This window comes from Lampris incognitus, chromosome 16 (genome assembly GCF_029633865.1).
Source record: "Lampris incognitus isolate fLamInc1 chromosome 16, fLamInc1.hap2, whole genome shotgun sequence".
Taxonomy (NCBI): Eukaryota; Metazoa; Chordata; class Actinopteri; order Lampriformes; family Lampridae; genus Lampris; species Lampris incognitus.
The window spans coordinates 20,934,510-21,006,598 of NC_079226.1; the positions used below are offsets into that span (position 1 = coordinate 20,934,510).

At 44.9% G+C, this 72,089-nt stretch overlaps 3 protein-coding genes across 4 annotated transcripts; 2 read left to right on the plus strand and 1 right to left on the minus strand.

Moving 5' to 3' along the window:
- Nucleotides 1-21,483: 21,483 nt before the first annotated feature.
- Nucleotides 21,484-43,165, plus strand: c16h14orf180 (chromosome 16 C14orf180 homolog). 2 transcript variants are annotated; one of them, XM_056296084.1, is made up of 10 exons: nt 21,484-21,959; nt 22,848-22,878; nt 27,400-27,486; nt 29,658-29,778; nt 32,244-32,274; nt 32,394-32,502; nt 34,107-34,276; nt 34,471-34,603; nt 35,785-35,811; nt 41,390-43,165. In XM_056296084.1, exons 1-10 carry the CDS (start codon nt 21,807-21,809, stop codon nt 41,593-41,595), a joined length of 1,068 nt encoding a protein of 355 aa, XP_056152059.1. In that variant the 5' UTR covers nt 21,484-21,806; the 3' UTR covers nt 41,596-43,165. The 2 variants fall into 2 exon arrangements, with proteins under 2 accessions (XP_056152059.1, XP_056152060.1); XM_056296085.1 differs by lacking the exon at nt 35,785-35,811.
- A 1,308-nt stretch (nt 43,166-44,473) lies between these two features.
- On the minus strand, nt 44,474-46,026 carry LOC130126830 (transmembrane protein 179-like). The gene is made up of 4 exons (XM_056296471.1): nt 45,725-46,026; nt 44,944-45,081; nt 44,767-44,845; nt 44,474-44,653 (listed from the first exon to the last, which is right to left on the minus strand). Exons 1-4 carry the CDS (start codon nt 46,024-46,026, stop codon nt 44,474-44,476), a joined length of 699 nt encoding a protein of 232 aa, XP_056152446.1.
- Nucleotides 46,027-66,376: 20,350 nt separating this feature from the next.
- LOC130126717 (photoreceptor outer segment membrane glycoprotein 2-like) lies at nt 66,377-68,672 on the plus strand. Its single transcript, XM_056296333.1, has 3 exons — nt 66,377-66,957; nt 67,189-67,435; nt 68,400-68,672. Exons 1-3 carry the CDS (start codon nt 66,377-66,379, stop codon nt 68,670-68,672), a joined length of 1,101 nt encoding a protein of 366 aa, XP_056152308.1.
- The last annotated feature ends 3,417 nt before the right edge of the window (nt 68,673-72,089 follow it).

The window sequence follows — 72,089 nt, forward strand, 5'->3', positions numbered from 1 at the left end:
ATTATCGTGGATTTTTACAATATGCCCAGCGCATTTCTCCTGGAGGGAAAACTGTCAAGCGATTGCAGATGAATCCCGGTTTTTATTAGCTCCCAGTAAAACAGTGCCTTTAATTCTGAGACTTAAAGCAATACCCCAGCTTTATAGTCAAAGAAATCAGCAATAAAACAATGAATGCATGAGTAGTTGCATACTAATGTAATGTGCAACATGAGGCATAATACATGCAGTCATGTTGTCTGACACATACAGTGCTGCTTGAAAGTTTGTGAACCCTCCAGACATGGTCACTGTTTTTGTAAAAAAACATTAAAATAAGCTTATTACACATACATCCAAATCCCAATTTGTAAAGCAAACCTTCCAAATAATGGACACGCACACACAAAAAGAGATATATTTTCATTATTTAATTCAACAAAGGTAGTTTATTTCACAAAAACATGTGCAAAAGTATGTGAACCCTTGTATTAGTAGCTTGTGGCTCCTCCTTTTGCAGCCATTACTTCAACCAAACGTCTTCTGTAACCATTAACCAGTCTCTCGCATCTGCTTATGGGGCTTTTTGCCCACTCCTCCTTGCAGAACTCAGCCAGTTGAGAGAGGTTGGAGGGACATCTGGTATGTACCAACTTCTTCAGGTCTCGCCACAACATTTCAATTGGATTAAGATCCGGACTTTGACTGGGCCTATCCAGAGTACAAATCCTCTTTCTCTGAAGCCATTCCTTTGTAGTTTTGCTGGAATGCTTTGGGTAATTGTCTTGTTGCATAATCCATTTTCGTCCCAGCTTCAACTCCCTGACTGATGGCAGGAGATTCTGGTCAAGAATTTGTTGATATGCCGGAGAATTCATGGTTCCTTGGATAATATGGAGTCGTCCAGGTCCAGAAGCAGAAAAGCAGCCCCAGACCTTCACATTTCCACCACCATTCTTCACTGTTGGGAGGAGGTTCTTTTCTTCATATGCAGTGTTGGCTTTTCTCCAAACATGTTGGTTTTGATTGCGACCAAATAATTCTATTTTGGACTCGTCTGTCCAGAGAATGGACTTCCAGAAGGTCTCTGGTTTGTCCAAGTGCTCTCTGGCAAAGTTGAAATGGGCAGCTTTGTTCTTTTTTGAGAGCAGAGGCTTCCTTCTAGCAACCCTCCCATGAATGTCATGGCTATTCAATTTTCGTCTGATTGTAGATGCATGCACATTTGTCCCAGATGCTACCAGAGAGGTCTGCAACTCTCTAGAGGTGAAGTGTGGGTTGGACTTTACCTGATTTATTATTTTTCTGGTGCTTCTGGGTGATAGTTTTGATGGGCGTCCACTTCTAGGCAGAGTTGCTGTCATGTTGAAGGCCCTCCATTTGTAAATTATTTGTCTTCTTCATGTCCTCGGATATCTCCTTTGCTCTCGGCATTGTTGATTTGTATGGGACCACAGTGGTTTGGTTGGTGTCCTCTCTCTTTTAATTAGTGCAGGCCAAACCCTTTCCCAAGGATGTCTCATTTCACTGGTCTGTTTAAATGATTAATTAAGCACCCAAATGTGTTTCACCCGAGTCTGTTACCTGCTTGACTTAACCAATGCAGCTGGGGGTTCACTTACTTTTGCACATACACTAATTCCATGTTTCATGTAGTTTTTGGGCTACTTAAACAAGTCCCACTAAACAAGTACATGCAACTGATAAACATATATCTGACATTTCATACATAAAAACTGGTGATGATAGAATAAGAAAATCATGGTAAAACAACAGAAAAATCTAAACTGCTCAAGGGGTTCACATACTTTCAAGCAGCACTGTACATGTTTTCTTCTCTATCAAGGTATTATCAAATCAATGTACAGAACCCTATGCAGTATTGACTTTGACTTGACCTGCTTTATGCAAAGTAGATTATGGCCAACAAAAAACAAGACTTGCTTATTCTGTGGTCTTTCCAACAAGGTCTGACATTAATAGCAAAGATGATTTTGTGGTAAAGCCAACTATATAGCAATGTAACAGGACAGAGGTAGCTGATCTTTCTACATTAGGGTGCCTTATTGATTGTAGTGCAGCGTTTGAAAACACTGGCACTGGTCCAGCAAGCCTCAGTAAATCTCATGAGACCAAAAGTTCTTGTTAGTTTTCATATCCACATGGGAATATATCCAGACAGGACATTTTAAAGAATAGGATAAGTGTATGATAAATCAATAAATCTGTGTTTTCTATGTGAAATGCAGAGGTTTTAAACAGTGGAGAATGAGGCACGCAGGATGGGTTGGTCTGTCCTGTTCTCTCTCTGCAGCCTGTCAGAATGAGCCATGGATGGGCAGGTAGGATTGTCCAAACCGGAGAGATGTATGTTTCAGGAAGCTGTAAATCCGCCTTGGCCTTCCATTTGTTTACACCTCCTTTTTCCCGCCAAACAAACTACTAGATTTCCCATGAGAGCTCCCGGCCCCCCCACACAGTGTCCCCAGCGGACATGCTTTACAGGCAACACAGCCAGATGAAAACAGTTAAAATGCCATTTTTTAAAAGGTGCATGTTTGTGCTGAGGGGGATGGTGGGTGGTGGTGTGGGTGGGCGTCGGGGATGTTAGATTGGGACCCAGCTAAATTATTAGAACAGAACAAGAGGATGTGCCATAAATCGACATGCCGATCATGCCGCTCATTCTGTGGAATACGCTGGTGTGATTCACTTCTCAGGCAAACTGTTGGACTCAAATTTTATTTTAATTTGTCTCCTGATTCATTCATCAAATCCCAGGACAATGGGACCATTGGAGTGGGTGTGGGGGACAGAATCTGTTTCTCAAGCCAGCATCACATAGCTGTCCTTCAAAACCAGATTCATCATTTATGGGAATTTAATAGCACCATGATGTCTCCAAGGACACCAGTGAAGAGACAGGACATCATGTGGACTGCATACTTAGTGCTTAGCTTCAAGAAATTATGTGTGTGCATCCCTACTGAGAGAATCAGATTAAGTGTGTCTTCTGCTTTACATTCAAATTGTTTTTCTCCCTTTTAATTCAAACTATAAAACGGTCTCATTTCGCTGTGAAAGAAAAAAACAAACATCCCAATGTTGTCGTTTTTTGCTCACTGTGTGTAATGTTAAGGATAGCGTTTATACTTTCTCACAGCCAAGCTTAGGGTGGGTGCACACAAAATAGCAACACAGTTTTCTGCTCTTTTATCCAATTAAGCTTACGACTGAATAATGTTGACACTGCCATCCTATCTGAATTCCAGTAATTAAGGCTCTGCTGAATAACTGTGACACAAGAGTCTCATCATTCTTTCAAAATGGCGAGAAATGGGCTAACTACAGCAAATTAGTGCGAATGCTGATCAAAATCTTCCCGTCTGTGTGCCTCATGTTTGACTCTTATGTCTTGGTGCTGTGATGTTTTATTTAAGCGGTGGCTCACAGACAAGTTGACATATTTCACATGTGAAGGACGTGACCCTGGTTGTTTATTTGCCATGATGAAATTGTCCAGAGGTTGATGACTCCGTAAATAACCCGTTCATGGAGCAATAGCTCTCAGCTTCCGACTGACCGAGGTAATTATTATTGTGTAATCAAAACGGGACAGATGTGGCTCTTAAGGTATGTCCTCTAGCACACTAAAAGTACTACCTGTGTCCATTTAGACCTAGTGATCTGTAGTTGCCTATTTGACTTTTCCTGCCTTTTGTGGGTAAAGGATTTTTCCCCATTGCTTGCTTTCTTCATTTGTTTGGATGTGAGTTATTACCCTCTCTAATGTAATCCCATCTTTCAACAGGCTAATACAACTGAGATACTCTTTCACATCGACAATAGGCATGGGAGGAACACATCATCAAGGCCACACTAACCCAATTAAGCCCGATCAGCAGACCTGGTCATACACACTGTAATCTAATTCACTGTCAATTAATGGACATCATGTGGCAGGAGCTGTCTGTAAACACCAGAGCAGCTCAAAAACCCACAAGCAACTACAATAACAGGAAGCCTGGAAGCTGCTGCTGTTCCCTTTTTGATTTTGTTCGCTGTTCGCCACAGATTTGAAAAGAATCTAGTTTTTACACTGATAACACCCCGCCAAATCTATGTGAATGTGCTTTTTTTATTTATTTGCCCCCCCCCCCAATTGTATCCAGCCAATTACCCCAATCTTCCGAGTCATCCCGGTCGCTGCTCCACCCCCTCTGCCGATCTGGGAAGGGCTGCAGACTACCACGTGCCTCCTCCGATACATGTGGAGTCACCAGCCGCTTCTTTTCACCTGACAGTGAGGAGTTTCACCAGGGGGACATAGCACCTGGGAGGATCATGCTATTCACCCCAGTCCCCCCCCCCACGAACAGGCGCCCTGACCAACCAGAGGAGGCGCTAGTGCAGTGACCAGGACACATAACTTCATCCGTCTTCCAACCCGCAGACACGGCCAAATGTGTCTATAGGGATGCTCAACCAAGCCAGAGGCAACACGGGGGATTCAAACCTCTGATCCCTGTGTTGGTAGGTAAAGGAATAGACAGCTACACTACCCGGATGCCCTGTGAATGTACTTTTTTAACATTACAGTGTGTGTTTGTGTTGAAAAACACAGGGCATGTGTGATGTGAAGAGAACCGTTGCCTAGAACAGTAGCTTTGCAGTAGCTTGCACTTCTGCTTTCAGCAACCTGCTTTGTGTGCCTACCACTGGCCAGCTCTTCAACCTTGAAGAGTGAAGAGAAGAGCCGAGTGCATAAGCCTCCCCCTGCCAGTACATAGCCTCCCCACCACCAAGACGCATACAGTGCCTCCCAGTGGCAACATGTGGTTACTAGGTATCATATACAATCCCAGACTGAACTGCATGGGGATCTCAGAGCAGCAGTGGGCCCCAGAGGCGTGATGCACAGTCCCACCGGCAAGTGGATACACCCTTGCATCCACCAACCACTGCCCCAACCTATGGGTCAAATAGCACCCCCACTGCCTTGTGGGTATCCTCTGGAACGGAAAAGGCTAAGGGAGCAAATCCTGGCAGAAAACACGGTTTGGACTCTGTCAGTGTTTTGTGTATGTTTTGAAGCATTGTGCTGGCAACTCCTGCAGCCAGACTGATACCAAACGAATCAGTTCACCTTTCCTTTGGATCACACCAGGGATGGGAGCCCTGCTGTCTGGGCAACATGGGGCCTCCATACACTTGCCCAGGCTTCTTGTGCCCTGGAGAAGAAACTCCAGCTTCACTGTGCAGTGGAGGCACAACACAGGCTGTCAGCAGCTACCGATTTTAAGCCCTTTCTCAATTGGCATAGAGATTGGGTGCCAGGGGCTTCCTCGAATGGTGGGAGAAATATCCTGATCTCACTGGTCAGCTACTGCCCGCCTCAACCTGGGCAGCCCCCAACCAATTAGGTGCTGTCCCGCCACAGCCTACCTACTTCATTGGGCACATGAAGCTTAGGGATTTATCCTAACAAGTGAGCTGTAAATTTGCGCACCCAAATAAAAAAAGAAAGTAAAGACTCCAGAATTACGTCTGGGATGCTGAAACATCAGGACCATGACACCCAGGCTAAAAGACAACCTACAAGATATAAGCCATGTCCGCAAGACTGCAATCATAAACAATGAACTCCTGAGGCAACAAACTGGCATATCAACCTTTCAGGAAACCCAACTCCACTCATCAGGCTCACTTAAGGAAAAGGACTATACCTTTTTCTGGCAGGGGAAGCCCCTGAGGAAACCAGAGAATATGGGGTGGGTTTTGCTGTTAGGAACACTTTGCTGGCAGCAATAGTACCACCCACAGGCTAGCCCTCTGTCTGAACACAATCATGGGATTTGTCCACCTGGTGAGTATGTACGCCCCAACACTTGCTCCTCTCAAGAAATAAAGGACAAGTTTTATGATGAGCTTGAGGTGACTGTAAAAAACATCCGCAATCAACAACAGCTTAACTTGCTTGGTGACTTCAATTCAAGAGTTGGTGCAGACTGTGAGCCCTGGCCGTCTTGCCTGGGACACCATGGCATTGGTAAAATGAATGAGAATGGGCAGTGTCTCATTGAGTTTTACACATACCACAACTTATGCATTACCAACTCGTACTTTCAAACTAAACCCCATCACAAAGTCTCCTGGAGACACCCACGGTCTGGTCACTGGCACCAGCTGGACCTGATCCTAACACAATATGGCGATCTCAGAGACATCCTCCAAACTCACAGTTTTCACAGTACAGACTGCGACACAGACCATCCCTTGTGTGCCGTAGAGTCAAACTGCAAACAAACAATACTCAGAGCCAAACAAAAAGGAGTCCTTTGTGTTGACAGCAGCAAAACAGCTGATACAACCAAAGCTGCGGCCTTCCTCTGCACCCTAGAGGGATCCCTTTGCCATTTACCCAATTCTTGCTCTGCCCAGCAGTATTGGGATGGCTTAGGAAATACCATCTACAACAACACTTTGACAGTTTTTGGCAAAAAGCTGAGAAGGTCCAATGACTGGTTTGAAGCCAATTCAATGGAATTGGCACCAACCCTGGAAGAAAAACGCATTGCCCTTACCAACTACAAATGTACTCCAAACAACAAGACCCTAACATGCCCTCAGAATATCAAGGAAGAAACTCCAGAAAGCCTCATGATGCTGTGCCAACAGCTCCTGGCTACAGCTCTGCAGCAACATCCAATCAACTCCTGATACAGGCAACATCAAAGGTATGTATGACGACATCAAAAAGGCACTTGGACCATCACCTCACACAACTGCTCCGCTGAAATCAGCCTCAGGCAAAACCATCGCTGACCGCTCCAAACAACTAGACCACTCGGTAGAACACTACTCTGAGCTTTATGCGAGTGACAACACTGTCTCTTACGCAGCACTCAGTCATGTACAGCATCAACCTGTAATGGAAGAGCTTGGCATTGAACCAACAGCTGAGAAGCTAAGCAAAGCAATCAACAGCCTAACCTGCGGAAAAGCACCAGGCAGCAATGGGATCACAGTCAAAGTCCTAAAGAGTGGGAAGCCTGCTCTTATTCACAAACTCCACAAGCTCCTCTGCCTGTGCTGGAGGGAAGGTACTTTCCCACAGGATATGAGAGATGCTAATATTGTCACTCTGTACAAGAACAAGGGAGACAGGAGTGACCATAGCTACCGTGGCATCTCTCTTCTCAGCATCACTGGCAAACTCTTTGCTAGAGTTGCACTGAATAGACTCCAGGTCCTCGCAGAGAAGCTTTACCCAGAGTCACAGGCAAGGTTCAGAGCAGGAAGATCTACCATGGACATGATCTTCTCTCTGAGACAGCTGCAGGAGAAGTGCAGAGAGCAGAGAAAACCACCTTATATGGCATTCACTGACCTTACAAAAGCTTTCGACCTTGTGAGCAGGAGTGGCCTCTTCCAGATGGTAGAATGGATAGGTTGCTCCCCAAAACTCCTCCACATCCTCAAGTCCTTCCAAACTGACATGCAAGGCACCATCCAGTTTGTTGTGTCCACCTCAGCCTCCTTCAAAATCTGCTGTGGTGTCAAGGGATGTGTGTTGGTGCCCAACTTATTTGGGATATTCTTTTCCCTACTCCTGTGGCAAGCTTTCAGAACATCAACTGAGAGAGTCTACCTACACACAAGGACCAACAGTAAACTATTCAACCACGCTCGACTGAAAGCTAAAACAAAGGTCAGAGCACTCATCAAACGGGACATGCTGCTCACTGATGATGATGCAGCAGTGGCAGCACACTCCCAGGAGCACCTGCAAACCCTCATAGACCGGTACACCCAAGCATGCCAGGACTTTAGCCGGACCATCAGCCTGAACAAAGCCAAGACGATAGGACAGGGCACTAACCCCCCCCCATCCCCCTCCAGTGTGCTGTTGACACATGGAACCTCCTTGGCTCAACACCAAGAAGCAAAGTGAACAAAAAGGAAGAGACAATAATAGGACACTGCCACACCATCAACATCATCAGGGCAGGCCTACACATGTAACATCTGTGGCTGAGTCTGCCTCTCACAGATTGGACTGCACAGCCACAGCAGAGGCTGCATTAAACCTAACTTCCAGGCACAGGAAATCTATGGTCTCCCGAGACTGTGATGCTGACGACAGTGGTCACAAGTGGCTAAGCTTACTTACCAGTTGTGGGAGTTACTCCGGTAAAATTTCCAGTATCCTATTCTACAGCTGTTGTGTTGTCCTCATTTGAGTACCCTTGCATTTTCCATGTAATTCAGCATGAGGTTTAGTTGTCCAGATCAGCCACCACACCATGCTTTGTCAGCGCAATTTACTGCCCCAATAGATTCACTCTATGGACAATCCATAAACTCTTCACTGTGCATTTCCCCCATAGCTGTTAGACACTGTGTTGCAGAGGGAGAAATTAAGGGGCCAAGCAAACAGGGATCAATAAACATATTATGTGCTGCTGTTAATGGAAATGTCATCAGCAGAAACCTCAAAGCTCTGCTGAGCGATGAACCAATTTTCCTGACTCTATCTAAACCACTCACATGTAAAACTGCAGAAATTTCCAGGATTGTTAAGTGTGTACAATTGCAACAGTCCCCCTCCCCTCCAACACAAAAAATGACCAAATTCTCATACCAATTAAATTTAACGGCTTCTAATCCCAGTTTTGAACGAACCATAGGAAATTGAGTTTGAGAGTAGGAGAGGGAAGAACATCTTCCCAGGAGGATGATTAATGAGACATAAACGTTTACTGTGTGGTTTATTCTGCTGGCCAGTGGCCTTTTTTCTACCCTTTCATGATCCCCTCCTTATTGAGTTATCATAAAGCAAGTTGGGCTGCTCTCTGAATTCTGTATTAGAGGTTGATTGACTGAGACGTTGGCCATATCTCCTCCTGAGGCATCCGTAGTGCGCAGTCATGGTCATGTCTTTGGGTCACAGAGCACAAGAAGAAGCAACACTTAACCTTTAATATTACCGTGGGCCTTCCCTGTATCCCTCCAGATGTTTCCACACGTGTGATGATATTAAATCACGAAGAGGTACAGATCAAACTTAGATGGACCTCAACATGTATTAATGTTACGAGAAGCAAAATATTATCATCAGTGTCTTTTCATGTGAGTGTGTTTGTTACTGCTTTAAGTTAGCCCTAAATCTCTCTGAAATTTGTCTATTCAGTACAATACAAATTAAAAAATTAAAATTCTAACATCATAATATATTTGAAACAACCGAAAGCGAGCTCAGCGATTAACTCTAATGTATCTCATTAGAAACATACAGCAGTTACTCTGCTGTCCCGGGAAAACTCATCACTAATACAAAAGAGCTGGGAAAAATGGAAATGAACTGAAGTAAATTAGGTCCAACAAGTTTAAATACACCAAGTGTTTTTAAGCTTTGTACATCTACTGGGTGCAGTGTGCTACGGTCTAACATAATAGAACATAATTTGAATGATTTCACAACTGAGAATTTGACAGACTATGTCTTAGATTAAGGATAAATTGAATTAGAGCATCTCTGCTTTGGAGTACAGAAGCTTGCATGGGAAACAGACCCATTTGTTGCAGAGCAATTGCTTTGAGGGTTAATTCCCAGCGCAATCGACTTCCTCTAATATGTGAGGGAAATGTGGAAACTGGTTTATTGTGAATCACGTTTCTTCTGATTTGACCATTCCCATGTAAAAAGTCATTTACTATATTCGTTTAGGTGGCTAGGTGGGAAAATGGCTTTTGTATAATCGATTTAATAGGCGTGAGGTTATGAATATGAGCAGCTATTCAATAATAATGCTCATTGTGGCTCTACTCTGAGTTTGGCATAATTCTTTGTGGCTTAATTTAGAATCCAAAGGGAGGAAATTGAGATGCAATCAAACAGTCCTACTGTCAAATCTCAGGCATACAATTCTATTCCAGCTCCGCTCTGGAAATCTATGGGATGCTGCCAGTGTCAGGGTTAGACACCTGTCTGTCCTGGTACACTCTGCTGAGGGGAACCATTCTATTTAGCTGTCATCAGCTCACACTGAAGAAGCCACAAGGCCCTCTGAAATGAAAGGCCCCCGGATCTCATCATTATTTTTCCACTTGGTCGCCCTAACCGGGAGGAATCAGCCAATTCAGCTTTCATGAAGTCACCCCCAACCTGCTTGATGATGCAAGAAGAGGGAAAGGCCTGCATGGGAGGGAGAAAATGAGGAAAGGATGGGTGCAACAAGGCTGACCAGGCTGCAGATGTCTTGTTAACACTTGACCCTGATTAGGCAGGTGGCGTGAGTTCCCTCATGTATTCCTCTCAGGGGTTAGCCCAGTGACCTATCCCATATCCAAGAAGACAGAGGCCAGTCCCCATTGGCACTCCATGAATACATTCAGATTGGACCCCACTGGGTGGAAAAGATATTAGCATCCCTTATCCAGTCCTCAAATGCTTCCTAAAACAAACATATGTGGAAAAAGAAAATTCCTAACCACGACCATGTGGTAGCCCAGACATCAGATGATATTATGTTAAAGTGGTTTTGCCTTGGGTAGCCGGTCTCATGTGAAACACTACAACTGCCTCTAATGGTGATTTACATTAAATTATTTGCTGACATGTCAGTTTACTCTCTGACACTTAAAGTGAAATGTATTTATTCCTTATTTGTGCTGTAAATAAAGCTTAGCTAGTGTGGAGTAATTCTGCCCTAATAGGATTATTTTCCCTTGGTTCTGACATCATCCTCTCCTCTGGCGCTGCAGAGGGCCAGTAATAACGGCCCTGGATGGGACTGGAGCAGCAAGTCTTGTGGAAAAGCAGCAAACATAAGACCCAGGTACCTGCTGTTGATGATGCTGTGTACAATTTGATCACGCAGACTAAGATGGTGGGAATGAGATGGGGCAAGGTGCGGAGGGGGCTTTTAAACAGCAGGATGACTGTGATGCCTGGCAGAAGCATCAAAATGTTCGAAATGGACCAATGGGCATCCGTGGCTGTGATTGTCCACTGTTCCTGACTTCAAGTTTGGTGAGGCTGTCAAAAGACAAAAAAAAAAAACACCATGAATACAAGAATATATGGCGAGAAGACAAAGCATTGAGGGTAGTGGGATGTGGAAAGGGTCGTAGATGTGACAAAACAGTAATTATCATTAGACCAAGTGGGAAAGAATGAAAGGGAGAAGTACTTTACAGTTAATTGGTTGATGCTGCCACAGGCTTTATTTGTTACAGTCACCAATAATTGCTTGAAACAGATCTGATTGGCTGTCATAACTTCATTTTGCAATTGTGAGAAACTGATTATTTTGACAGTGGGAGGTGAGTGGTTTCCGTAGACATGAAAAACCCTCTATGGTTGCAACAATAACCTCCCATTCCCTACAGACAGCCCTCCACAGCCAGAATGACACGTGAGCATATGAGCTTGGAGCTAAAAGGAGACATCTGCAAAATTCAACAGTACCACTTATGTAGATACAAGTACGTTTTAGATTATAGACTTTCAATTTGGCCTCCTTTAATCTGGTATTAATAATTTACCCAGATTCTTCACTCTTGTCATGGCAAAGGTTCAAAAATGATCCTATGTTGACTGCACACAGATGATACCAAGTCTGCTAAAATGCAACAGTTACCCATGTGGCCAAAATATGGCCTTGTTATAAATAATAAACCTCCAACCTTTGTTTTTCCATTTGTTTATCCGGTTTTATCTCAAGGCCCTGAAACCACAATAATAATAATAATAATAATAATAATAATAATAATAATAATCAGTCTTATAAAGCGCTTTTCTAACACTCAAAGTCGCTTTACAATAAACGGGGTGAAACAAGACAACAGAAAAACATAGCACAAACATACAGGGGTGGATGGAAAGGGGGTGCTACGAGAGGGAGAAGCAGCAGCCACACACGATGCCAGCAGTACTCTCCCACTTAAACAGATACAAAAGGGCAAGAAAAACAACAATACTGTTTTTGTTTTTTTCTAAAAGCCCTATATACAACAGACATGAATTTCATTTTAAAGAAATATTTGAAAACATGCCTTATAGTGATGCACGGGTCAAGGTTTTTAAATACCTGCACCCACCCGACCCATTATGAGAGCTAATCTGCCCCAACCGACCCGCCAAAATATGCGTTGATTTACCCACCCGAACCCGACCTGACCCGCAAACCTCCAAATTTAGCTCAGGCTACAGCAAAGTGAGCAGTGCACTATTGCACTGCTTGCACTATTTCTGGCCCCACTAGATGTCGCCATTTTACGACATGATCAATAATTCAGTGTAACGACTAATACAAAATAAAATTTCCGTATCTCACATTGTTGCGCGTTTATTACATATGACAACGGCAGCACTGTCCGATACATTGCAAATATTTTCCTGTACCTGTTGTGTAAAGGTCACTACTCCTCCTAGCAATCTTCGTTTGGTGAGCATGGGGCCGGCCCGTCAGCATTCATTTAACCAAATGAGCAGTTGAAATCACTGTGCGCATGTTCAACGCACTTTCAGTACTGAGCTGTGGGCCACGATTATGTTGGCCAGTAAAATAAATAAATAAATAACATAATATAATGAATGACATCAAGACGTTCAGTAAACGTCGTTCACGGTATCAGCGTTGCTACGCAGCTACACGCAACACCATTTGACACCATGGGCGTCTAAAGACAGGATGTTGTATTGCTGTAAAGCCCACTGAGGCCATTTTGTAATTTGTGATATTGGGCTATACAAATAAAATTGACTTGACCATGGGGCAATAGAGGTTAAATGCACTTGCTATGCTATCAATTGAAAATAAATTCCCTCATGGATTGGTGGACTTCGACAGAACTGTTATTCACAAGTTTGCCCAGATGAAAGCTCATCGTGCATCTTTTCTTTTCAAATAATGAATGTCACTGGTGAGTCTATTTTGCATTATCACAAGGTGTTATTTTGGTTCTAGAAATTGCAGGAAAGTAGAGACGGACAACTTCTCTCATTGACTACACAAATGCGTGTCTTGTTTCATTCACACACCAACAGCCCGAGCAACATGGCGCTGCTCCAACCAATCATCGTCGTAGCTCACCCTGTCAACCCGGAAATACTTTTTTAAAGTAACCAGAACCGATTATGGTGAATTATGGCCAGAGTCCGCTAAATACGTCCCCCCAGAATTCACCTTAATAGAAAAAGTCAACGAGGGGGGCAGATGGCCCGGCCGCAACGACTTTGCCAAACAGGTGCGGAAGCCGGGGGGCCCACAGGAGGGGCCTTAGGGACCCTGTGACGGTGTGGGGGTAGGAGGGCGCCCCTGCCATGGGGGCTGGGCAAGTCCAACAGGTCGGTCCATGTCCAGGTTAGCCGGTTTGAAGCGATCCACGGAAATAGGCTCTGGCTTGTTGCCGACTCCCACGACAAAGTGCTTGTTCCCGGTCTCCAGGATGCGGAATGGCCCGTCATAGGGAGGCTGCAGGGGTCCGCGGTGGGTGTCGTGGCGGATGTAAACGTATTCCGCCGACTGCAGACTTCCGGGGATGTGAGACTGTGGGAGGCCGTGTTGCCAAGTGGGGACCGGTGCGAAAGCTCTGGCGTTATCCAGGAGCGTGGTTCGTTGAAGGGCTGCAGACCAGGGAGCCGTGGTGTTGGGGAAGAAATCCCCTGGGACCCGCAGCGGCTGTCCGTAAACCAGTTCAGTGGACTAAGACTGGAGGTCCTCCTTAGGGACGGTCCTGATGCCCAGCATGACCCGTGGGAGCCTGTCGACCCAGCTATCCGCCCGAAGAGCAGCCTTCATAGAGTGATGAAACCGCTCGCACAACCCGTCGGCCTGCAGGTGGTACGGGATGGTGCGGTGGAGCTTCACCCCTATGCTCTCTGCTACTGTGTTCCAGAGCTCAGACGCAAACTGTAATACCCGGTCCAAGGAGAGGTCAGATGGGGTGCCAAACCGAGCGACCCAGGTCCCGATGAATGCCCAGGCTATGTCGGTGGACGTCGTCGATGACAGTGGGACGGCTTCTGGGCCATGGAGTGGTCCTGTCCACCATGGTGAGGAGGTAAGTAAAACAGTAGGAGGGGGGCAGGGGGCCCACTAGGTCCACGCTTACATGGTCGAACCTCCTTTCAGGCACCGGGAACTGTGCCAGGGGGGCTCTGCTGTGGTGGTGCACTTCAGAGCGCTGACACTCCACGCAGGTGTCAGCCATCTCTCACGTCTTTTTTGAGCCCGCGCCAGATGAACTTGGCCGCCACTAGTCTTTGAGACGGCTTTTTGCAAGGGTGGGAGAGGCCATGGACAGCGTCAAAAACACGTCGCCTCCAGTCAGTGATGAAAATGGGCAGGAAAAAACGCGGCCGCGCAGTGCTGTTGACCAGCCAGGAAACATTTATTAGCCTCTTCAGCCAGAGCACGACAGTCAGTGATGGCGGTTTTGGCTAAAGCAGCCTATACCTGAGAAGGCAGCTGTCGCAGAAACATTTGGATGAAGTGGAAGTCAGGCTTGTGCTCTCCCAGGAGGTCCAGCATCCTGTCCATAAGTTCAGACGTCTTACTGTCAGAGACCTTGTAGAGAGAAAGGCCGGCTGGCCTGCTCAGCGTCCGAAAGTTCAAAAGTTTTCAACAGGTGAGCCTTGAATGTCTCGTATTTATCCTGCTGCGGAGGATTTTTGAGGAGGCTCACCACTCTGGTTGCTGATGAACTGCCGAGAGCCGACACCACATAATAGTATTTTGTGGCGTCCGCGGAGATTTCCTGCAATGCGAACTTGCGCTTCTGTCTGGGCGAACCAAGCCGAGGCTGCCAACTCCCAGAACTCCGGCAGCTTGAGAGAAACTGCATTAGTGGTCATGTTCAGAAAGAGTTGTCTCTGGAAACGTCCGGCAGACAAACGTCGGGGTCACCAGTGTAGAAATTGCAGGAAAGTAGAGACGGACAATTTCTCTCATTGACTACACGAACGCGTGTCTTTTATTTCATTCACTCACCAAGTCTGTGAATGTTCTCATTCATCCAGGTCATGGTTATCCAAAGGAATTGAATCAAGTGCAGCTGGACTTGGTATATATCCGTGAGGACGTTTCGCCTCTCATCCAAGAGGCTTCATCAGTTTGTGCCTTTCTGACTAGACCAAGCTAGTCTGACTGGCTGGTGATGAAACTCAGATATTTATCCTCTTTGGAGTCGTTATCAGAGCTATAGATGTCAATGGCTCTTTGTGATCCGATGTTTAGCAGCGACGGTCGTTGGGGGTGTTAGTTTCGACTTCGTTAGTGCTCCGTTCAGTGGTCATGAGTAGTTGGAGCCGTTAGTGATCGACTGTTGTTCTTGGAGGCTAGGCTTTTTGAGTCTCCTGGGTAGAGATGAAAGGACGGCATTGTAAGTGGGAGATAGGTGGTGTTGCAGACCTCCTCCTCTGTTGAAGGATGGTTTTCCAGTTTTGCATAGATGGCTTCCTTCACCCCTCTTTCAAACCATCTATCTTCTCTGTCCAAAATGTGTACGTTGCTGTCCTCGAAGGAGTGTGTCTTCTCCTTAAGGTGTAGATAGACTGCTGAGTCTTGTCCTGAGGAGTTTGGCCTTCTGTGTTGGGCCGTCCGTTTGTGTAGTGGTTGTTTGGTTTCTCCTATGTATAGGTCAATGCAATCCTCATTGCATTGTACAGCATACACCAGATTGCTTTTCCAGGTGTGTGGTACACGGTCTTTGGGATGAACCAGTCTTTGTCGGAGTGTGTTGCTGGGTTTGAAGTATACCGAGATGTGGTGTTTGTTAAAAATTCTCCTAAGTTTCTCGGAGACCCCAGAAACATACGGGATGACTATGTTATTCCTTCTGTTCCTTTTCTCCTCATCGCTCACCCGGTTGGTCTTTTTGGAACGTGTTGCCGTTTTTACAAAGGTCCAACTGGGGTAGCCGCAGGTTTTTAAAGCTCCCCTCAGATGTTTGTGTTCTTCTCTTTGGGCCTGAGTGCTGCTGGGCACATTGTCAGCCCTGTGTTGCAGAGTTCTGATGACGCCCAGTTTGTGTTCCAGAGGGTGGTGTGAGTCGAAAAGTAGATATTGGTCTGTGTGTGTAGGTTTCCTGTAAACCCCAATGTGGAGGCTCCTGTCTTCCCCAATGTGGACATCACAGTCCAAGAAGGGCAAACTGTTGTTCTTTACGTCTTCCCTTGTGAACTTAATGTTCTTGTCCACTGAGTTGATGTGTTTGGTAAACGCTTGCACCTCTTGTGTTTGGATTTTGACCCATGTGTCGTCCACATATCTGAACCAGTGGCTCACCAACAGCCCGAGCAACATGGCGCTGCTCCAACCAATCATCGTCGTAGCTCACCCTGTCAACCCGGAAACACTTTCTTAAAGCGACCAGAACCGATTATGGTGAATTATGGCCATTGATTCCGCTACAGTTCTAGGTTAAAGCCCGGAAAGAAATGGGTTTCCCTGCTCTGAAATGTTAATTTGGATGTATTATTACAGTTGCAGACCACAATGATCGTATACTGCTTGACAGGGATTAAATTGGGCTGGGGGTGTCCGGGTCTCAGCACCGTCACATAGCATCTTAAACGTCATCAGGCGGCGTTGAGCACCGGCACAAAAAAATAAAAAAAATCTTCCATCCATCAGTTGTATGAGATCAGATGCCGTAATTGATGATGTCACCTGTATTCCTGTCTTCACTTCCTTCATATTCCTGTCTCCAACTCGCGCGCCGCGTTACGTTAATGTGTGGGTTTGTGATTTCATTCACTGATGAGGTACATTTGTGTTTGGATTCACTGAGCAAGTAGGTTTGTGTGTAGTTTCATTTAGCAAGTAGGTTTGTGTGTAGTTTCACTGATGAATCGGATGCTGCCCATACAGTGTCTATTGTGCCCCACCAGGCTTTCCGTGCCAGAGAAGCCACAAGGCATAGCCTATTGATTCTTAGCCTGGGTCTAGGCTACTATATAAACAGACTAATTATCCCAAACGGTGTTCTTTATTGTTGAATAGCAGTAAGACCAGTTACCCTTCACTGAAGACATTAACTCTCTCTTTCGCTCGCTCTCTCTCTCTCTCTCTCTCTCTCCTCTCTCTCTCTCTCTCTCTCTCTCTCTCTCTCTCTCTCTCTCTCTCTCTCTCTCTCTCTCTGTCTGTCTGTCTCTCTCTCTCTCTCTCTCTCTCTCTCTCTCTCTCTCTCTCTCTCTCTCTCTCTCTCTCTCACACACACACACACAAAAGCCATTTCTTTCTGATCAGTATAAAAGAGTTTTGGTGTAAACAAAACCTATGGATACCACATAGGGGAAAAGGCTCGTAGGTGAAGCCTCAACACTGAAGCACTGACCAACACCACCATCGCAAATTGAGGAAAAAGCTGCGTGCGTGTGCGCGCGTGTGTGTTTGGGAGACCGAGAAGGTGGACTAGTGATGTTTCTGTTAAGTTATTTATAACACTCGGATTACCGCTTTGTCACTTTCTGACCCGCCCGCCCGAACCCGTGATATTTTCTAGTAAGCTTACCCGAACTCGCGGGTCGCTGGTGCCTTGACTCGGTTTTGTAAATGCTGGTTAAATGTGCTGTTGGAAGCCTCCTTGTTTAAGAGTAAAACCACCACAAGGGGGAGATAGAGTGGAGCAAATAATGAAGCGCCTAACCTACTGAAGGTACTGCATAGTGTATTCTTGATTTTAAAAAAAAACAATATCTAATGAACTGATCTGTAAAATACCTTAATATTTGAGAATTATCCATTGGTAACACGATCACAGGATTCGAAACCTTATGAACATTTATAGAGCACACGCTTTGTAATGTCAGACACTTTGCATGTGACCAATGTGTCTCAAATTGATAGCATGTCTACAACCATAATTACAAACGATCTATGAGGATTTAAATTTAGATAATTTTCTGTTTGTGGCGCAAGGATAGTGCTTTCTTCTGAAGCACTGTTGGAATTAGGAGCAACCAAAACGCTTGTATGGGTAGAGAGAAGATGATGTATTGATGTGTCAGAATCATAGCTGGAGGATCATCCGTGAGCCTTCCTGTTTTTACCGGGACAGTGTTTGTCAGTAAAAGTCATTGGGTCAGATAATTGAGTAAAAGGAGACAGATGGTGGCAGCATTTACTGCTGATTACATGGAGGTCATAAACTGTCTTTCAATAGCAGGCGGTGTTCAAGCCAAGACTATAAAACTGACAGAGCCTGAGTCTTGAGGGGAATGCTTTGATTGTGCAGGTAGGAAGAGTGGAGGGATGCAACATTGGTGCAAGACTGGAAGCGCCATCATACCTGGTACAGATGTGGCCTATGCACATCTTGAGGAGGACGCAAGATGTGCCATGTCCATGTTTCTAAATGTTGTGGGGGTGGGGGTGGGGGAGTCTGAATAGCTCTTGATCCGTATAGAGAAGTCCACAAAACAGAAAAACTGCAGGATGTCTTGGATGGGTTATGGAGAAAAACATAGGTACTTGACGTTCTCCACACCCAAGTGGAGTTTGCATGTTGTTGCTATAGAAGCAACTGCTGTCAATCACAGAGTAAAATATTCCATTCCACAAGCCCCCCTGGGCCGAGGCAGGACTGCATGGAGTTGTGTCCACAGTGCAGTAAATATAAATAGTATATGCTGATGTAGGGCCATGCGCAGTCGTGAAATGACACAAGGACGCAGGAGGAGAAATGTTCCTCAGCAAACCTGCTGGACTATGCAAAACAGATTATTCCAACAAATGGTTTATTAAATGGGCTGAGATTTATAACCTCGTCAGAACCCGGGAAGTGGAAAGAAAAAATAAAATCAACACTGTCAGACATATGCAGCATGCGGGTCATGTGCCTCAGTGCCTGTGAAATGAACAAATTTCAACATTAGATTTTCTTGAACTAACAAATTAGATTGCAAGTTTTTGAAGTGTCAACATTTAATGTTTGCACCCAGAGCGGAAAATTTAAATGTGGTTGACACAACAGAAGCATTGACGTAAAATAATTAAATTTAACTTGTTTTCAATGCTCTGAAATGATCTGCTTGTTTTATATTTGTATGTGTAGAACATTGCTGTTCTGTTCTCCCCTACATTTGGCAGGAGGGCTTTGAGTGTGTCTGCTTACCATACATTTAGATTAGTCCAGTACATTGCCTTGGCTGAACACAGCCGCTGTAGACAATGTTTACCGATCACACTGATGTATTTGTCTACCAACTCCACAAGACAGGCAATCAATAATCCAATTACAGGTAGATTCCCACTCCAGCATTGTTGAGCAGTGAATATCCATCAATATCTTTGTCAAAATGAATGCCACCATAGGCACAAAGAGGCATCTGGGACAGTATGAGACTAAATCACCTTAAGGTTTCTGTTACCATGGAGCCAAGTCAAGTCATTGGTTTTCCGAGGTTTATTAATTAATATTTGAATATAGGGGTTTCTCTTACATTATTTTGATGTCATATAAAGATGTTATAATATTTTGCACTCAAGACAGACACTTGCACCATGGACAGTGGGCAGTGTGATAAGGTCTGTTTTCACCTGCATGATTATATCTAGTACCAATAGTGTGTTATTGATGTAGGAGACACTGTGAGACCAGGAGTGGCCAGCTTGGAGAAAGCATTTGATGTCTTGTTCTAGGCGTGCCCTAGTTTTCTCATTTGTTTAGGGTGTTTAGGACCAGCCCTGAAGTGCTCAGTGGAAATCTCCCATCAAGATTGATGTTTCAGCATTTCCTATCAGCAGATTTGCTGTAATGGAGGTTGCCCCCAGTGGTAAACCAGTGAGATTTCAATGTAAGCGTTTTACAGAATTGTCAAGTATTATTCTGTGTTGACCCTAACGAGGGCCAACAGCAGAGAGAGAGAGGGGCTCTCCATCATTTCAGTGGCTAGCCAACATATTGCATCATATATCATATGTCATACTAAATGTCCTAATTTGCGCATTATGATGAACGCTGCAGAGGTTGTTTGAAATCCACTGGAAGCGGTAAGGGGTTTGAGAAGCTGTTCTGCTGTCAAGTTTTCTTGTCACATGGTTGTCGAAAGATTCTTGTTAATGTGGACGGAGGAACATGCTATGTCTCCTCATCAGCACTGGCGTTTGTCTGCTATGCTTGGCTGGACCACAGTGAGGAGACGGCGCTCATTCTTTTTCAGTAAGAACTGCCTGGACTTGAACAATAAGATTCAGCCAGGGGCCCTTCATCTCAATCACATCAGAGGCTTTGCTCACTTTCACTCTGTGCCCCGGCTCTACCCTGGTGACACTGGGGTAAAGTGAGGAGAATCACCTGTCTGTGTGCCCCAGTCCTCTAGATGTACGGTATAAAGTGGCTTGCATTAGCATAATTAGGTCCCATGGCTGCTCTTGATGCTATTAGTCCAAACTGAACACTGTTCGCAGCTCCCTGACTCTGACCTGTCTGTGCTGGTTTAATGCTCTCTGATTCCCGGTCCGTTGGCATTCACGGCCATTAAAATCCCATCCCTTTCAGCTAGGTGGATCAGACATTAATGAAGACTGACTCTGCCCATTTGCTTTGAGTTACCCCATTCATTTACTCCCAGCGCTACCATGGCTATATCTTGTAGGGTAAGAATGGGGGAGGGGGGGGGGTCGGTGTTGGAGGTTACAGAGGAGGTTGGCCCTGCCTTGGCAGTCAAGACCCATTCGTAATCATCTGGATCATCAAGTGTTAAGGCCATATCTCTTTTCTGTCTCTCAGTCTCCCCAGGCACAGATTGTCCTCGCTTAAATGCTGATTTGCAGACTGTGAAGGGACTAGTACAAATATCCAGAGGAGATACTCCTTGTGGGTAAATATTTGTTGTGCTTGTTTAGTTAATGAGGAACATGCTCTCGAAGCATACAGTCGATGACTGTTCCTAATAACCGCTTGCTAAGAATCACTTTCTCTCTCACTTTTACAGATTTACTAGTGTGCCGTTTCTCTATGTATGTTGACGTTATGCTGGGAAAAAATGCCCACACAGCATTTATTCCAGACCGCTTGTTAGCTTCATATAGGGGCCGTGTATAATTCTTAAGCGTGCCTGTATCTCATTCATAAATCATGACCAGAAGAGCAACAGTGAATTTTACACAAAAACAGAAATGTATGATACACTGCTCTGGGAATATTTCAGGGATAAACAGATCAAAACCCACACACAGATATTTGATCCGACCAAACATAGACCATATCACACCTTATGGTGTACTCTGAAAAACATGACACTGTTTTGTTCACAGTCACAGCAAAAGTGTAAAGGACTGCAATTTTCGTCAGCAAGATTGGTTCAAGAGCCAGTGAACAGAGATCAGTCCACATCCTCGATCCATTTCCTGCATGCTGGGACTACGAACACGCCGGCTGAGCTACTGTACATGAGTAGAGCAGTGATTGGACCAGAGCCCCATCAATCACAGAGCAAATCCCCCCCAGACTTCCTCTCTCCTCCTTTCCTGGTGCAGCCTGGGAGGGAGAGGGAGGGGAATGGATCTTTTCTGTGTGAGCCGCTGAGCCTCTCTCAGCCTGCTCCTTGCCACCTGTCCTTGACTTACTCTGGATATACGAGGCTGAGAGAAAGAGAGAGAGAGCGAGAGAGTGAGAGAAACGTTCTGTGCACCCTTCCGCTGGCACCGCTCTGTCTGTGTTTGTCTGTGAGCTGCAGTGTTTTATCTCTTCCCTTCTCCCTGGCTCTCTTTCTTTGCCTTTGGTGCCTCGGTGGAGTGGCGGGGAGAAGAGCGTCTGTCCTCGGCCGGCGGAGCTCCGATGGGAGGCATTGCTGCCCCTGGTTGGGACTGGGGATGCTGAACGAGGGGAGGGAGGGCCTGTTTGAGCTGGGACAGCAGCTCCAGCAGCAGGGGGAGTACCAGGCTGCCCTCCACTGTTTCCTCAGCTGCCTGTTGGGACTGACCCATGTACAGAGTTTCACCTCTCTGCCCAACTGTCTACACCAGGTGAGCGAGGGGCCTGATGACTGGCTGTACACTCTTATACACACACACACACACACACACACATACATGTGTCCACGTCCATTCATAATACACGTGCATATATTCGTTCCATGCCTGTTATATTTGCATCATATAATGTGTTAGCTTATCCTTAAAGACATGTTTACACGTTCAGTGTTTATTTTGAGTGGCATTCATCACCACACACCTTGTCAGCATACACAGTTAGCACAAAAGCCCACAGAGAGGACATGTTCAACCTTGGTGTCACTTCACCAATACCAATGTCAAATGTGATGCCACAGTTTCGGCATGCTTCTCTGTGTTAACACTTTAATATATGGATATAGCCTTTATAAAAAGAGCACAACTCATTTCAATCGTAGCGGTGATGCATATACTCTGACTAACTGACTAAGTGTAGTGTGGACGTACAATATTAGTTATACAGAACTATCATAACACCGCGTTATCAGGTACCTCATATGGTTAAAAATAGTGCATGTTACAGGGAGGCTTGTTGTGCACCTCATAACATGCCACATCCTTTCCCATTACGGCACATAAAGTCCCAGCCAAAGTCCCAGCAGAATACATGCCAGTGTCCTTTATGAGAACCTCCGACCAAGCTAGGGCTGAAATTAATCCCCTGTCCAGAGGCGAACGAGAAAATGTCCCAAACATCAAAACATAGCCTTTACTCCAGAGCATCGGAATGTGCAGCATGATATTAACCAGAGCTCTGGGTGAGGGAGAGCACACCATGGCTTTCGCCGGACCGAAAATGGCACCGCACATGTACACCACTGATAAGAAATGATTTGAGAATAATTATTAAATCCTCTTACGTGAACTCATGTCTGATATTTGTTTTTCTGTGGTTCACAGATCGCTGAACTCTTCATCACTGAAAAGAATTGTATCCTTTTTAACAAAGCGGGAACCGAGTCGGTCTTCAATCTCCGTCTCGCATTTGAGTCTGTTCTACACTTTTTACATTTTCCCCCCATATCCCTCGAGGCCTGCGAGAGCCACCGAGGGGGCCAGCTGTAGAATTAGATTTCTATTCCTGTGCAGCTAATGTTGAAAAGCTCGTCAGCTAAGGCAGGCATGGCAAATTCAAACACAAAGACGGTTGTATCAAAATGCTGTGTAAATCGGCGGGGATGAGTGAATGTCTACGGGCGAGTCCATAATAACACTTTTGTCCCACAATGCCTCAGGTTTTGTGTGTAGCACAGGCGTGTATGTGTGTGCATTAAGAGGATTTGTGGGCTCTTAACCCCCCGAGCAACACAGAACGGAAGAGCGCTAGTTAACCTGTGCAACACCGTGTATCGCCACCACACTGCTCCCATAGGCTACGGCACTATAAAGCCATAGAGATGATAGTGAGGTGTCCCGTTTCAGGATATATAACCCCCGAGGCTCTTCTCCCAGTTACTGAGACACTCCAGCGCTTTACTCACCAGCTTGAGTTATCTGTCTCAGCAAGACCCTGCCCTCACTCTCCGTCTCCCAAAACAGGTCGATTTGCTGGGCTTCACTTCATCAATAGGACCCCCGGGCCCCTCTCAAAACGAGACCCTATCTGGGGAACAGGCTCATCTATCACGACAGGGTTAAGTCCTCTGACATGTGGTGACACATAATAACACCATGTGAAGAGCATTGGTAAAATGGTGTCGTGTCACGTTGACGGGGGCGCTGTATAAGTGTAGTGCAGGTACCGTGTCACATTGTTTTACATTTAGTGTAACATTACAACAATTAAGATGTAACCGCATCCTGCATTATGAATAGACGGGTGGACAACCAAGAGCGTTATAACGTTTAAGAAGGTATAATTTGGCGTCCAGGTAGTGTAGCGGTCTATTCCGTTGCCTGCCAACACGGGGATCACTGGTTCGAATCCCTGTGTTACCTCCAGCTTGATCGGGCGCCCCTACAGACACAATCGGCCGTGTCTGCGGGTGGGAAGTCAGATTTGGGTATGTGTCCTGGTCGCTGCACTAGCGCCTCGTCTGGTCGGTCGGAGCACATGTTTGGGGGGGAGTGGGGGGAATAGCGTTATCCTCCTATGTCCCCTATCCTATGTATTATCCTATGTCCCCCTAGCGAAACTCCTCACTGTCAGGTGAAAAGAAGCAGCTGACGACCCCACATGTATCGGAGGAGATGTGGCAGACTGCATCCCTCCCCAGATCAGCACGGGGGTTGGAGCAGTGACCGGAAAGGCTCGGAAGAGTTGGGTAATTGGCCAGATACAATTGGGGAGAAAAAAGGGGGGGGGAAAAAGAAGTTATAATTTAAAAACTCACACTCTCTCACATAGGTTTTCCTGGTTACACAACATGTTGGTAATCACACATGTGCTTGTAACAAGACAAGTAATGAAACCATGATGCGATACTCTAAAACTCGTAATTACTGCTTCATTGTGGTTTACAGTTCTCCATAAGCCATAGCTAGTTAATTATCATTACTTTGTATGCACAGATTGAAAGTTTTTGGTTTCCACAGCATGTTTGGGAACGGTTTCGAAAGCTGACCCGGCATTATAGGGGTCTTTGTGATGATCCTCTCGGGAGCGAGGGGAAGGGTCTGCTTGTGCATTGTGGATCTTCAACGTTGCAAGTACAGATCTCCAGCATCTCTTTACATGGCATGTTTGGGCTCAGCCAAAATAGATGAACCCCAAAGCAAAAAAAAGACAAACCACATTTGAAATGGTGTCTGTCTGAGCTTCATGCTGGTGTGCTGGCTTTGTTCCACATGGCTGGATTAAGAGCAGCTGATGGAGGGACGGCCACGGATAGGAAATCACTATCCATAATATTACAGATTTGCTTGGAAGGATCACAATTTAAAACAAGCAGTCGGAGCTTTTCCACCCTTAATGCGAAATTACAACCTGTAAATATGAAGTGTAAAACAATCAAAGAAAAAAATACACAAACACAGTCAGACAGACAGATAGAAAGATAGACAGACAGACACGCACAGACTGACAGACCAACAGAGAGACACACACAGACAGATGGACAGAGAGACAGTCAGACAGACAGAAAGACACACACACACGAACACACACACACAAACAGACAGACAGACATGTAGGCAGGCAGACAGACAGACACAGAAGACAGGGGAAAAAAATAAAAAATACAAAACTTACAACAACCTGGTTGTATAAATGTGCCCACCCTTCTATAATTGGGGATGTGGCTGTGTTCAGAATTAACCAGTCATATTCAAACTCATGTTAAATAGTAGTAGTTAGTATACAGCTGCCATCAGTTACAGTGGCTGTGATTAACCTCGGATAAAGTTCAGCTCTTCCTGTAGGGTTTATTGTCAAGAGGGCTTTAGAAGTGACCCTCGTCCAAAGCCGAATGCAGTCTTGGCTGGGTGAGTGTTTATCGCTGAGCATTTCCTCTGACGCGAATTCGTTTGTCGATTCCACTTTCATCTTGAATAAAAGCTGCTGAAATAGCCGATTCCTGCATCAGGAATCTCCAGTAAGGTACTGGTGATTTTGGGGAAAACGAGCTAATCGTATGTTTACATGTCGTATTAATCAAAGCGTTAGTGGTGACTGACTAGATATGGGAATACATTATTGTATTCGTGAGGGTCTGGTGTCCATCATGAGGTTATTTCTGTGCACGCCATAGCGGTGTTGTGCGGCACGTGCCTTCAGAGGTGCCTTTGGAGGTACCTCAGCTAATGGAAGCTGTTGGAGTGCAGTCCAATTACCAGTCCAAAGCACGCTAGGGAGGTGGAGCGCCTATTCACAGCAGGAGACTGCGTGAGTTTCCTGCGGTGTCGTCGTTGTTGTTGTCCTGCCCGACTAAAAATAACTGAAAGACCAGCAGAAGGAGTGGTCTCTAACTTTGATGTTGCCCCACTAACCGTCTCTCCCAGATGGTCCCGCTCATATTCACCTTATTCCAAGCTGCCAGGTGACTCCCAGCAGTAGAGACAGGTGTAATGTATTTCTGATGACCTCGTTATAATTCACCATTCGCTCCAAACACATCTGTAATACTGCAGGCAGTGATTTTGTTATCCCTGGGTGGTTAGCTGCATAATGAAATGTAAAGTTAAAGTCACACCAGATTGATTTGCAGTTTGTTATAGCATGTAAATTGCATGCATATCCTATTCAATCATCTGTGTCGTTTCATATGAGCTGTGTTGGACATGTAATGGCCATCAGTGTTTATCCTCAAGTGTCCCTGAGCTTTAAGGATGCTGCTTTCTGACATCGCTGCTTGAAAATGATTAAAGGCGCTTGCTTCACATAATTTTTTTTTTTCCGGAAGGATATGCTTTCTCTCTTGTAAGGATTTGTGGATTTACTGTCCTTTTCCCTCAAATGAGGGCTTAGGGCCCTGATGCATGCAGATTATAGGAAGAGGGAAACGGGCTGTTGTTGTTGTGTCCAGGTCAAAGTGTTGGTGGACAATTCACTTGCCTGTCCTTATTTTCAGGATGAATTTGGTTGACAACCTATGTGGAGATACAAAGGCCCCATTTCAGATTCACTGAGGTTTTTAAAGGAAAACGACAGTGTTGCCACAGTGAAGGAAATTGAATCACCCGCAGCGTAATTGACTCTGTTTAACATGAGCAATGTCCTGAGAAGTAGGACACTTACGCAGGCAGGGCTGTGTGTGTGTTTGTGTGTATTTTAGGCACATTCTCTTTGCCAGTGGTCTTTATAATCACCTGTCAACCATCAATGGTTGTCGCTTTGCAGAGCGACGTGTTCACTCCGCACGCGGAATGCTGTTGACGGGGCAAACAAGCTCTATTTTTAGGGGCTTTTAGTGGTCGAGTCTTTTTATGGAGTTTTCTTTTTAAAACGGCTGACTTGGAGAACAATCAAAGTGAATCCGTGCAAGAGATTTAAAAAAAAAACGTGTGGAAATGTAAAAAATAGAAATCCATTTTCAGAATGTGTCTCGCGATGCTCAAAGCAAAGATGTTTCCCCCCCCCCCCATATGCTCCGAAATAGTTTCTTCAATATTTGTGAGTACAAGCAACACTTCCTGAGCTCCAGCCGCCTATTCAGTGACAGTCTGTCCACAAAACCGGTCTGCTGCTTATTCTCATGGTGGCTGCTCCAAATCTTGTTAACTGACGAGAACTTAAGAGACGCTGTCCTTTTTTTTTTTTTTTTTTTACCATTTTAAGCCTTAATGAATCTGGTTTTGTGGTACATTTCCAGATCCAGGCCTCAAGATCAACAAGCCCATTTCAGCCGGTGGCTGTGAGCTCACGTTTCTGTTTACTCCTCAGGTCACGATCAGGAAAGGGGGGGGGGGGGGAAACAAAACTATGTTGTTGAGCCTGGCAACAGAGCTGTTTCCGTCTGCAACAACTGACTAATCCCTTTGACAACTGAGACTGATCCTTCACCTATTTAAACAGATGGGAAGGCCCTTCAGTTCATTCAGGCCGAGAAAATGTTCTATGAGGTGGCACTGATCGAGCTCACCGCTCTTCAGGGGAGCGCAGGCAAGTACACATTTATAGTTTTCTATTTGTCATAATAATGGAAGTGGGTATGTGTTATGTGTCTCAAGACACATCGCACACTTTTGATTCCGTGACAAAATCTTCCCATGCAGACTCGTCACGCACTTTTGGGTCGGTTTTATCATTAATTGACTGTGGCCCAGTGGTTAGCGCTGTCGCCTCACAGCAAGAAGGTTCTGGATTTGAACCCCAGGGTTGTCCAACCTCGGGGGTCATCCCAGGTCGTCCTCTGTGTGGAGTTTGCATGTTCTCCCCATGTCTGTGTGGGTTTTCGCCGGATGCTCCGGTTTCCCCCACCATCAAAAAAAAAGACATGCATGTTAGGGTTAGTACTCCTGTCTGTGCCCTTGACCGAGGCACAAACTGGAGTTGGTCCCCGGGTGCTGCACGGCAGCTGCCCACTGCTTCTAGCTACACAGTTAGGATGAGTTAACTGCAGAGCAAATTTTCCCCACGGGGATCAATAAAGTATCTCCAAATCAAAAATACAAATTCTGCAAGACACCCAGCCTTCGCGGGCTTATAAGACAATATTCTGAGAGGAACACTAAAGGGTAGAAGAAGAAACGTGGTAGTGCAAAACTGTTATTCTGATTCTTTCTGTTCTCCGTTCACTCTTCTTTTCTGTTCTCTGTTCATTATTTTAAGACTTGTAGAAAGGCAACTATTGCCAATGTGATCCAATAATGTTGCATAATAAGCATCAATGGGAGGCTTTGCTGCATAGGGCAGAGCCCAGGTGTAAATGTGGGTAATATTTGGGGTAGGGTGTGGTTAAAGCTGCATAGGGCAGGGCCACAGTGTAAATGTGTGTAATATTTGGGGTAGGGTGTGGTTAAAGCTGCATAGGGCAGGGCCCAGGTGTAAATGTGGGTAATATTTGGGGTAGGGTGTGGTTAAAACAGACAAAGATTTGTTCAGTGCACCTCCCTTGGGTAAATCAACATTAAAAGAGGTGCTTACTTCAGACTTTATGTAACCCGAGTCAACAAACTAAAGGTCACGTAACCAGCATCAAAATCCAGATCATGACACTGTGTGTTTCCAGAACGCTCCGGAAGTTCATTGTTTTTCTTACCCATCCATTAGAAAATAATGATGCATCTGTGTTCAGTCCATCTTTATTTGCTATAAACCTGGTGTGGCTCTGAGCAAGCGTTCACGGTGGAGGCCAGTCATTCATCACCTGCTGCTGCTGCTGCCACGCTAGACGTCTGCCTCCTTCTCTCCCTCTTCGTCTGCTGCTGATGCAGCAGCCCAGTCTTGCATGGGCAGAGTCGAGGAGTTAGAGGACAGACATAGCAGAAGACGAATGGCCCGGCTTGGCATTATCTCATTAGGAGATGTATGATGCCATGGAATAGAGCCCCTGATTCAGCACTCACTTGGATTGAATACTGGGCCTCTCCTGGGGCAGCGCTGGCACCAGCAGTCACCCATAAGTTTGCTCTCCTCACCATTTTTGTCATATCTCATCTGCTGTTATTTTCCTCTTGTGCTTTTCTACCAGTAGAACTAAGACCCATGTCTGAGTGTTGCCTTTTAGTTGTTAGTTGCTTGGATGAGGGTGACTAACAGTTACTCCTGTCTCTCTACTCATGTTTCAAATTTATGCCCGTGTGTATCCGTGTGATTTCTGGTTGTGTTGTTTGTGTGTGTGTGGGCGTATGTCTGCCTGCGCACATGTGCTTTTGCATCCAAGTGTGTGTGTGTGTGTGTGTGTGTGTGTGTGTGTGTGTGTGTGTGTGTGTGTGTGTGTGTGTGTGTGTGTGTGTGTGTGTGTTTGACTCAGTGTTCCAGTGGGCGTGGTGAGTGTGTTGTTTGACTCCCATATCCTGTCTCCCCTGCTCTTATCTCTGCTCTCTTGTCATCGGTCTCTGTTTGGCCTCACTCTGCTGCTCAGCCTTCACTTGCATCTCCATAGACCACAGTGCTGCCAGGCCGGCAGACTCCCAGATCTCCAGGCTTTTTGGGTTTTCTTTTTTTTTCTTTTTTTTATTCTAACCTTGCGGAGAAGCAGAGAGATAAACAGAACAAGTGGTGTTAAGGGGCGAGGGGTAAAAAGGATAGAAAGAGGAGAGACGGAGGTGAAGACTCGGAGGTTTCTTGGCAGGACGACTCCTAATCCATGCCCTGTGTGTTTGTAACAGGGCCTCAGGAGGAGGCTATGTTGGGCTCGGCGGGGTGGGCTACCCCAGAGGAGCTGTCGGAGCAGGCCTCCCAGGCTCAGCACCTCGAACGGCTGGCCCAACTCTGCATTATGAGCAAGCGGTGGGTACAGCTGCACACTTCTAATTCGCCACGTTCAAATGGCCGTTTTCTGTGTGTGTGTGTGTGTGTGTGTGTGTGTGTGTGTGTGTGTGTGTGTGTGAGATAATAGCTGGTATGTTCTGTGTGTTTAATGGCTCTGTGGCCTCTTTATTAATGGTACCTGACATGAGACAAAATGTTTGCCAGTTAAACGATGGTTTAACTGGGGTGCCCCAGTAGCCGAATGGTTATAGCGCATGCCACATAACCACAACGTCCCTGATTCGATTCCAGCCAGTGACCTTCATTGCATGTCGTACCATCTCTCTCTCCCCTTGTTTCTTGTCTGCCATTTCGCTATCCTCCATCCCAAAATGGCAACAAAAAAAAAATCTTAAAAACAATGATTGAACTGCTATTGGGCTATACAAGTAAAACTGAACTGACTTGACTCTGTGACCATTTTTGTATGTGTGGTCTCAGTTGTCTTTCTGGTGGTTTGTTGTTTTAGCTATTGTCATAAACCATTTCCATTTGCTAATCAATTGATCACTGTCGGTTAAAATGGTGCAAACAATATGTAGGATTTTATCTTTTGTCACCAGTTTTTTTCCAGGAGGAAGCAGAGTGATGTAAAATAACCGACAAGTAACTCTCATTTTTACATGAATTGCCTTAGATTCATTAACAAGTTCAGATGAAATTGATTTAGAATGCATAATATACAGCCAGGACATTAAACTTGTGCTGTTTGTCAGCTAGGGAGTATCTTCTTATGATTTTGGTTGCTTCAATAAACTTTTCTGTCCTATTTGACAAAATAATTTTCAAATCACTTCTTTCCCATTTTAGTTGCATTTCATGCTCCACTGAAATGTTTTAAACAGTAGTCATCACTGCTCTCATCACACAAACACACACGCTTGCTAACACACAGGCTTGTACACACACACACACACACACACACACACACACACACACACACACACACACACACACACACACACACACACACACACACACACACACACACACACACACACACACACACACACACACACACACACACATAATCAAATCCACTTGCCCAGGGTAGAATATTGTCTTGCTCTCAATAAACCCCTGCAAAACACGGAAGAGTTGCGTTTCCATGTAGATATGGGGAAAAGAGACACCATCTCCTAGGTGAGTTTCGAGTGTTACCGGAGGAACACCTTAACTGGATCTGGTGTCTCCTGTTGCAGAGGTACTTTGTTAGGCTGTAGCATGCACACATTTTCTATGCCTCTGTTTGTCGTTGTTGGGATTTGGCCATTTAACCTGAGTACCTGAGAGGGTGGCAGAGGGTGGAAGGTTTGTCAGATGGAGGGTATGGCATCCTGGTTCATTAATGTGAGGAGGCTGGTTAATCTTGAATGAGATGGTACTGATTGTGACTATACCCAGAGGTTTGGGTTTCTGGGGAAACAAGGCCAAAAAATGAAATCCTTTCTGCGTGTTGATTTTCACTCTTGGGGATTAGTGTTGAACTTCCCAACTGCCCAAAGTTGGAAAAAAAATGTACACGTATAGTATAAGAAATGATCTAAGATAGCGTCGCGGTTAGGGCTGTAGTCATTGCTAATGCCCTGAAGTTCTCTCTGCCTCAACCATCATCCTCAGCCTCATCTCTCTTAGAGGCAGGAAGTTGTAATGCTTCCTGAATCTTTCAGCAATGTGGTAGGAAGTCCTTTGGGCCGGTGAATAGCTTACTCTGTTTTTGACTATCGGATGTCCTCTGAGGACCTTCTAAAAGCAGCGCAAGTTGACACCCGGCCATGACTAATTGAAGTGAAGTGTGGCTTTGGAACAATGACGCCGACATCTGTTGCACTAAACAGAGCTTGCTCTACATCTATAGGCACATGTGAGGGTGATGAATGTCCTCGGCCTGCACTGCCTGCAGGGGGCTATGAGCAGCTGGCAGAACCTAAAAGTGCCCGTTATGTTTACCTAGCTTAATGCCAAGGGGGAGAGCGGGTGAAGGTCCCGGCTCGGTAAGCCAACCTGTGTGCGCCATGCCTCCTGTAATTCACCCTGGGGGCAAGACAGGGGCAGCCAGTCCTGGCAGAGATGGAAGGTTTCCACTTCCTCCATAAGGCAGGGCACAGCCCTGCCCCTTCTACTCTCAGCAAATGCATGTTCAGATTTGTCATGCTGCTCTGCTCCACATACTGAAACTGATACGTTCACCTGACAATGAAACACGCCCCACTAAGCTTGATTAAGGTCACTCCATTGTGATCTTCTCTGAAAAGACTCCGCTATTGGACTTTGTGTGTTTAAACTGAACAAGAAAGCCAAAGCGGAGATGGATTTCAGCAAACCCAGATTGATCCCTTTTGAAAGCAACTGCTCTTATTTTCAGGAGGTATCATAGCGTATTGTGATTTCACCGTGCCACACAAAACAAATCAGTTTGATCTGCCTTCTTGTTTCCTTTACAGACCTCACCTTGCTTTAGAGTACAGTGGAAAGGTAAGCATATTTTCTCCTGTTTGCTCAAGCCCTTTTGGGGGGTTTTTGAACCCATAAACATTTAATGGCCTTATTACTTTAGATTTAACTCGCCTGTCATATTTTAATTTCTCCCTCAGGCCACTAAGATCCACCAGAGGGCCTTTGGTAATGACCATCCAATAACAGCCAGGAGCCTGGAGCTCTTGGCCACCGTTTACGCTGAGATTGGCAAGACTGAATATTCAGGTAAACACTTGTTCAGAGCAAGTGAAATTAAGACAGAGCAAACACTGCTCTCATCCTGAAGTATTGCCAGTAGGATTGTACAAGGACCAGCGTGGATTATAGGGATTGTCTGTGAAAACAAACGAGGCTCTGTCAATCGGCAAGCAGCGTTTAAGAGCCGGCTGAGGACGAGGCCTCACAGCGGTGGATAATTCACCACTGTTAACAGTGCATCTGTAAGGCGAGAGTGGAAACCTGGCCGCCCCCGTTTACATGAGGCTATCTCCTGAGGCAGGACAAAACAAGAACAGAGATGTCGCTGCTGTTACGGCCAGGACCAGGCTAAATACTGTTCAGAGGGCACAGAACACAATGCTCTAGTGGTTTAAAGCACTCCCATTAGCTGCTATGAAAATGTCAACTCGAGGAAACGTTGAATTAATAAACACTCTTGCAGTGCCGTTGAACATGAGAGTGGTTTTATATAGAACCAAAGAGAAATGTGGTTTTATGAGTTTGACAGTTTGAGGCCACCGTTTTGTTGCGCTCATGCTTTGCCTCCATTGGGAGGCAGAAAACAATTTCCCGATTTTGAGAGCTGCCATCTTGTGAGGGCTGGTCCAGGTGTGTACAATGCAATAAGTGCAAGTACCCTTGTTGGCGAGTCAGCTTGCGAAGGCCGCGATGTAAAGCAGGCGATGCTATGTAAAGGAGAGAGCGCATGGGCAAACTGTCCCTGTTAGACGTGGCAGGTGAATTTCTCAGGGAAAACAACAAAGTGAGAAATCAGAAGGTAAGCAAGTTTGTCATTTGTTAAGGGTACACGTTGACGTTACAGCATCAGGTCACATGGAAGTCTGCCATGTGTGTCTCTTGGGGGTTTTTTGTGACCTTTATTTTGTTTTGTATACTAAAAGGACTCCTCTTTGACCTACAATGGTTATGATACAGTAGATGGCTGTTTAGGTTTAGAGGAGTCTCCCTCTTATAGATACTTTAGATACTATATAGAGCCTATAGATATCTGCAGTCATGCCTATCACAGTCCACATTAGCCAGGATCATAACCTTTCCGGAGTTAACAGACTATCTGCTATGATGCTCTTAATATAATGATTTAGAAAAAATATATATTATTTAAATGAATTATGTGGGATTCCTAATTATGCTAAATCTATCCTCATGATAGTATACTGGACCATGTAGCCATGTTGGTTTAAAATTATACTTATCTATTTCACTGTAAAATACATGAAAATACAATCAAGCCTTCTTTTATTGTGTGCATCATATGGAATTAGGGGTATTTTACTTTTACATAACCTTTTTATGAGCAAAAATGTTGTTTGTTGTTAAATTACTAACTTCATTTTGGCTGCACTAGTTTGAAGTTGTAGTTGAACTAGGCGTTGTTAACTGCCCCTTCACCACCATGCAGTTCCTACAATCTAGTTGGCAATGAAAGAGTTAACCCTCACATCTTTTCACTGAAAGCTTTGTCCTGCTTTGCTTGTTTATCTTGGCTTCATCGTCTGTCCCCATGCAGACTAGCCTCTAGTGGTTTTCAGTGTCAGCCGGTGCTTTGTAGGTTCCTGTTCATTGACTGGTTATGGTTCTTGTGCTAGACTCCCTGGGTCAGTGTGTCTCCGCGCTGTCCAAAAGGTTCGCCACTGCTGAATCCTTCAGAGACACTGTCGAATGTCTTCCTCGTTCCCATCGGGAGAAACGCTCAGAGGTCCGCCACAGAAAGGACAACCACCACCACCACCAACAGGAGGACACAGCAAAACCTAAAGTAAGAGGTCCACCTGCCGAGGGAGGAACACACCTGCAGACACCTTCAGAAATATTGGCGCAGTTAAAAGTTCCTTATTTGACTACATGTAAAAGATGTGTACTGGTTATCTGCCTGTTTTCAGTTATTGTCTGAGATATCCTTATCCTGGCTTGTGTATACTTATCCCACATTGTGTGTGATCATCTGTCAAGGTCACCAGTTATAAAGTCCCCACCTCGATACTGAAGAGGCCAAGCCCCACTTACAGGTCAGACACAGAATTCGCTCATAGGCGGAAAGCGGAGAGGCGGGTCCGATTCAGGGAGCCAGAGACCACAGTACATGGTAAGATAACATACATTTTGTTATGACCCCGTGATCAAGTTCAGCAGTTTAAAGCTACAATCCTGAAGATTCAAATATAAATAAATGTTCATTTCGCTGCTTTCTCTCACTGGTATCCAAATTATGGATGAGCATTGAAATTCTGAACATTTTTATTGCTGCTCATTTTAATGGTTATCGTCTGGTAGGACTGTTCCTGGAAAAATGGTAGTGTTTAAAACCAAAGCATTTTACATCTTCACCAGAGCAGCAACAGTAAATGCAAGTGAATAAGGCGGGTGGTGGTAAGTTAGCAGGAGAATCAAAATTGTTGTGAGTCAAAGTTGTTTTGACTAATAAGCAAATATTGTAGACCAAGGTTGTTGTAGGCCTCACTGGCATATATTACAACATCGGTTGCTAAAATTCAGGTTCAACCAGGTGGGGGAGGTGCCGACAAAACTGCACTAGGGCGGGGGGGTTAGAGTGGTTAACAACAATGCCGTTACCAAAATCACTGAAGGGTCCATCTTCAGGACTGCAGCTTTAAGTCTGTTCTGTCTTGTTCATTTGAAAGAGGAAAACTGAAATGTTTGTACAACCTGAGAGAAAGTGCTGCCCTCTGGTGCATAGAAACCTTACCCAAACTAGCACAGAGACATTTCTGCCGGGACTGCATTTCACTCATTTTCTCAGCAACCTTTCCGTCTTCACTGGTAGACTTATGGAGGTCTAGAGCAGGACCAAAGTAAAGCATGGGACTCGAAAGCACATAAATATGGAAATGCACACATACAGAACAACCATTGTGGAATCTGCCTATAAACTTGTCTGAGCTGAGCACACGGAGAGGCCTTTATGCCGCGACCAACACAAGTGTTTGCCTTATGGTGAGCAGTAAAAGAAAATAAACAAGATACATTAAAAGATAGCCTGAAATTGCATCGTAAACTATTATCCTCTGGGGATTCTGTAGTATTTAATGTTATGCTGAACGGAGAAAAATCCAGACAAATAAGTGATTTACTCTTCATGGCTAATTATGCATGCAAATGAGGCAGCATGGAGCCTGTTCCAAAGCGATAATAGCATCTATGAAGGCGCTGCGGCTGGCTGTCGCTGCTGTTAATCGGGGAAGTGCCTGCTCTCTGCCCTATGGTCGACTGGTATTGACTGACTGGCGTCTTCTCTGTCGGTTTCAGACATTCCACACTGTGACAGTTTATTTGGTAAGTCTGTCTGAAAGTGTTCAAACTCACTTCGCATGAGGAAGTGTTAACTACACTGCCTGATTCAAGTGCACATTTGCTGAGAATGTATGGCATTCTGTTAAAATGGCTTTTTACACAGCCTTTTCAAGGCAGGAACGTTGCACCATTAATCCACTTTTCTTTCTTTTTCTTTTTTTTTACCATTAATCCACTTTGCCGTTCTGTGTAAGGCGGGTGTTATACTTTCTACATCCACGAGTGCGCTGCGTCCGCATGACGTAAATGTCCTCACTACCCAAGTCCGTGACTGTCCGCACACAGCTGTCCACGTGCAGGCCAGATTTTGTGATGCAGCCACTATGCTACAAGGGCACCAACTGCACATGCACTGGAAAACAAAACAGATGTTTTATTTGAAGAGGCCATGTGAAGAGGACCGTCGCTACCCCCCATCTCTACAATTCATCTTTAAAACAGCACATTGATTAAAAAAGTACAGTGATGGTCGTCCAGGTGGCATGGCGGTCTATTCCATTGCCTACCAACATGGGGATCTCTGTTCGAATCCCCGTGTTGCCTCCGGCTTGGTCAGGCGTCCCCACAGACACAATTGGCTGTGTCTGCGGGTAGGAAGCCAGATGTGGGTATGTGTCCAGGTCACTGCACTAGCTCCTCCTCTGGTCGGTCAGGGCGCCTGTTCAGGGGGGAGGGGGAACTGGGGGGAATAGTGTGATCCCACACGCTATGTCCCCCTGGCAAAACTCCTCACTGTCAGGTGAAAAGAAACGGCTGGCGACTCCACATGTATCGGAGGAGGCATGTGGTAGTCTGGAGCCCTCCTCGGATCAGCAGAGGGGGTAGCGCAGTGACTGGGACAGCTCGGAAGCGTGAGGTAATTGGCCAAGTGCAATTCGGAGAAAAATGGGGAAAAATCCAAAAGAAAAAAAAGTACAGTGATTGAGAGGCCATACACGCCACTTTCTTGCTGTCTGCACTTTTCTTTATGTTATTACACTAAATACTACAGACAAAGCATCTTTATGCATGCTCAATAATCCAGATAAGAAAATCCAAACAGTTGAATCTGTTCATCTGGACACATTTAGAGATCACTCATCTTAGTGACCTCTTCAGTCTCAACTGACTGCAGGTATCCTCACCCTTATAAACAATACAGTGGCATAATGACCGAAAACGACTGGTTTCATTTGCAAATTGCCGTGAGCATTCACTAGAGTTTCAATAGCAATGGCCTATTCAGAGAAGATTTGTGAATGGTTGCAAGAGATGTACTCTTGTCCCCCCCCCCCCCACACACACACACACACACACTTGCACACACTCACACTTTGACTCCCTGTTCAAACCAACAGTCCTCCCTATCAATGGTGTGCTCAAGAGGCCACTGGCCTGTAGGTGGGTGTAGACTGCGGAGTCCTGGCCTGACGCGTTAGCTGTTCTGTGTTGTGTCATCCTCTTGGCCAGTGTCTGTTTGGTTTCCCCAATGTACAAGTCACGGCAATCCTCCCCACACTTAACAGTGTACACTATATTGCTCCGTTTGTGCCGGGGGACCTGATCTTTTGGGTGGACCAATTTCTGCTGGCGCAGCGTGTTTTGAAGTTTGAGCAACTGAGACGTGATGTCTGGAAAATACACTTCTCAACTGTTCCAACACTTCCGCCACAGAGAGAATCACCACTGGTTTATGCTCAGGCAGCTGTTGTGCTTCTCCTCCCTTCGTTTAGCTGGTGCACTGTTTGGGCGTCTTCCTGGCTTTGACAAACACCCTGTTAGGATAACCACACTTAACCAGGGCTTGTTTAATGTGGGATTTCTCCCCTTCCCCAGCCGCTGCGTCGGTGGGGACGTTGTCAGCTTGGTGGTACAGCGTCCCAATGACTCATAGTTTGTGCTCTAGTGGATGAAAAATGAACGACAGCCACTTTATTTGATGTTGTATTCTTGCAATGAATTTGTTCTCTGCGTTTAACCCATCCTACTGAATAGGAGCCGTTGGCAGCTGCAGCGCCTGGGGACCAACTCCAGATCTTCTTTCCGTTGCCCTTGTCAGGGGCACGGACATGAGTATTAACCCTAACATGCATGTCTTTTTGATGAGATAAAACGAGAGTCAAACCTTAAGTACTGATCAGTATGTGTTGGTTTATGGTAAACATCAACAATCAAATGTCCCCATCACCAATTGCATTTCACAGTCTAAGAAGGCAAGGTTGTCATTTTCAACATCCTTCCTGGTGAACTTGATGTGGTTGTCCACAGAGTTAATGTGGTCGGTGACATGTGGTACATCCTGAGATTTCATTTTAACCGAAATGCGTCAGATGCTGCAGATTATGTCAAATGCTGTAAATTACATCAGACACCAATCTACTGCACATGTAAGGGATGCGTCCTCCAGACTCCAGAAGGTAGTATAAACAGAACTACTACACGTCCGTGGTGTCAATCAATCAAGCTGCATTTTATAAAGTGCTTTTCTAGCTGCAACAGCCACTCAAAGCGATTTACAATTAATTAATTCACACACATGCTATAGTACCAGACTAGAGAAAAAAGAGAACATAAACATATATATATATTAAAAAAAACAGTTATAAACAATATGGCAGGGGACAATGAAAAAAAAGTTGGCAAGAAAAGTCACAGAATGCAGTGTCCGCAGGTGTCCGTATACGCGTCCACTCGTGGAATGAGGGGTTCATTGTTGTTCTGGGGTTAAGCTGGCAGCAGAGGTAGTCAGAGTAGACTCACAAGTTAGTCTCAAAACACTAGGCTCAACTAGAGACTGAGGACAATCTCCCAGCTTTCATTGCTAGAACTAGTTGGAAACAATTAGTTTTAAAAAAAACCTGCATTGCAGAGCCAATCCAAAGTCTTTAGGGTGACCCATCATCATCATCATCGGTGGTCACGCGAAGCGAGTATGACTATCCTCTGTCCCATTGGGTTGTCTACTTGTGGGTCTTCAAATGGCTGTAGAGGCCAATCCGTGATCCACATAATATGGTGCAGTGTGGACAAGGGGAAGTGGTGGTGGTGGTTGAGCCTTTTTCTCTCTGCGGCACAGTGGAGCTCCATTCCATGATGTACAGCTCCTTCCTGCATGGATTTCTTCCAGGAGTGCCTATCCAGTGCAGTGTGTTCCCAGTTGCTCGATGGGATGTTGAATTTCTTCAGACTGGTCTTGACATTGTCCTTGAAACGTTTCTTTTGCCCGCTGGGAGCTCAGCTGGGAGTACAGGATCTGTTTGGGGAGATGTGTGGTGGACATGCGGATGACATGGCCTGTCCCTCAGAGTTGGTGCTGCATTATTGTGGTGGTGATGTTAGTCATGTTGGCTTCTTCCAGAACGCTGATCTTGGTGCATCTGTCCTTCCAGCTGATCCTCAGGATCTTTTGTAAGGATCTTTGGTGGTATTGTTCCAGGGCTCTCAGGTGCCTGCTTTAGTTGGTCCATGACTCTGCCCCATACAACAGGGTGGGGAGAACAACAGCTCCCCCCCCTTTTTTTTCCTCCCCAATTTATAATTGACCAATTGCCCAATTTGTCGCGTTTGCGGTGAAACATTCATCGGTTAAAAACAATCGAATAGTCTAACGTTGCTCGGGACATCCATTTTCAGTGTTTTAAAAAGTGTTCTCCGTGTTGCAGTGATTTGCTATATCTCCAGCTTGTTTCAGTACGGAAGAGTCATGGACGGATTAACTCACCAGGGGGCCCGGGGGCACGCACGTCCATTGCTTGCCCCCCCCCATCAGATAGGCGACGCAAACAGTACTAAGAATTGTTAAATGTAAAACTAATGCAAATACCCAACATGGTAGTCGACGCTATGCCCATCTGCATGAGATTCAGATGGCGACTACAAAGTACAACACAATTTTGAATCACAAAACAAACAGAGATGAGAATAGCAGCTCACAGCATCGCAAACATATTCCGAAGCCTTCTTCCCACTTACAACGGCTTACCAACCGGAAATAAATGTTTCTTTCAGAGCAAATAATTTAGTGAAATATGGACATGTTTTAGTAAAACTATCTGTTTAATTATTTTTCAGTATGGGCATTCTAGCTAGCACATTTGTTTAACTATACACAATGAAACAATGAATTTGATCATAAGCATCAAGTTTGCACTACGTCAGACTTTGTTGCACTCTCAACACTACAATGTAAACATGAGGCACATATTGCACTCTTAATTGCTACAATGTAAACATAAGGCGCAAACTCTTCAAACCGGCATTGTGATATATTTAGAAACCACCCCCGACATATTTAGTACGTTTATATTTGTAATATCTATGGCTCTGCTTCAAACGAGTCCCTAGCAACCAAAAAAAGCTTCTGCTTCGACTCCAGGTTTCTTATACTGTCTATGTCGCAGATTATGAAAGTATGATGATGTTATGGTGATACTACACAAACAAAGTTAAGTCACTCATATAATGCGAATTGGTTGAGTCTGATTATTTCAGGTCACTTGTATCAATGGAGAAATCAGTAGAGACTGTAGCTTGGGGCCCCGCATCAATAGAGACGTTGTAGCTTGGGGCCCTGCATCAGTAAAGACTGTAGCTTGGGGCCCTGCATCAGTAAAGACTGTAGCTTGGGGCCCTGCATCAGTAAAGACTGTAGCTTGGGGCCCCCGCATCAATAGAGACTGTAGCTTGGGGCCCCCGCATCAATAGAGACTAGCTTGGGCCCTGCATCGCAACGCAGGGATGGAACAAATGTCCCTTGAAGGGTATGATTGGGGATCCCTACTATATGCGAACACAATGCCCCTGACCTTTTGGGGCCCCTTGTGGTCCAGGGCCCCGGGGCTCTCGCCCGGCATGCTCGGTCTGTAATCCAGCCTTGAGAAGAGTGGAGGGGAAGGCATCATTTCCGGTAAAGCGTGTCCTCTATTTCCAAAGCAGTAGGCATAGGTTTGTTAGCGGCTTTTATCGCCGCCGGTGTAGCAACTATCTTACATTTAGAGGTCCCCAGACATTGGTAGGCAGAGCTCTCCAATTGTCTGGTATCGCGAGACTAGTCACACAGCCGAATCAACGTCTGTGTAAAAGGGACAGCCGGCAGGATGGGACAGCCGACGCTGTTGTGTTACATGTTGTGATGCCTCTGCTTCCAGAACATCATGTAGAATCACACCCTGGGGTGGCATTATGCCACCTTTGTTTGGTTCAGTGTAAAGCAATATTGCGGGATCTCTGTGTGAAAACACTTGGAATAAAACAGCATAACCTGTTAGGTGACAGGCTGAATCTTGATTTTTGGTTCTTTAAAACTGTTTTGTTGAATGGGTTTCAGTTTCACACTTATATACCGTTTTTAGTTGTCTCAAACACTGAGAGACCAATTCACTTTGAATAACATGCAAATACAACACTTTATACCCCTTAGCAAAGCCCAGGCTCTTGCAAAATGTAAGTCCTCACTGGGTTATGAGGGTTGGGCAAACCATTTATTGTTAAATTCATATTGGGAAGACGAGCTTCCATGTTGCAAATTTCAACTGTTTGAAGGGGGAAAAAAGGTTAGATATTGTTTTCTTTGGGTTTGTAGCATATGAGACGACACCGGCCCGCCCCAACCTCGCTCTGTTCACCTGTCTTTTCCTGCTGATGTCATTCCTGGGTGTGGCCATGTACTGCACAGACCGCCGGCGCCCACAGCGAGTGTGTGAGGAGCTAGAGGCCTCGCTGGCTGTCTACCTGCTTCACATGAAACAACTTCTCTGGGGTTGCTGGATATGGCTAACCAAGCAATGACTGATACCGACCACTGGAGGAGATATAGCCCATTATTTAAGAGTTTCAACCTCCCCCCTTTATTATCCTTGAAGGTCTGCAGGCCTCTAAACACCTCAGCCATTTGGCAGACACTCATACACTATGGTGTTGATATGAACTGCTATCACAGTGATACAGAAGGAAATGTGTAATCCCAGAAATATGTAGCCTCCATACCTGTATGTATATGTACTGTACCTATGTGCTGGGTATGCTACACCTGTTGTTCTAAGTTGTAATAACATTTTGCACATCTCAATGTTGACGCTCACATGTTATGCTTACTTAATCTCAACAATAATTTTGACTTTTTAAGTTCTAGACACAATCTATTGTATGCAAGTCAACGTTTCCGTGGAATGCAAATATTTATTTTGTTACTGTACTACATCCTTTTGTGTACTTCAAATATGACAAAGAACTGAATGTGTATATATGGGTCAGTATACTAAGGTCTATCACAATACTCAGCCTTGTAAATGCACATACATTAATGTGGCGATATCTGGAAATGGCTTCGAAGTGGCACAGAACACTTTTGAGCCGGCGGTTGGAAGCACAAATGGGAAAAGCCATTGACGAGGTTCTATGAGAAAGTTTCACAGGGCTGCAACACTTCACCGTGCCAGGTCAAATGACAAAAGTGAAGTAAAAATACATACTGTATGTTTTTCCTTCACTTTATATTTAGATGTCTGTTATTCAGACTTTATACTATATAGTCCTTCATATGTCTGACCAGCTTTTGTCAAATATAAGGTTGATTACTAGTAGGACACGTGAGTAAATATGCAGCACAATATTATGAGCTCTCTCTATCTATTGTCCAAAAAATATACTCCAACTGAACGAATGCTAGTGCTTTTGACAGTGCTCCTCTTTGTAAGTGCTTAAATGCCACAAACGATTTCCTTTCTTGGAAAGGTTACTTCTTCTTCTATACTGTATGAATCAGCGCAAATACCCAACTGTACATTATTTTAACCTTGTTACAGTTTTTGTTACCTGTTATATTTTCTATTTTCAAAAACTTTCAATATTCAGGTTTTACTCTTGATGTCAAATGCTCATCAGCTTCAGACAGTTTGGCGAGGGAGGGCGATTTGACTTCAGAAATATTTAACGGTACACAAGGAGAGCTTGGATCTACTATTCAGGTGAGGTTCATCGGTATGAGGCCAAACACAAACATGTAATGGAACCAGTCATCTCATCACTGTGAGTTCCTTTATAATGAAAACATAAATCAGATTCAAATAGCAACACCACCATAAAAATGCGTTAGGAATCTAAGGGCATAGTGATGCACATCACACAGATCTCTCAATTTAAGCAATAACACACATAGTTTCTAGTGAAACGTTAACCTTTACACAACAGATTTCAGGGAACACACTGAGAGGTGTCAGAATTTCAAGGTCTTGCATTTGTACGCCAGAGTTATATAATACTGATATTGCCTGAATACAAGAAAGAAATACTCTGTACTGTCCTGAACTGTCATTAGCAATAAACTAATAACACCCAGTGAAACCATGTTCTGCTTATGCACATTTTGGTTCTTAGCTGCATTTCACTGCTGCCCAAATGTGTGTGGTCACTTTGAAAGAAGTGCCTTTCTGGAGGGTTTTCTGAGTTCCTACCTTTTTTATGATTTTAATTGTTTGGAATAAAACTGTCATTGCATACCAAAGTCAGTGAAGTAAACGACTGAGTTTCATATTTCAGCTTTTTTAACTACTGTGTGTGTGTGTGTGCGTGCGTGCGTGCGTGCGTGCGTGCGTGCGTGCGTGCGCGCGCGCAAGCAAGCAAGCAAGCGTGTTTTTGCGTTTCTCAAAAGGAAGCGATGCGTGCACATTATATCTGTATTCAATCACAATATACAGTACCTTGGTCTATAGCCAATAAACTATGATCAGCTAGATAGCCTGAGTTAATACGGAATAACAAAACAAATCTTTTTTTTTCACGCGTTGTTAAAGCACTTTGGAGTTGACTGTCCAATATATGAATGTTATAAGCTGCAGCTTCTAATTTTTTTATTTTTTGTACAAATCACCTCTTGCAGTTGTATATGTCATTGTTAATACACTGCAGAAGCGCTTGTCATGATACCTTGCTGCAGCACGCGAGGATTTCTTAATCCGCCTTGACCAAGTGTTCATCCAACCAGAAGAAGTCGGTTTCACAACACATTGGCCGGCTTATGAAAAATATCCCCTAACATCTAAAAAACCCATCCTATTCATTTTGCATGCATATACTGTAGCCCATGCAAAAGTTACACAGACAACATGATCCAATTAAAAGTGTCCCTTCAACCAATCCAAGTGAGTCATCTGCATTGTGCTGCTAAATATGGACGCTCGCTCATGGGTTGGGAGAGAAGCCTCTGTTCAACTCTTTGTGTACGTCTCCATTAAACAATTATGGTTTACTGTATCTGAGCTTTATTATAACCTCGTGTCAACTCTAATGCTTTCACAAAACAAAAAACAAAAAAATCACAGTGGACAGACAAACTCAATAAATTAGAGCAGGAAATTACAGCAGGAGCCACTGAACTCAACGGATTAAGAGGCATTGATAATGTATTCAAAGGAAAATGAACTACCTTTGTGATTAAGATGAAACCCTCTGATTTTATCCATAGTCAGTGGAGAGAAATAAAATCATTTTGATTGCCTAAATAGGCAAACATTGGTCTTTTTCATGGTAAGCGATAGGACTATGTGTGTACTGTGTGTGTGTGTGTGTGTGTGTGTGTGTGTGTGTGTGTGTGTGTGTGTGTGTGTGTGTGTGTGTGTGTGTGTGTGTGTGTGTGTGTGTGTGTCTTTATGTGTGTGTCCTCTGAGTTTTATATCAGGCCAGTCTTGAGGTCGCTATCGGAGTTGCGGCGTGATGAACGCCCAAGCAGCAGGTCCTTCTCATGGACCAGACTGTCCAGCAGGTCCTCTTGTCTGTAGTTGTGGTAGACCTTCAGAAAGGCCATCACTGCTATCCCCAGCCAGGTGAGCCAAGCAGCCCAAAGGCCAAACTGCATATGGGAGAGAGGCACAGTGCACAAAACTCACATTCAGTATTATGAGACTAGATAAAAAGAGATGCTTTACATCACAGCCTGGCAGCACACTACCCAGCCAGCCTTACCTGAGCTATTGCAAACTGGTCATAGAAAGCAGAGTTGTCCAGGCCAAGCTCCAGGTCGGTGTCCTGTAGGTCTTCACAGCTAAAGAACAAGACCAAGAAAAAGTGTGCATTTCGGCTGAATGACATGAAATCAAAGAAAATCTGTGAAGGTCTGAGGATTATGATCTTCACCCTCACCTGCTGGGCATGCTCCCCCCCTCTGTGATGGCATCACACCAGAGGTTAAAGCCTACAGTCACAATGGTGCTGGACAGGAAGACCGTGAACACCACCAGGGAACTGATCACCAGGTTCAGGAAGGTATTGAAAAATGAGCTGGATGGGAAAAAGCCGGGTCTTTAACAGCAGTAATCAAGCAGCATTTAAATCCATTTCTGACTGCATGGCACAATATCGTATCTTGGTGCTCGATGTACAGTTTAGATATATAATTATGCTTTTTTCCGTGATCATGAATAGGCCTTTTATTGAAGCGCAGGTATGATAAAGCATCATTTATCCAGGGTTGTTTTTTATGTTGATTTTGAGATTGCACTAAGATTGCTTTAAGTCAAATAGCCCATAACAAACCAATGATATGGTCTTATTTGAACAGCAGAAATAGATGTCGTGGGATATCGGGTAAGGTAAATGTGTTGCCCTGCTATTTCTTGAATGTGCTGTGTTTGCTCTGTTATTCCAAGGCATCAAATTAAATTCCCCTTCTCCTTGTGCTGATATGAGCAATATCGATTATGGGGAATCGTGCATGGCAGTGGTTTTTCATTTAGTGCAGCCCCATTGTATAACGAATAAAGAGCACGAAACAATAATAAATGCTCAGCCTTAGATCTAATTATGTCGGAATACTGCGCAGCCAAGGGCGTGGGAGGTGGACATGCAAAATTGCATACACCACCTTCACACAACAGCAGGTGCACTTAAACATGAGAACAACCACAGGTGAACGGTCACTCACTCGTCGTGTCCTTTGCACAGAAAGAACAGCAGTCTCCATGCCTGCACTGCGGACAGGATGAGAGACGCTATCCCGACAAAAGTGATGAAACTGCAGGAGGACTCGGGTCCCCACTCCTCCACGATGAACCGCTGCTTCGACACGGTGATGTTCTCGTTCTGCCACATGCCTCGCGTGAAAAGCAGACACTTCCCCCGGAAATCCTCCGTATTTTCGGAGAGAGGCACCACAGCAATAAAGCCGAACACAAAGGCGAGAAAATAGAGGATACATTGCGCGAAAATTAAATTGTCGAGTGCCATTTTTCTATTTCTCTTCGTCTCTGCGTCCCGGGGCGTCCGCGCATGCGCAGTGAAGACACCCGTGGAGCGTAGGCGCTGCATCCGATGCGCTGCTGCAAGTTAATATAATCGGGCCCGGGCCATCTTATCTACATTCAGACTGTGAAGCCTCCTCTGTGATGTTCTCATGTAATACAAATTACTTGTGGTGTTTTGGATGCCAACTGATTTCACCAAAGTAATAACTAACCAGTAGTAATGGCCTAGTCACGTATTTCATATCACATTCAGCTCCCCGTGTTTCTATGGTAAGCTAAATAAAACAAATGAATGAAACAAATCACACACACACACACACACACATATTGGCATATACTTATTGTAGGCTAAAAACACAATCCACAAACAACAATATCACACACACACACACACACACACACACACACACACACACACACACACACACACACACACACACACGGGCACTGCAGCTATGCATACACATGAGAGTAATGGTTTGTTTATGCATGGTGACAACCCTAAAGGAAGTACAGGTAGCTGTCGCAGTCATCTGCCATGCTTCACTAAGCCCATCTGTTGTACAGTAAGCCCAGGAGCCACTCCTTTGCCTTGTCCTCCTCCCAGCACTGTGGCCTTGCCCCACCCCCCACCACACCACATACACACAGCCCCTATCATCCCTGACAATGCCCTACAGTGAGCATAGCACCTACTGCTCTTTTCCTTCTTGATTATCTCTCCTCTCAGTTTTTGGTTCCAATACTCATGCATTAGATGATAGATGATAGATTCATGCAGCCACAATACGTGGCAATCGGAAAGGAATGACCCTTTTTTTATTTGAAACCCAGTTTAAGATGATGGTGGGGGGTAAAAATTAAACCGCAAAGTGAACGGCAATATAGGGGTCAAACAAGGAGCACAGGTAGAGACGTTTTGTATTAGTAAATGTTAATAGCCCCGCGTTTCCCAAGTTAATCAAAATCCCAAGGTAGAAAAAGAGGCAAGTATTTATATGAGCGGTTTGTAGACATCAGCCGGCTATTTGTATCCATCATATATGCTGCATTATGTTAGTCTCCTCTCCCTTGCACTTGATTTATGTGTCATTTTGCTGCACCGCAGTGCTCTGATTTCCATGATGTTATCAGTTCTTATATTAAGTATGAGTTATTGTATGTGTGGGGTAAGTGAATTGATTTCATTACAAGGCTGCACGAACTGGTTTGCTTTTTACCATCATTACATATTGTTAGCCATGTTTTATGGTCCTTGGGCAGTTTTGCCATGGAGGATCTTTGTTCTGGGCTGAATGATAAAATGTCCAGATTATCATTTCTTATAATAGATCACTCTGCAGTCTAAGACTTTATCTAATAATACATTGTACAGTCGGGTATAACAGAATATCCCTCTGCATGTACAGCATTTTTTACATTTTTTTTCCCCAAGTGACAAATTAACCATATACATGTCTTGATGCATGCTCAATAATCCAGCTAAGAAAATCAAAGAAGGTTGAATCAGTTCATCTGAATACAATGCTTATTGACAGATACGTTTCATCAATTCAGTTACATCTTCTACGGGGTGGGGATACCTGCAGTCAGTTTAGAGTGAATATGTCACTCAGTTGAGGGACGAAACGTATCTGTCAATAAACGTTGTATCCAGATGAACTGATGCAGCCTTCTTTGATTAACCCCATACAGTTGCCAGCAGTTTAAATAATGAGGAAGGAACTCTTACTGTGCAAACCTGCTCAAGCTTACACGGGGCCGGGTGGAGCCTCACGCGTCACGGGCATCAGCGGTCGTTTCCACACCTATGAGGTTATAAGGGGGGGGGGGGTACCCAACGACTTCATAAGGTATCTTTTATGGCTAAATACTGAATCACACACACACACTAACACACACAGACACATGCACACACGTGCACACACACAGTCACACAAACACCACAACCACAGCATACTTCTAAATAATACAGTGTGGGTGGGCCTGTGGGCAGGGGACTCAGGGGAGACCCGGAGCAGAAGTGTGTCAAGCTGAAATATATGTGTTAAGTTATTCACCCTCCAAATGAGTCAGGGAGGGAGGAGGGAGGATGCGAACCTAAATGCAGTCCCTGGGCTCTGTGCAAATATGGGGAGCGATGGGCAGCAGCAGAAAGCATCAGGAGGTCATCCATTTTTCATGAGATGGAATGGCAGCCAGGCAAACATCCTTTTTCAAAAGAGGGAAACCACGGCAGAATCTGAACTGCAAGCGGATTTTCAAGGACACCACACAGCACATTTCCAATGCAGCACATTTGTTATAATATTTGTTCAAAAATCTAAACAACCTTGTATCCCCACTGTGCCCAACGAAGTGTTGAGAAAATGCATTTAGCCACAAATAATCTTTTATTTCTTTTGGGTTCATTTGCAAAGCATCTAATAACTTAATCCCTATCAATAATTGCTGAGAAATCTATTATCAAGTGACTGTGTCTTATATTTGTGTGATATTACAGTAGAAGGGAAAATGAAAACGGGCGTGGTCAGACAATAGAAGTGGGTAGGAGCGCTCGCTGGAGGAACCAGCAGCAGCTGTCACAACCCATTTGAGCAGTCTTTGGGAGGGAAAGGCACCTCGGCCGGCCACATGTGACTGCAGGAGAGGTGTATCAGTCCAAGGTCAAGTCTCCGTGGCAGCCGAGGTAACCATCATATCTGAGCTACGACTGACTCGTTTACGGACGAGACAGACATTCTTACATGAGCAGGAGCAGTCCCATTTCAAGAATTGTGCCTCCGCACATCCCAAAACAATAGTCCTGTTGTAATGTACCGGCGCAACGACTTGGGCAAACCTGCTCCTATACAATAGGATGGGTTATATGCAGAGAACACATTTCGTTGTAATCTACAATGACAAAATAAAGTGGCTTTCCTTTCCTTTTAGCGATAGAAAAATGTGTATACGTTTAGCAGACCGCCACTTGATGCTATCCAGTAGTCTTCTGTGGTATACAGCAGTCGTAGCTTCATGTGTCCTTCACTCGTTTGCCTCTCCTCGGCCATGCTCTTCGTTGGCCACTGGCGCCCTGCTCAGACCACTGGTGTGGAGCCTTCCCAGAGCTCCTGTGACCTGCTGGCTCCTCTTTGTTGGCCTGGGAGAGAAAGTAACAGCAAACAGACACAAATGGAGCCTCATATCCTGTACTGTAATGGGGGGGGGGGGGGGGATGAAATATCCTGTGGCCCATAAATCTTCCCTCAGGGGGTGCAGGAGACCGGGAGCACGGGGCCAGGCACTGATTAAATGCTCTTAATAGGGGCCATTCATCTCCCCTTGAATCCCCTACATGTCTCAACATACAACATCACCCGAGACTTTGCCCTGCCCGCCTCTCTCTGCACAAATATTTGGATTTGCATGAAGATTCACAAGTTGTTCGTATTCCACTGGTTGATATATTTTCATGAGGGACAGGATCTCGTTGTTAGTTTGGTGATATGACCGGTGACTTTTTTATTTTCACTACAGTGTTAATATCTCATTCATTATCCCCATAAACATGCACACATTAGGGTCATTTGGGACATCAAAATTTATAGTTCACATTAACAAATCTAATCATTTTAATATCCTGCATTCCTGTTATCTGAAGCTGGTGTGACATTAAAAGGATGATGATTCAATAAGTCATTAATGGCTTGTCTTAAACTTATTTTCACACATTACTCATTAATATCTTTTTCAATCTGCCAATTAACTAAGCCTGACGCAGTGACGCCCCATGTCTCTTTCACATACAGCCGAGCCCAGATGAAATATTAGATCATGTTGGACTACAACATAACAGCTACCTTCATAAGAGCCCACACGTAACACAGATCCAATTTAGAATCACAATAGGATTAATCATACAACGACTAAGTTGATAAACTACACCCAAATGTACATGCCATCAAGACATTGCGAGTACAGCAGAGGCTACTGCCGTTCAGCTGTTCAGTATACTGATCATAAATTAACACGGGCTAATTACATTTCACGTGCCAAACTCCATATGGTCTTTAACAAAACAATTAGGCAACTGCATCCCAATTACACAACCATCTAATGAGGCCCCAGATAAACAACTATGAGGTCAGATTGTGGCATAGTCAAACATTGGTATTTCAGTCCATCACAACAGGTTCTGGTTCAGGCTGTTTTCAGAATGATTTCCAACTAAGGCTTGAAATGTACCATTATAAATGAGGGTAATTACAGTGGTCGCTGAGAGATATTTTATTTTGACTCATAACAGAGTGACATTAATGCGTCTAATAAACAGATGACTTAGTTGTTGCTGATGATAAGCTAATGATCTAGCTATCTAATGATAAGCCCTGTATTGATTCATCATCGCTGAAATGCTTTTGTCTTTCACCGTCTTTTGAAGATGACAGCATTGTCGGGAGGAGCAGAAGATGATGTTTATGCTTGAGGACAGGAGAAAGAGGGATGGTGGGTGGAGATGAGGCCACCTGCTAGGTTTGGGGCGAGCTAAATTCCTCAGGGATGAAAAGCATGAGATCATCCAAATCAGAGACGCTGTCATGTCAAGCTTGTTCACTGAAGCAATACTGCCCTCCATTGGCCAGACTGGGTCACATGCTAACAAACTGCCCATGACCCTGAGAGCGTATGAGGTTACTGGGTGGTACCCTCTACCTGTTTTCCTTCTGTCTTGTCTCCTTTTTCCTTAGTCGAAGACTCCATGAAGATGTCTGGACTGTGGAAATATGGAGAACTGAGCACAAGAGAGGTCCTTTGTTCTGTGGATGAACCAAACAAAGCCATTAGTGTGATTTATGTAAGACACATCCACAGCTACAATACCTCCTTACGTTGACAGCCTTCCGTGTGTGTGTGTGTGTGTGTGTGTGTGTGTGTATTTTCTACTACTAATACTTTTGGCTGCTCCCATTAGGGGTCACCACAGCGGATCATCCATTTCCATCTCTTCCTGTCCTCTGCATCTTCCTCTGTCACACCAGCCACCTGCATGTCCTCTCTCACCACATCCATAAACCTCCTCTTTGGCCTTCTTCTTTTCCTCTTCCCTGCCAGCTCCATATTCAGCATCCTTCTCCCAGTATACCCAGCATCTCTCCTCCACACATGTTCAAGCCATCTCAATCTTTGCCTCTTGCTTTGTCTCCAAACCGTCAAACCTGAGTTGTCCCTCTAATATACTAGTTCCCAATCCTGTCCTTCTTCATCATTCCCAATGAATATATATCATATATTCATTATATATATATATATATGTGTGTGTATATACATATATATACATATACTACATACATACATACATATATACATATACTATATACATACATACATACATACATACATACATACATACATACGTACGTACGTACGTACGTGTGTGTGTGTGTATGTATGTGTATGTATGTGTGTATATATATATATATATATATATATATACACTACCGTTCAAAAGTTTGGAATCACCCAAACAATTTTGTGTTTTCCATGAAAAGTCACACTTATTCACCACCATATGTTGTGAAATGAATAGAAAATAGAGTCAAGACATTGACAAGGTTAGAAATAATGATTTGTATTTGAAATAAGATTTTTTTTACATCAAACTTTGCTTTCGTCAAAGAATCCTCCATTTGCAGCAATTACAGCATTGCAGACCTTTGGCATTATAGCTGTTAATTTGTTGAGGTAATCTGGAGAAATTGCACCCCACGCTTCCAGAAGCAGCTCCCACAAGTTGGATTGGTTGGATGGGCACTTCTTGCGTACCATACAGTCAAGCTGCTCCCACAACAGCTCAATGGGGTTCAGATCTGGTGACTGCGCTGGCCACTCCATTACCGATAGAATACCAACTGCCTGCTTCTGCTCTAAATAGTTCTTGCACAATTTGGAGGTGTGTTTAGGGTCATTGTCCTGTTGTAGGATGAAATTGGCTCCAATCAAGCGCTGTCCACTGGGTATGGCATGGCGTTGCAAAATGGAGTGATAGCCTTCCTTATTCAGAATCCCTTTTACCCTGTACAAATCTCCCACCTTACCAGCACCAAAGCAACCCCAGACCATCACATTACCTCCACCATGCTTAACAGATGGCGTCAGGCATTCTTCCAGCATCTTTTCATTTGTTCTGCGTCTCACAAACGTTCTTCTTTGTGATCCAAACACCTCAAACTTGGATTCATCCGTCCACAACACTTTTTTCCAGTCTTCCTCTGTCCAATGTCTGTGTTCTTTTGCCCATCTTAATCTTTTTCTTTTATTGGTCAGTCTCAGATATGGCTTTTTCTTTGCCACTCTGCCCTGAAGCCCAGAATCCCGCAGCCGCCTCTTCACTGTAGATGTTGACACTGGTGTTTTGCGGGTACTATTTAATGAAGATGCCAGTTGGGAACCTGTGAGGCGTCTGTTTCTCAAACTAGAGACTCTAATGTACTTATCTTCTTGCTCAGTTGTGCAACGCGGCCTCCCACTTCTTTTTCTACTCTGGTTAGAGCCTGTTTGTGCTGTCCTCTGAAGGGAGTAGTACACACCGGTGTAGGAAATCTTCAATTTCTTAGCAATTTCTCACATGGAATAGCCTTCATTTCTAAGAACAAGAATAGACTGTCGAGTTTCAGATGAAAGTTCTCTTTTTCTGGCCATTTTGAGCGTTTAATTGACCCCACAAATGTGATGCTCCAGAAACTCAATCTGTTCAAAGGAAGGTCAGTTTTGTAGCTTCTGTAACGAGCTAAACTGTTTTCAGATGTGTGAACATGATTGCACAAGGGTTTTCTAATCATCAATTAGCCTTCTGAGCCAATGAGCAAACACATTGTACCATTAGAACACTGGAGTGATAGTTGCTTGAAATGGGCCTCTATACACCTATGTAGATATTGCACCAAAAACCAGACATTTGCAGCTAGAATAGTCATTTACCACATTAGCAATGTATAGAGTGTATTTCTTTAAAGTTAAGACTAGTTTAAAGTTATCTTCATTGAACAGTACAGTGCTTTTCCTTCAAAAATATGGACATTTCAATGTGATCCCAAACTTTTGAACAGTAGTGTATATATATATATATATATATATATATATATATATATATATATATATATATATATATATATATATATATACGTATCTTAAAAAAAATTCATAACAATCAAACGAGGCGTCTGGGTAGCATAGCGGTCAATTCCGTTGCCTACCAACACGGGAATCGTTGGTTCGAATCCCTATGTTACCTCTGGCTTGGTCAGGTGTCCCTACAGACACAATTGGCTTTATCTGTGGGTGGGAAGCCAGATGGGGTATGTGTCCTGGTCGCTGCACTAGCGCCTCCTCTGGTCAGTCGGGGTGCCTGTTCGAGAATAGCGTGATCCTCCCACGTGCTATGTCTCCCTGGTGAAACTCCTCACTGTCAGGTGAAAAGAAGCGGCTGGCGACTTCACATGTATCAGAGGAGGCATTTGGCTGTCTGCAGCCCTCCCTGGATCAACAGCGGGGTGGAGCAGCAACCAGGACGGCTTGGAAGAGTGGGGTAATTGGCTGGATACAATTGGGGAGAAAAAGTGGGAACCCCCCCCCCCCCAAAAAAAGAAGAAAAATCAGACAAACTTTACTTTGGTATAAATTATTATGGCCAGAAAGTCCTTTTTTATGATCACCATGAAAAGCAAACAGGCCACTTTCCCGAATACCAGATGGACGTCTATGTTACAATACAGTTGATGCTATTGCTTTAACTCTGGCACCCTGCTGTGTTTCCATCTTTAACCCTGGCCCTGGTGACAAGTTGGGGACATATGTGTGTGGCAATAGGTTTTGTTTCCCTGAGGCCCAGCGGTGATCAGTACAGGCTGGCAGATGAGCAACACCAGTGCTGGCCACCCACCGCACCGCAGACAGTGGGGGATGTTATGGATGACTGGCTGTGTGGCAAGGTTAAGGGGCTCATGCTCTGAAACGGCACTCCCTTCCCCATATCAACGCTCCTTGAGGCAAAGACCCCCTGTGTTTAGTACATGCATCTCGGTCCTGCACCCTGCAGGGCACAACAACACTGCAGGCACAGAATTATGCATAGCCAAATAGACATCCTCAAACAGTCAGCAAACACTCCTTTTTACCTTATCTTCACCTACTCATATTTTGAAAAAAGATTTTAAAAAAGAGGTGTAGATAAAGAGGGCTGTCATGGTGGAATGGGTGGAGTGGGTGGAGGGGGGGCTGAAGGTGTTGTAGATCACCTAGCCCCAGCATCCCACGAGTCTACTCTGAGAGTTTAGTTGGCTAATGATAATATGTCACCTTTGTACTCACCTTGTACTTTATTGGTCTCAGACGCTGGATGCCACATGTGTCGCCTGTGTCACATGGGGGTCTCAGTGTCTTTGACGACCCCATATTAAGTCAACAATTTGGAGGGGGTTGATCATACTGAGCTTTCTCTCCTGGACGTGAGAAGAAGTGTAGATTTTCTCCTCAAAGCAGCCATATCATGCTTTTCATTTTTTGTTGAATTTATCAAGAAGGCAATCAGTTTTACCATGCTCAGCCCAGACTAATATGTTTTCAGCTCAAGAAATGCACACTACCCCTTTAAACATTTGCTGACTTTAGCAACTGACTGTTTTCTTATGCTTTGCGATGCCTTGTTTTGGTTTGGTTTGGTTTCTTTGCAGAGTGAGCTTAACGCTGTGACATGTTGGTGATGTAATGTTAGCATGGCCACAGCAGGCCCATCTTACAGATGAGGACAAACTAGTGATATCTTTGTACAGAACAGAATAGTTTGCCCAGTGTTTGTAGAAGTATTACAATGGTCTGTGCAATAATACAATGTTTTTTTTTAAAACAAACATCAACATCCAAATTTGTGTACCTGACGTGATGGCTGGCACCTGTTGTATAGCAGGCAGAAGGCTGGTGGAAACCCTGCAGGTCTCTGTGGGTTTCCACCAGCTCCCCAGGCTGCAGTGGCCCAGCCCATCTGAGGAGCTGCTGAAACAGGTGGCATCCTTCTTCAGCAAATCTTTGTGCAATGTCTCTTGTGCAGTGCCAGAGGCAGCAGAGCTGATCAGGGAGTTGCCCTGGGATGGGCTGGTACCGGGGGAAAGAAAACCACCACCGGGGATCTGAAACTGTGACGAGCAGACGGCGCGCCACGTGGATGTGAGCAGGGAGCGGTCCTGAAGAAAGAACGATGTCCCATACCTCCCCAGGTCCCTGATCTCCTCCTCTCCCTCCCCAGCTGAGTCATGAACCACACCCGAGTCACCAGCCGTGGATTTAGGCTCATCCTGGAGGAGGCTGTGGTGAAGCTCAGACAGCGGGGGCTAGGTGGTCTCTGAAAGGTCACATGAGGTCAGAATCTCCGGCTGGTCCATCTCCTCCTGGGTGTCCCAACTGAAGCCTTCCACGTCCAGATGGAAAGGCTCACATGCTCTCTACGACATATGAAACCCTAATCAGTTAACGGACAATGGTGATAATGATCAGGACAGGTACTGATACTTTAAAGGTACCGGTACCAAAGTGGGGGGTACTGACCGGACCAAAAGAAATCATGTATTCTAACAGAAAGGGCTGACATGCTGATTTTTCTACAAAAATACATTTGCACATGTTTCCATACATTATTCAGTACACTGATGTCATGCATTACAGGTATGTATGATGATGTCTGGTTGTTACCAACAAAAAAAAAACAAGTTCCATTCATCAAACATGATAGTGTTGGTGTTATTTAGCAATTCAATGATAATTATTTCATGATGCTATGACAAAAAAGTACTGTTAAGTGGTAGTCAAATTATGATTGGATTCCCCTTTTATTCATATTATAGCACAACATCTTTTTTGAGCGATTCTGTACTCATTAAACATTTGACTGTGCTAACAATTCATTTTATTACAATACTCATTCACTGCAATGTCCACAGAAGGTGTAGATGCAAATGACTAATGTGGATGGAATTTAAATATCGATAAAGATTTCTTTACATTTACTAATGTTTCTTGATTATACTATATCACACAATGCCATTAACCCAAAGAGGATGGATTTTGGGGGGGGGGGGCAGTTTTATAAAGGGTCATTTTTTTGTCAATTTGTTTAAAGGGTGGGATGGTGTGCCCTTGCACCCCCCCCCCCAAATCCGCCCCTGCTGCTACATAAAACTGACCTGTACAGGTTCCAGCTCCAGCAAGCAGTGAGATGTCATTGCCTTGCTAACGTTAAAAACACACTGGGATTTGTCCTCCAGGTTTTGCGACGGTGCAGCACTCCATAAGTCAGTGACACTCGAGGGTCCATGAGTGACCTCCACTGAGGTACCTTTGCTGTAGTCCAGTTGCTCTGTAATTCGTGACATGAGCACAAAATCAATCAAAAAGAGTAAAACAATTCATCATATTGTATTTTCGACAAACATCTGGATATAGATAACACACCATAGTCAGGTGACAGGGAACTGTGACTTTTTACATGAGAGTCAAAGATGGACGGCGCTGACTGGTTGTCTTCATTACTGTCGAACTGAAGGGGAACATTCAGTCTGCTCCTGGACCTTAGGAAACCCATATCAGTCAGGGTACATTACTCCACGGTTAAATCATGACAAACATCTTACCAGCATCATCAGCGTAAGACACAGAACACTGACCTCTTGTCTACAGGAAGGTCTTTAACTATGGAGGGCCTTGCGAGCCTTTCAACAGAAAGAAAGTCTTCCCTCGGTGATGCACATGTCATAAACTCTTCTTCTTCCCCTAATTATGAGCAAACGCATTTACTGCCATGTTTCTGTCATCTTCTTAGAGTGAAGGGTTTGTGAGATTTTAGGAGAGAAAATGTATCAGAGCATACTTTCTGCAGAAAGTGCCAACTCCTGCACACTGTCTCTGTTGAAGCTGTTTAAAGATAGGGATCTGCAGCACCATCTACTGTCAGGTGAGGGTGATCTGGAGGGGTGTCTGCTGCAGGGGGGGGCGCTGCCTTCATCCTCCTCCCTGCTCTGGTTCTCTCCATCAGTGAGGAAAGCAGAAATCCTCTACAAAGTCAGGGTGCACTCATACACATGAAGAACATCGTTTTTAAAAGGAGGCGAGGAGGTGGCAGTGAAGGAGGAGATGGAGTCAGAGCTCTGAGCCTCCATGGATGGTGACTTGGAAGAAATGTGCTCCAATGCCTCGGGTTGCTTCTGGGGCATAAGGAGAATGGAGGGATTGTTATAACCTAAATCTGTTTTCATATTTGAATTCAATTGCCTATATTTATTATTGTGGTCATCACTGATACAGCGCTACAGAAATAGTAATAGTATACATTATAAAGGAAAGGCTGCTCCTCCTCTGGTTCCTCCATTCCATCGACCATGTCCACAGGGGAGGGGCTGGGCAGGAGGTGACGCAGGGCCTGCGTTGACAGACACACCCCCTTATTGCTGTGGTTTCTCTCTCGGTGCACCAGCCACACCACCTCACTGAGATGAAGAGCAAAGAGAAATGATCTTCTCAGCACCTTATTTGTAAGCCCTCTCACATTGCTGTAAAAGCTCAAGGCCACAAGCCTGAAGAGCCCCATTTCTGTTTGAATTACTTACTCCCATGGACATTGTAATAGTGACCTATTAATTTTGATCCAGCCTTTATTCATGCAGTTTGGTCCGATTGAGATCCGGGTTCTCTTTAACTTACATTGGCCTCATATAAACCTACAGGCAAAAGAAGAGCACCTTATCCCAGGATGTGGTTTTCTCAGCGCTGTCACAGCTTTTCCAAGTAACTTGAGCAGATCCTCTGACAGCACTGCATTGGCACTCTGGGACTGATACAGCTGGGCAGACAATGGGCATGGTGGCCTTCCTGCTGGACAGTCATGTGGGTTGAGTTTTATTCACCTCAAACTTTTGTATTGGGATAATGTATGAAGCATCAACACATTTGTACCTGTATTTCCAAGTGACAGCTGTGTCTTCATCGTTTTCTGTAATCTCAGGACACTTTCAGTCTCAGATTCATCAGAATTATGGCTTTCATCCTGATAGAGATTTTTGGCATGAGGCATTATTTTCCATCGCTCTGTTGTATGTTTGCTACACCGCGTGTGCATTTCAAAGAATACACCTGCATTGTGTACTCTTGGTATGTGCTTCATAGCTTCTGCATATAGATCAAGCTCTTTACAAGCCTGGAAGAAGTATGGGACCATGTCATCCGTCTCTGTGCAACATTTCCTCACCATGGCCCAGGCTTCGGAGACACACCTGAGGGCCAGAGACATTTTCCAACAACACACACAGAGTCAACGACGCAGCAAATAACTAATCAGTATTGAGTAATATCACATATCTTACATATACTACTACTACTACTACTACTACTACTATGACTACAAATATGATCAATAATGATAATAACAATAGCCGTATCATATGAATTGGTGTCTGGATTTACCTGTTTTGAAGAACCACATCTGCCCAGAGTTTTGCATCCTGAGGGCTGTCTATTGCCGGCGTGGCCCAGTAGAGGTACCTCAAGGCCATGCGAGGTTGATTCCTGGTCAGCAGGCTATGGCTGATGTAACGATGCTGCCAAGAGAGCCAGGGCACAGCAGCCCTAGGGCTCAGTAACAGCTCCATGGCAGCCTGGATAAAATATAGATATGACATCTTTTTTTTTTTTTGGACTGATATTTCAGTCATTCTCCCTCTCACTGACATCCAAGCAGTAAAACACTAAGTTATGTTTCTCTCAAGGTTATCTGACTGAATGTGTGGCTTGTACCTTCACGTAGCCATGATCGAGCATCCAGAAGGCTCGTATTAGTTGGGAGAAGCTGGGAGAGATTGTGAAGGTGTGGCAAAATGACTGCAGGAGGTCGTCTTTGCATTTCAAGGAATTGGCCATGTCCAGGACAAAGTACATGAGCTACGACACATATTGGTTAAGTACAGTAGTATAGTGGAGGATAAATGCACCTTAACACAATTTACCCACTGTTTCAGTTGCAGACTATAACTTACCTACCTTCCTTCATTTCATTTCAAAGTGTACATCATCATAAGTAGTATAAAACTGATTTGAGCTATAGAGAATTATGCATTTCAATGGTGGTTATACATAAATTAATGCTGTTCTCAGACATATTGCCCTTATTGGTAGTTGGCTGCCAAATGACAATCACCGACTGAAGATAACAGTTTATTTGCCTTTTTCTTTACCACTGCATCACTTGTACTATACTACAAGTACTACACGAACAGAATAGAATAGAATGGAGTTAATGCATAACTGTATAGTATATGCATGTATACTCTACATAAACCCTTGTTGATATGGATACAATAGCCTGAACAGACATGGTGTCAATATGAGGGACAAGCACAAGCTTGATCAGGGCCTGCAGATTAGGAGGAGGGTAGCATTGGTCTGTATAGTCTTCACAGGTCCAAATAGATCCGTGCTGTTTGTCCTGAGCAACCATACCCTGTATGAAGGAGCCCCACCTCTCAACCCCTCCTTCATCCCATCTGATAAAATAGCAGAAAAGAAAATGGAAAATGTGTCATATAAAAAGAGAGAAAACGGGGCATCTGGGTAGCATGGTGGTCTATTCCATTGCCTACCAACACAGGGATCACCGGTTTGAATCCCTGTGTTACCACCGGCTTGGTCGGGCGTCCCTATGGACACTATTGGCCGTGTCTGCGGGTGGGAAGCCGGATGTGGGTATATGTCCTGGTTGCCGCATTAGCGCCTCCTCTGGTCAGTCAGGGGCACCTGTTCAGTGGACTGGGGAGAATATAGCGTGATCCTCCCATGCAATACGTCCCCCTGGCGAAACTCCTCACTGTCAGGTGAAAAGAAGCGGCTGGCGATTCCACATGTATCGGAGGAGACATGTGGTAGTCTGCAGCCCTCCCCAGATCAGCAGAGGGGATAGAGGAGTGACCGGGACGGCTTGGAAGAGTGGAGTAATTGACCGGATACAATTGAGAGAAAAAGAGGGGAAAATCAAACAAAAAAAAGAGAAAATTGTCAAATGGGGGGAGAGACAGAAGGGCCTTGAAGTTCTTTGTGTTAAATAACATGATGCAGACTTACCCACGTGTCTCAAGACAACCCTTCCAGGGGCTGTAATCCATCTCCCTCCACATCTGAGAGATGCGCTTCACTTCATGGACCTCTTGACAGACAGAGCAGAGAACACAAGACATTCAATACTGATGACCAGCTCCTGGGGTTATTTGAGTTGTTCTCTCATTAGACAGTGCAGGGAGGGGGGAAAAAGTGTGTGCGATGATATCTTTACCAGGGTACTTGGGCAGGAGCCCGGTGATGCCCAACCACTGCACCAGCCTGCCCAGCCAAATGTGTTGCTTTAAAGCCGTGTGCTCTCACCTCCAACACCGATTCCCCACCTCAGAAGACCCACAGGCCTCACTGCACACCACACATGGGACCCCCACACCTACAAAAATTAAGATACACTACCGTTCAAAAGTTTGGGATCACCCAAACAATTTTGTGTTTTCCATGAAAAGTCACACTTATTCACCACCATATGTTGTGAAATGAATAGAAAATAGAGTCAAGACATTGACAAGGTTAGAAATAATGATTTGTATTTGAAATAAGATTTTTTTTACATCAAACTTTGCTTTCGTCAAAGAATCCTCCATTTGCAGCAATTACAGCATTGCAGACCTTTGGCATTCTAGCTGTTAATTTGTTGAGGTAATCTGGAGAAATTGCACCCCACGCTTCCAGAAGCAGCTCCCACAAGTTGGATTGGTTGGATGGGCACTTCTTGCGTACCATACGGTCAAGCTGCTCCCACAACAGCTCAATGGGGTTCAGATCTGGTGACTGCGCTGGCCACTCCATTACCGATAGAATACCAGCTGCCTGCTTCTGCTCTAAATAGTTCTTGCACAATTTGGAGGTGTGTTTAGGGTCATTGTCCTGTTGAAGGATGAAATTGGCTCCAATCAAGCGCTGTCCACTGGGTATGGCATGGCGTTGCAAAATGGAGTGATAGCCTTCCTTATTCGGAATCCCTTTTACCCTGTACAAATCTCCCACCTTACCAGCACCAAAGCAACCCCAGACCATCACATTACCTCCACCATGCTTAACAGATGGCGTCAGGCATTCTTCCAGCATCTTTTCATTTGTTCTGCGTCTCACAAACGTTCTTCTTTGTGATCCAAACACCTCAAACTTGGATTCATCCGTCCACAACACTTTTTTCCAGTCTTCCTCTGTCCAATGTCTGTGTTCTTTTGCCCATCTTAATCTTTTTCTTTTATTGGTCAGTCTCAGATATGGCTTTTTCTTTGCCACTCTGCCCTGAAGCCCAGAATCCCGCAGCCGCCTCTTCACTGTAGATGTTGACACTGGTGTTTTGCGGGTACTATTTAATGAAGATGCCAGTTGGGGACCTGTGAGGCGTCTGTTTCTCAAACTAGAGACTCTAATGTACTTATCTTCTTGCTCAGTTGTGCAACGCGGCCTCCCACTTCTTTTTCTACTCTGGTTAGAGCCTGTTTGTGCTGTCCTCTGAAGGGAGTAGTACACACCGGTGTAGGAAATCTTCAATTTCTTAGCAATTTCTCACATGGAATAGCCTTCATTTCTAAGAACAAGAATAGACTGTCGAGTTTCAGATGAAAGTTCTCTTTTTCTGGCCATTTTGAGCGTTTAATTGACCCCACAAATGTGATGCTCCAGAAACTCAATCTGCTCAAAGGAAGGTCAGTTTTGTAGCTTCTGTAACGAGCTAAACTGTTTTCAGATGTGTGAACATGATTGCACAAGGGTTTTCTAATCATCAATTAGCCTTCTGAGCCAATGAGCAAACACATTGTACCATTAGAACACTGGAGTGATAGTTGCTTGAAATGGGCCTCTATACACCTATGTAGATATTGCACCAAAAACCAGACATTTGCAGCTAGAATAGTCATTTACCACATTAGCAATGTATAGAGTGTATTTCTTTAAAGTTAAGACTAGTTTAAAGTTATCTTCATTGAAAAGTACAGTGCTTTTCCTTCAAAAATATGGACATTTCAATGTGATCCCAAACTTTTGAACGGTAGTGTATATCTATCAAATTATCATTCCAGAAAAAAAAACAGCTACACAAATTGACTTTATCACTGACATCATTCCAGATGAAATTTGCACTTGCTTGCTGGTTGTCCATCGTGCCCGATGATGACCATCTTCTTCTATTTGTGGGTCCTTTGAGGACTCAGATAGCAGAAGATACCTGCGCAGAGATGGTTTTTAAAGTGGCATGGGGGGTGCGCTTCTCCCAACGCCACATGACTTGATTGTAGGAGATGGTTCCGATGGCAAGGGGGATCCCTAGACGACCGGCACCTCCCACACAACTGCAGGGGGCTGCCAGAAATCCAGTTTTTCGGAAACCGCCTCGAAGTGTGCCGCCACAGCTTGCTTTTATGTTGGGGTAAGCTCCCTTGGCCTTATGTCTTCCCAGACTCACCCACAAGGCAGTGGGGCAGTGGTTGATAGGTGCCAGGGCATGTCCACCAGGGTGGGCCTGCACACCATATCTCTGGGGTCCACTGCTGCTCCGAGATCCCCTGCCAAGTTAGCCTGGGGCCGCAAGACCCCAGTTACCATGTGTGGCCACGGGGAGGCCTGGCAGGAGTCTTGGTGAAGGAGAGGCTATGTACTGGCAAGGGAAGGCTTACACGCTAGCATGCTTCCCTATTCGCCACAAAGGCTAGCCAGCGGCAGCAAGCTAAGGATAGGAAGGACACAAGCGGGTTGGAAGAACACATGCACCTTCCCTCCAACTACACACTGCTGCACTAGACGCATCACAACACCCTGTGTGTATGTACACACACACACACCCAGATGAAATTAGGATTGCAGTCATGATCATAGTTATAGTTACTATTAACTTGAAAGACAGTTGCAGTTACAGTTATAGCTATGCTCACCTTTCTAACTGTGATTTTTCAACAATCTTAGTGACTATCATGGCATGCCAGCTGCATGCGTTTCCCAGCAGTGTATCAGAGAAATGGGACTAGCACTTTAAATTAAAAGCTCCAGTGTGAGTATCAAATTTCTCTGATCCATTTGGATTTCTTTGACTCTGTTCTTGAAGGAGGTTTGCATTGTGCGTGCATCTTTGGGACACTGTTTCCTAGCAGTTTGTACCATACCAGAGGTGTGCTGAGGTCAGCTGCCTCCTGCCCCACTGGGCCAAGGTGAGCAGGTTCTTCAGCCTCTGGAGCAGCTGGTGCACCCTGGTGAAGGAACTCTGATCAAGGTACATCCACAGGCCCTGGCAGTGGCTGAGGCCTGGAGGAGCAAGTGAGTAAGCCACAAGGAGAGATAAAGAAAACTTGAAAGAAAAAACAGGAGATGTATTCATTTCAGTGGCGTACCCGTGGAATGGTGGTTAACACGTGGTTTTTAAAATGGATATGGATATATTTACTTACATAAGATTAGTAACTCCTTTTTAGCAAACTCTGATGTTCTCTGCACCCAGCAACTGAAAGTGTTTAGGCATTCCTACGGATCAATATCGCCTACAAGGTAAGGTGTTATAAGGATACAGAAATTACCAAACCAATGCAACGATGATTCCTTAAACAAGTATTTGTTTAGCACGGTTTTGCTTAATCTCTTTAACATTCTCACTTTCAGATGTAAGGCCACGTAGCCAGCGGATGATGGCTCTAATGTTGTTGTCGGCCAAGGCTTTGGACCAGTGGATCTCAGTATTCAGCATGATGCCTGAATCTCTTGACATCTGCAGAACATCATATCAAGACCAAATCCAACATATGCAATAAATATCTTCTTATGAATGTCATTAATTAGTGTCATCCATAGGCTCCACGATGATGATCACCTGATGTACTTTAAAACATTGTTACTACAACCACTACTACGTGCAAATGGCCATCCAATGGGCAGTTGGGTAACCTCTTGTGCTGTTAAGCTTAAATAGCTTTCGTAATACTTATTATTAGACCAAGTCAAGTCAACCAATGGATTGTGCAAGAACAGATAAAAGCATGATGGTCAATGAGGAGGAGAACTCAGACAGACTAACCAATAAGGAACAGTGGGGTTTTCAGTACTTACTCAGCCTTTGGGATTCACTTTTTTAAAGTATTTGCTCTGTCTCACCCGGGTTAGTTTTCACTCTGCGTCTGCTAAGGGATGAGAGCTCTGCCTGCTGTCTGTGCTGTGGATCTGCTGACACTGGCCCAGTGGCTACAGAGGAGTTTCTCTTCTTACACAAGCTACTTTAGCATATGCTAATCCTCTAATCTTAGTCTCAGTCATTTCATTGGCTGATTTGGTTTACGCGCGTGTGTGTGTGTGTGTGTGTGTGTGTGTGTGTGTGTGTGTGTGTGTGTGTGTGTGTGTGTGTGTGTGTGTGTGTGTGTGTGTGTGTGTGTGTGTGTGTGTGTTGTGTGTGTGTGTGACCTTTTCCAGTATAAACAATAACCTTGGGATCACAGGTTTGAATCCCCGTGGTACCTCCGGCGTGGTCGGGCGTCCCTACAGAAACAATTGGTTGTGTCTGCGGGTGGGAAGCCAGATGTGGGTATGTGGTATGTGTCCTGGTCGCTGCACTAGCGCCTCCTCTGGTCAGTCGGGGCGCCTGTTTGGGGGGGGGGGGGCTTGGGGAATAGTGTGATCCTCCCATGTGCTCCATCCCCCTGGTGAAACTCCTCAGTCAGGTGAAAATAAGCGGCTGTCGACTCCACATGTATCGGAGGAGGCATGTGGTAGTCTGCAGCCCTCCCCCGATTGGCAGAGGGGGTGGAGCAGCGACCGGGACGGCTCGGAAGAGTGGGGTAATTGGCTGGATACAACTGGGGAGAGAAAAAAAGTGTGTGTGTGTGTGGGGGGGGACAGATGCCTGACCATTCAGTTATAAAAGACAACGTGCTGTCTGAGATGAGATTTGAATGTAGATGGTATTTAAAACTTAGCCCCTGTTGACCTGTATAGATTTGTTATTTGTAATAATGCTAGAAAAGCAGCAGAGGGTAGTGTGTATTCAGTCACAGTTTTGATATTCCAGATACTCTGCATACAGTTTATGGGAAATATCTCATCAAATGCAAATTGATTTGACTAAAATCTGATGTTGCATGTTTTGGAAGAGTTATATCACATCCTTTATCATGCTTATTCGTTACAGGCATACCCTTAAGACGACTACTTGCCCTTACTTTTACCCTGGGAACACGTATGTTTGTCTGTGTGAATAACATTTGCACACACACACACACACACACACACACACACACACACACACACACACACACACACACACACACACACACACACACACACACACACACACACACACACACACACACATGCGTGTGCACGCAAAAGCTGAGGTGAGCTATTACATTGTCATTACTAGTGCAGTGAGATTTGTGTAAGGTGGCAGAAGGTGAATCTAAATCCCCCAGGGCTAATTAATGATTAAAGGGGATTTGAAGGAAGGGGTCCAGGCTCGGCTACAAGACTCACTCTGATGCTGCCATGGCTGTCTAGTCTACACACCATCGATGTTAGTAAAACCACTCGCCCCCATCTGGGCTAAATTCAAAGATGTCTGAAAGAAGGGGATATTTGGAAACAGAGAAGAGTGACTCCAGGTTGAACGGGGGGGGCTGTTACCCAGGTACGTGCAACAGACTATGTCTAGTCTGCTGATGTATTGTGCTTTCACCGAGTCTGATCATTCATGAGTTTTTCAAATCCCTTGGGGAATTTGGATGTAACGGAAACCCTCAAGTGCATCATACTGAGTGATAAAGTAAACTGCCAGTGGATTCACTGGCAGTTTTGTTTCACTCAACAGGTTTTTTTTTTCTTTGGTTTTTTTTCCCAGTTAAATAGAAATCTGGTTAACCACAAATCTCGTATAAATGCCTGCATTTTGGGTTTATTGTTGGTTTCCATTCAAGTGAGTCTGCTGTTGTGTCAGGTAAAATGGGAGAGTGGATTTTAATGCTGTTCCCATTTCAGTTTCACAGATCTGCCAACACTTCTAACCATAATGCTGCATCCACGAGATGCTGAACATGACTACCAGACTAAGCAGCTTATAAGAGGACCTTCGTAGAGCTGCACATCTATCCCCTTCCCCCCCAAGGTCCCCCACACCTCCTTAAAAGATAACCTATTTCTGCTCCCCTGCTTTTACTTGTGCCCCCCGACTGATCTGTCATCCAGCCCGGACAGTGAACAGAAAGCCAGAGCAGAGGTCTGAGATGGCTGTGCTGCGAGTTAAGTTCACCAAGACTAGGAGGGACAAGCTGGCTCAGGTGCTGTGGATTTTGAACTGGATCTCGGTGGTGACTGGGGTCATCTTGTTCAGCTTGGGGCTCTTCCTGAAGGTGGAAATCAACAAGCGCTGGGAGCTGATGGCCGAGAGGGACATCCACTACGTCCCCAACATGTTAATTGCCGTGGGCCTCATCGCCTGCGGCATCAACTTCTTGGGGGGGAAGATTTGCTACGACTGCGTGGACACCACCAAGTTCCTGCGCTGGAAGTTGATCATGCTGCCCTATATCATATGCACCTTCTTCTTCACCTTCTGTGTGCTGGTAGGTGCGTTGATGTGTTACAGCATGCGCAGCGAGCTGGAGGAGTCTCTGGCCCTTGGGCTGACGGAGGCCATGAGGTTGTACAAAGACACCGACATGCCAGGACGCTGTTTCGTGAAGAGAACTGTGGACATGCTGCAAATTGACTTCGAGTGCTGCGGCAACACCGGCTTTAAAGACTGGTTCCAGATCCAGTGGATCAGCAACCGCTATCTGGACATGTCCCATAAAGAGGTGGTGGAGTAAGTACATGATTAGACAAGTTAGGACTGCAACTAACTAATAATGAGATCGGCTCTATGAGCTACTCACAGGCTGTTGTGTATTCCAGATAGTATTAAAAAAACATGTCCAATGCCATGTTAATCTATTATCTAATAAACCCCATGGCTTTACACACCCACGCACAAAACTCGCCAAGACTGAAATTCCTGAATGTGTCCCTTTCTTATGTTCATTCTCACGGTCCTCAGCCGACTGAGGAGTAATGTGGAGGGGAAGTACCTGATGGACGGTGTGCCCTTCAGCTGCTGCAACACCTACTCCCCCCGGCCCTGCATCCAGCATCAGATCACCAACAACTCAGCCCACTTCAACTATGAGTACCAGACAGAGGAGCTGAATCTGTGGAAGAAGGGCTGCCGGCAGGCGCTGCTAGACTACTACACCCACATAATGCAGTCCATTGGCCTCACTGTCCTCATCACTTGGCTTTTTGAGGTCAGTCCAAAAAAAACTCACAAAGACACCACGGCTACACTACTACATCTAACTCCAGCTACAACTGACTACAGTTTGTGTTTGTTATTGAACTCGTGACACTTTCTGGCATGTGTAGACTTTAAAGGGGAAGTTAAGGAGGCAGCCTAGTTTAAAAGGATTTGTGCATGTGCCGGTGCCGCTATTTTCATGGGCTCCGGTGTCACTTTATCACACAGCTAATAAAATTCAATGGGGAATATAGCATAGTATAGTAATATAGCATAGTCTTAAAATCTGCTTTTCCTTAAAACAAGCAGAAGGAAATCTGCCAGTGGAGGCAGATAACCTCATGTGAGAAGCACTTCCAGTGCAGCACTATTTTTTTTTCTTGAAACAAGAGACAATATCTTGAAATAACACTGATCACTGGATACTAAGAATTGATTCTACCATACAATTAGATTTGTTTAAGAAAATTATCCCAAAAAATAAGTTTTTGCATTTCAAGCAAATTATATACCCCATATAAACCATATAAAACAAAACAAAAATCACAAAATTTAGACTACATTTGTTTATATTAGCATTTACCTACAGGGCAGGAAGTTATCAGTCACTCCACCGTTTACATGGTCACCAGTGCTGTTCACTCGATTTGCATGCTGACTAATCCCCATTTAAATCTCAGCTGTGATATTATCCGCGGGTTATCCGTGTAATACTCCCAATGACAAACTGAATTACACACTATGCTATGTCTTACATGCTATGTCTTACATGTGACAGATATCTATGACAGATATACAGCTACTACAGGCCAGACACTGATGAACTATAGACAACCATGTAAAATTGATGAGGAATCATCACTGAAGACATGTGCAAATCCAATGCATCTGATTTTCTGTGGATTTATTTGTGTGAAACTATTGAGTCGTCCTCTCAGGGGCATGTGTGTGTTTGTGTCTCTCTCTCTTTCTAGCTTTCAGTGTTGACGGGTGTGCGTTACCTCCAGACCTCTCTGGAAAACGTGCTGAGACAGGGGGACCCCGACTCTGAGTCAGACGGCTGGCTCTTGGAGAACAGCTTTGCGGAGACGGCGCGCACCAACTTCATCATCATCAAGAGCCTCGGCAAGTGCAACCAGGTAGACACGGCCAACAACGGAGACCCCAACATCAACGTCCCTGCCACCTCCGCAGCCCACTATGGGCCAGACAATGTCCCGCCAAAGCAAATACCGGAAGCCAGTTGACCGCTCTTCTGACAGCTACATTTCGGAGGGACATTACATCTATTGCACCCTTTATAGCAGATAAAGGTCTCCCTTGTTTACCCAGCCGACTGTGCAGAAGTGGTTTGCTGTGCATTTTGTGGACCGGTAACTTCAGAAGCCTGGTCAGGTATTCAGCTGCGCAATTACCATGCATGCAAATGGGAACCTGGTGAAACGGAAACACACTGTCCGATGGTGAGTGTGCATCATTTCCCCAGGAGAAGGTGACTGATTTCTCTCGAAAGAAAGCGAATTGCAAGAGCATACAAGCAGCTCATCTGCTCTGTGACAGGACTCATCTTTACAAATATATAACGCCTTGTTGATGTTTTCAACTGTAGCCGAGAGTACATTTCCATCCAAACGGACATTTCCTATTAATACAAGCAAACTGTAGCGAAATCGCCGGGGGGGGGGGGCACAGGAACTGCCGCGGCCGGGACGCGAACCACTGTCACCCGCATCGCGGGAGACATCGCTGACCGCTCGACTAAAGTGTCAGACCGGTTCACCAAGGGCCAACTTGTCTACTTATCCATGCACGTTACAAAACATTGTACATCTGTGATTCTTGTTTACAAATGATGTCGTAATGCCTATCAGAGTTGCCTGTAATTCCACAGCAGATTTCTTTCAGTGTTAAGGATTCTCTGAATTGTGATAGTCGCGTCAAAACTGCGTCTGAAAACTCTTAACTATTTCAGGGGGCGGGGCTTCCGAGTAGCGTAGCGGTCTATTCCGTTGCCTACCAACATGAGGTTCACCGGTTCAAATCCTCGTGTTACCTCTGGCTTGGTCGGACGTCCCTACGGGCATAATTGGCCGTGTCTGCGGGTGGGAAGTCGGATGTGGGTATGTGTCCTGGTCGCTGCACTAGCGCCTCCTCTGCTCAGTCGGGGCACCTGATCGGGGGGGGGGGGACTGGGGGGAATAGCGTGATCCTCCCACGTGCTGCGTCCCCCTGGCGAAACTCCTCACTGTCAGATGAAAAGAAGCGGCTGGCGACTCCACATGTATCGGAGGAGACATGTGGTAGTCTGCAGCCCCCCCCCCCCCCGATCGGCAGAGGGGGTTGGAGCAGCGACCGGGACGGCTCGGAAGAGTAGGGTAATTGGCCAAGTACAACTAAGTAGAAAAAGGGGGAAAATCCAAAACAAAACAAAAACAATTTCAGGGGCACGTTTTCTACCTGCATATGTGGGTCTAAAGTTAGATGATTTATTTTCACGTCATCGTATGAAATCCATATGCCACAACATGTTGTCCAGAGGTTGTAAGGATTATCACGGTCCTGCCAAATTACGAGGGATTACCTTACATTTATAGATTAGATTTAGACGTGGCTTCATTTATGCACATAACCTATAGCAAAGCAGGCCTTAGAAGACAAATTACAAACTTCGGTTTTAAGGACAATCTTAGGCCCGTTTTTGCACATTTGGCCAGGGAAATGTGCCGTCAACGTCTAATATAATGTAGAGAAAGGACTTAAAAAATGCACTAGTACAATTTCCCAGTGTAGTTGGCAAGATGTTATTTGTCTTTTTACAAAAGAGCGTGAACCCACAAAATTCAGTCTGTGGTAGTTTCAGAGCAGATTATTAGAATCTGGAAAGTAAATGAATGGGAAAGGGGAACGAAATGTTTTAGTATTTAATTTATTCATGAAATATTAATTCATACAAGTGAGCAGGGTACATATCCCAGGGTACATACCCGTATAGGAGGGACTCTATAAGTAAGAATAATAAGCTAGTTAAGGTCACCTCCCAACTCCCACACAAACATTTTGTTCTACAGTTTTGTGCATGACATTATTTAGTATTCCTGTATATTATCATTATACACCCTGCTGTTTTCTTTCTTCTGCCAGGGTTGTCAACCAGTGCATTAAAAATTACGCAGCTGTTTCTTGGCACCAAATTGATGGCAAAGCCTTGAATAAATTGTGGTGTGTTTTAGTGGCAGGATCTCACGTGTTTGTAAGGACTCAGGGTTTGAATTCAAGCATTTCTACTTCTCCTCAAAGCAGCTGGGGATCAAACCCGTGAACGGTGGCTTAGGCATTTCGGAATAAAACTGTTGGCACTCGAAATCCAAAACAGAAGATGCTACATTGTTGCTCTGCACTAGATTTGGCTGTAGCCATGAACCATAAAACAGTGTATGTAAAACAATCAGGACGTCCGGGTAGCGCTATCGGGCTATTCCATTGCCTACAAACACAGGGATCGCCAGTTCGAATCCCCGTGTTACCTCCGGCTTGGTCGGGCGTCCCTACAGACACAGCTGGTTGTGTGGGTGGGGAAGCCGGATGTGGGTATGTGTCCTGGTCGCTGCACTAGCGCCTCCTCCGGTCGGTTGGGGCGCCTGTTCGGGGGGGGGGGGGGACTGGGGAGAATAGTGTGATCCTCCCATGCGCTACGTCCCCCTGGTGAAACTCCTCACTGTCAGGTGAAAAGAAGCGGCTGGCGACTCCACATGAATCGGAGGAGGCATGTGGTAGTCTGCAGCCCTCCTGGATCGGCAGAGGGGGTGGAGCAGCGACCGGGACAGCTCGGAAGAGTGGGGTAATTGGTCGGGTACAATTGGGGAGGAAAAAAAAGGGGGGGACAAACAAACTGTATGACAGCACAGAAGAAACACGGCCTTGCAACTGAGCTGACACATTTCTACACAGAATCAGACCTCGCTACCCTGCCTGCCACCTAAACCAAGGCTGTGTGCCAACGCTAAATCAGAAGATATACGGAACGTGGAAAGCAGGCAATATCCACAGGGTACTGGTTCAAAGATCCGGAGATTATGGAGGTGTGAAAAGACTTGGCACAGAGGATAAATAAAGGGAATTGAAACCTCCAGTGACACTGCAGCATTACTTACAGATCACTCATTCATTGGTTAAGTGTGAGGCAGCACTTGCTCTAATGTTGCGCGTGTACTTGAGGTTGCTACTTCTACGTCTCTGTCTTACGCTTGTGTTAAATTAAAAAAAAAGTTTTTTCTTTTTGGAAAATGACAATAAAGGCAAATGGAAAATCTTCAGAATCTATTTAAATAACTGAGACCACAAGAACCTCTGAGAGTAGGCTAGTGTCTTTTATTTCAGCTGCCTGGAAGGCATATAGCAGTCTATAATAATGCAAAAGGAAGAAAGAAAATGCACACAATTTTAATTTTCCTGAAAAAATTGATGTACAGTTGTGACAGATTTGAAATATATGATTTTTATATATTCTTCAGTAAAATGTACACATTTGTTTTAAATACAAGATTGAAATATTGAGTTTCTTGTTAATTTCAGGTAGAGTACATTAATTGTATTTATGTCGGTAAGAAGCAATTTCCAGCAGTGATGTATCCAAGCATAGTACAGCACTAAATTCAGGGTGAACT

Excerpts from the sequence above, each read along its gene's own strand:
- c16h14orf180 (XM_056296084.1), top strand. The coding sequence starts at position 21,807 with ATGCTGAACGAGGGGAGGGAGGGCCTGTTTGAGCTGGGACAGCAGCTC. Across the intron at positions 27,487-29,657 it reads CGCTCTTCAGGGGAGCGCAG|GGCCTCAGGAGGAGGCTATG; the intron begins GCAAGTACACAT and ends TGTTTGTAACAG. Across the intron at positions 35,812-41,389 it reads ACACTGTGACAGTTTATTTG|CATATGAGACGACACCGGCC; the intron begins GTAAGTCTGTCT and ends TTGGGTTTGTAG.
- LOC130126830 (XM_056296471.1), bottom strand. The coding sequence starts at position 46,026 with ATGGCACTCGACAATTTAATTTTCGCGCAATGTATCCTCTATTTTCTC. Across the intron at positions 45,082-45,724 it reads CTGTGCAAAGGACACGACGA|CTCATTTTTCAATACCTTCC; the intron begins GTGAGTGACCGT and ends TTTCCCATCCAG. Across the intron at positions 44,654-44,766 it reads ACCAGTTTGCAATAGCTCAG|TTTGGCCTTTGGGCTGCTTG; the intron begins GTAAGGCTGGCT and ends TCCCATATGCAG.
- LOC130126717 (XM_056296333.1), top strand. The coding sequence starts at position 66,377 with ATGGCTGTGCTGCGAGTTAAGTTCACCAAGACTAGGAGGGACAAGCTG. Across the intron at positions 66,958-67,188 it reads TCCCATAAAGAGGTGGTGGA|CCGACTGAGGAGTAATGTGG; the intron begins GTAAGTACATGA and ends CACGGTCCTCAG. Across the intron at positions 67,436-68,399 it reads TCATCACTTGGCTTTTTGAG|CTTTCAGTGTTGACGGGTGT; the intron begins GTCAGTCCAAAA and ends CTCTCTTTCTAG.